Source organism: Budorcas taxicolor, chromosome 2 (genome assembly GCF_023091745.1).
Source record: "Budorcas taxicolor isolate Tak-1 chromosome 2, Takin1.1, whole genome shotgun sequence".
Lineage (NCBI taxonomy): Eukaryota > Metazoa > Chordata > Mammalia > Artiodactyla > Bovidae > Budorcas > Budorcas taxicolor.
The window spans coordinates 155,780,848-155,852,936 of NC_068911.1; the positions used below are offsets into that span (position 1 = coordinate 155,780,848).

Consider the following 72,089-nt stretch of genomic DNA (forward strand, 5'->3'; position numbering starts at 1 on the left):
ACTTGTCTTGGTGAGCCTTACAGGAGGATATGTCCAAGGTTGAATTCTTTCACGGAGGTCCACAAATGACTTCCTTCATCTGTGCCTCCGAGATTTTCTGCAGAATGAAATTGTTGGATTAGATCATCTCTAATATCTATGGTCTGGCAATATGAATTTCATCTCTTCTGTTATTGAAATCATTGAAATGAACATATCTGTCTATGGTGTGATTAAGGACTGTTCGTCAGGAAAGGCGTAGACAATGTGCTCTAACAATTAGTCAGAGGAAATGAGGAGCTCCATGTTTGCTTCTCTTAATGAATCTTGGCCATGTTTCCAAATATTTAAGTGTAAAATATGTATCATTTAACCGCAACTTCAATACTAACAGAAAACACAAAGCAGATGGTTAAACGGCATGTATTTTAAGATTTTAATCCCAAACAACCTACACAGACAATTTTCAAATAAGAATAAGCCCAGTTAGTCTCCACAAATATAAGTTCTGAAAATTAATTTTTGAATTTCAGTCTCCGATCAAATTTTTCCAAAAATGTATTTTATCTCCAGCTACCTCACGTCATTGTGGGTTTTAAAAAAGATAAATAGTTGCAAAGGTACTGGGATGGTGAGATTTCTACTGAATCGCTGCTCTTAAGGGGATTTGATCCCGAGCCTTTGGGTCAATGCAGTTAATCATTTATTCTGGCACCAGAAAAGTAGTTTTTCCCCAAGAAAGGCCTCCCTGGCTTGCTTCATCACTGTTCACAAAATTTTGGATTTGTAAATGCAGAAAAGTCTCTATTTTTTTGGTGTTGAAGTGTCAGTTGACGTGACTGATGCTAAATAAATTCTGATTATTTTTTATTAGATAATTTCTCACATATAGACTTAAACTGTCAGCTTGGTAGTGTCTATTAGTTAAACTTTGTAAAATATATATATATATATACTTGTCTTTCCATTGTATGCAAATTGAAAGAAAAAGATGTACCATTTCTCTGTTGTATGTTGGATGTAGGAAATGTTTGTGAACAATTCAAAAAAAAAAAGATGAAAAAAATTCCTGTGGATGTATTGTGTAGTATCTCTTGGCATTTGTATTAATAGTTAAAAGTTCACTTCCAAATAAAACTCCCATAATGCTAGATTTGATGTCTGCCCAATTTTGAACAAGGGTTGATTGACACCTGTAAAGTTTGTTAAAACGTTCCTCTTGTAAGGAAATACAATAATCTTAAATTATGAAAAAAAAAAAGGAGAGATTTATAATGCACAACTGTTGACAAATGAGATGCTCTTTGCCGCCATATGTGTGTGTGAAGAGAGTGTCTTCATGGGACAGTGAGGGGAAAGGCCAGACCTCACGCTGCTTTGGGCAGAAACCAGGATGATGGTGGATAGCTAGATCCTAGGGGATGGTTTTCCTGTCTGCCTGAAGAGCAGCTTGCTTCGTTTATATCATTTATTTTTATTTATTTCTTAAAAATTTCTCAAGTTGCCCTTTCTCTGGATTTCTAGAGGAAAGCCCAGAACCTTTGAATGCTCAGTGGCACCTTTTATTTCAAGTAACATCATAGAGTAGAACACCAGCATAGTGCTGGGGGCAGATTCACCTGGGCTGAATTTGGGGGTCTGCTACACAATAGATTTGTGAACATAAGGTTCTCTATACCTCAATTTTCTCATCTGTAAGATGGGTCATTGTAAGGATTAAATAAGTTGGTTCACAGAAAGCACTTAGCCCATATGCTTAACACTTAGCACATGCTTAGCACTTAGCACAGGATGATGCTATCCAACCTTATCTATCTTCTGTCTCTTAATTTTTATCTCTATTTCCTCTATCATTTATCTGTTATCATCATCTATTATCATCTATCTATCTAATCAATTTATCCTTTTCTATCTCTATTATATATATAAAACATTAATATATTATGTAGAATACATGCAATATATAGATCAATAGATAGTGAGAGAGAGACTGGAGAGTGAGAAAGAAGTAATTAATTTTAATTTTAATTTTTTTAAATTAGAGGATAATCACCTTACAATATTGTGATGGTTTCTGCCATACATGAACAGGAAATAGTCACAGGTATTTGATACCATGCCCCCCACCCTGTATCAGTTCTTTTAAAGTAAGGTTGACTTTTTTTTTCAGTTATGAAATATTTGGGGCATACAAAAAGCCACAGTAATTTAGCAGATATGTATTCACAGTCTAGCATAAGAAGCAGAACCATGCAAGGTCAACTGAGGTCACCTTCATACTCTTTTAAAATCTATGTTCCTTTCTTTCCTCTCTCCTTTCTCCTTCCCAGAAGAAAGAAACCAGCCTGACTCCTGTGCAAGTTTTTATACTTTTATTATTTTGTCCTTATCTACCAACAACTTACATGCATTTAAACATTAAATAAATGATACAAGTTATGTATCTATCTACCATTTGCTTTTCGTGTGTAATGTTGTATTTCTGAGATTTATGTGTTGATATGTGCATCTCGAGTGTATTCATTTTAACTGCTGTGTAGTATTCCACGTGTTTTCCCTTTTCCCCTGTCTGGTAGACTTTCCTTCACCAGCCTCTGCCTGCCATGCTTTACTCTAGCTATCCTTTTCTTAAATTTCTCCCCTCATGTCCCACCCAGTGAGATGCTGTTTTGGCAAAAGTGAACAGGAAAATTCATTTTTGTTTTATTGCTGGCCTGTGAGGACACTCTTTGTGCTGATCTCTGTGATGGATACATGATATTTTGATGTGGTTTAAAAACATCATTAACCTGTCAGGTATAAAAACATTTTACTAAATAAAAAAAAAACCACATTCTACTAAACAACATTTCTGAAAATAAATTCACCCCTGGAGTAGGTTCTGGAATGTCTATCGTACACATTGTATCATAATAAAAAGCAATGTTTGAACAGCCTTCTCAAAATGCCCTTCTGTGCTGGGACAAACTCTTGTAAATGTTCTACTATTTCCCTCTCTCCCCTTTTCTTGGAGGAAACAATGTTGATAGAAGTCACTCATATAGTGTTCCTTTATGATCTTTTAAAATATTCCATTTTAAACATATTAAAATACATGATGTTTGCATGAAACTTCCCTGGTGGTCCAGTGGTGAAGAATCCACCTTCCAGTGCCAGGGACCTGGATTCAACCCCTGGATAGGGAGCTAAGAGCCCACATGTTGAGGGACAGTTAAGCCCATGTGCCACAACTAAAGAAGCCAGTGCAGCCAAATACATATATGTGTGTATACACATATGATGCATGTATATGTTACAATTTAAAAGAACATAATCAACATTCTTAAATTTATGTGTTTTAGTCACTCGGTCATGTCTGCCTCTTTGCGACCCCATGGACTGTAGCCCCCCAGGCTCCTTGGGCCATGGAATTCTCCAAGTAAGAACACTGGAGTGGGTTGCCATTCTCTTCTCCATCACAAAGCTATATGTCAACCTTAAAACTCAAATGTCGTAACAACTTATATCACCTATAGGCTTCACTGGAGCGGAAGACATCATTTAAAGTATTTCTTAGCCCTAGTTTTGAGCATCTGTACTTTGGTGAGGCTATGAAGTATCAGGGAGCAGGTGAAGGAGGAACCATTTGTTCTTTGCTTGGCATTGTAATTGCAGGAGGCTGACGTGAGCACAGTTAGTGATGCCGGAAATTTAGATGTCTGAAGATATATCCAGAAATGTGTGAGTTCATCTCCTCTGGTGGGGCCCCAGTTTTCTTGCCTGTAAATGGGGAAAGACTGGATTAGATAAACTCTAAGTTCCCTCCCATCTATTTGGTAAAGGGGCTTCCCTGGTGGCTCAGATGGTAAAGAAGCCACCTGCCATGTAGGAGACCTGCTCAATCCCTGGGTTGGGAAGATGACCTGGAAAATGGAATGGCTATCCACTTCAGTATTCTTGCTTGGAGAATTCCATGGATGGAGGTGGGCTACCGTCCATGGGGTTGCAAAGAGCTGGACATAACTGAGCAACTAGCACTTTCACTTTTCACGTGCTTCTGTTAGGCCTCTGTGGCTCCACTCAGGTAGCACTGGTCTGCAGAAAAACCCCTCTCATCAGCTGCGGGCTGAAAGCCTCACTTGCCTGCTCTGTCCAGTTATAGAACAGTCCTTCCTTGGGTTCTCTTTGAAGGGGTGACAGAAATCCACTGTTTTCCCTTAGCATTCCAGGGACTTGTGTTTTTCTTCCCTGAGAATGAATCATGGAATCAGAGAGCTGGATTTCATCCAAACCTCAAATCAATCCAAGTCATTCATTGTCTTTGAACTCAGCTTTTAAACTTTTTTTTTCTTCTTCCTAGTATCTAGTTACTGAGTCAAGTTTATGACCCCTTTCAGACAGCAAGGAAGTTTAAGAAGAGGAAGAGAGTTTTGGTGGGGGTGGGCAAGGATGAATGTTGACTTAAATCTTTGTTGACTATGATGCTGAAGATGAAGGAAAGTATTCTAAGACAGTCACAAGGGGGAACGCAATGACTAATGATTGGAGGCTCCAGGGATGCAGACCTGGGCTGATATAAGAACTTTTTGACAACCAGCCATTTTATGAGGAAGCTGTTTGTCTAGAAAGGTGTCAGATATTGAGTAATTGATTAGGTCAATAAATACATAAGATAAGTAGAGTTGGGTCGTGGGCTGGATTCTATGTGGGAAACAAAAATGAAAATATGTCATCCACACAGTCAGGAGTTTATAGCCTGGTAGACAAGTTCTGCTTTGCAAAATAGTGGGTTGGCGACAAAGTTTGTTTGGGCTTTCCCAGATGATCTTAGAGAAAAACTCGAATAACTTCTAGGCCAATCCAGTAGAGACCCCTTTGCAGAGCTATAAGTCAGCCATAAGCAAAGCACTTTGCGAACTGGAGATGTAGGTGGCTCCTCAGGCTAAAGAAAGAGGAGACTTGGTTATGGGGTGGTCCGAGGCCCTGGCACGTGAATTAGGCCTTGAAGGTAGAGAGAAGATGATGATGAGGGGGTAGAGACAGTGTCTGAGTGAACAGTTTGGGAAGCAGGGAAATGGCAGCTCAGAAGCCCATTACTATTAATATTTGCTTTCTGCACAACACAAGGCAGGTTCCATCAGTATGCTTTTGGGCATTTGCACCCAAAGGGAGCACAATCATTTCTTTTCCACATAAGCTTGTCCTTCCAACTTCTCTCTTCACACAAGCTAGCAAAATTTCCTGTTTCCTTTTACCTCCTTCCTGTCTTTCCATGTCTATTGCTATGCCCAGGGCGCCCCAGTCCAGCTTCAAGGTAAATTGAGGGATGATTCCTCCCACTCCTGCACATCACCAAGTACCAGGTACACAGTGGTTGTCATCAGGGGTGTAGTTTGTGGAAGCCTTCTTGACTGGCTGAGTGATTTAGAAAAAAAGTTCTTGAGGAGCAGGTGGCAATTACTCCTTCCCTCAATGGCCTTCAGGGTGCCAGTGATGTCTGGAAGCAGAGAGAGTGGTGCTCTACCTCAAGCAAAGGGTAGCCTGCATCTGAGTTGCTGTGGTGAGGGATCACCCTCCGTGTCTCTCAAGGTTTTCGAGCCAGCATCCACAAGGCAGCATGCTCTTCAAAGGGGCTTGGTCCTCCTAAGATGATGCCCATGGCCCCAGGGTGGAAGAGAGGGTGACCTGAAGTTCAGGCATTCAGACCCTGGTCCCTTAGTTTCCCAAGGTATCAATTTCCTGAGGTGCCCCTTCCTCTCTAAGCCTAAACACTGTAGGATGCATTCTCATGTTAGGGGGAGTTTACCTTCCATGCCCTAAAGGAATGCACTCATACTACACTTGCCCACTTTAGGGGGTAAAATGGAACAGATGGTGGGAAGGAAGTCAGTGCTGGTGCCTTGAACATGATTTCAGAGCAACAGCAAAGAAAAGTGCAGTTTGATCTGCCTGGGGTACAACCCCATCAAATCATTCACATCTAGCTCCTCCTTTGTCTTCTCGTGTGTCCTCAGTTGCTAAGTTGTGTCCTATTCTCTGCAACCCCATGGACTGTAGCCTGCCAGGCTCTTCTGTCCATGGGATTTCCCAGGAAAGAATATTGGACTGAATTGCCATTTCCTTCTCCAAGGAATCTCCCCAACCCAGGGACTGAACCCATGTTTCCTGTGTCGCCAGCAATGGCAGTTGGCTTCTTTACCACAGAACCACCTGGCTGAAGCCACTAAAGTTCTCTTCCCAGGAGTAAAGCAATAGAGTCTCATTCTCTATTTTTCTCTTCTATTCTTTGCTGGTCTGGGTCACACTCCTTGGCCAGTGAATTAATTTATCAGAAACATCCCAGCCCTTACCAGGTCCAGTATGACTCCTGGACCATTCCCACTAGGTTTTCTAGCTGCCCATGCTCTAAGGCATTTGGATCTCTGATGGTTGAGGAGCTAAGGAAGTATTCTTTACTTTTCATGGTTGCTTGGCTGACTGGGTGCTGTGGTTTGTTGCTGCTGCCCAGCATTGACGAGAGTATCACTAGCCCTGGGAAATAGATCAAAATTTGAAGTCCTGTTTCTTCTGAATACATATTGCTTTCATATCATCGTAAAGCTGAAAAATTATAAGATGAACTACTATAAGATGGCAACCCTCTGTACTGGGAAAAGAAAGATGCGGGGGGGGGGGGGGGGGGGGCCTTTGGTCCTTGGGGATCATATTGTTCACAGGCATGGAGCTCAGTTTTGTTATATTTGTCACCAGGCCCTGACTCATATTATGGCTGACTAGCAGCATTTGTTGGTGTTGTTGTTATTTAGTCACTAAGTCATGCTGGACTCTTTGTGACCCTATGGACTATAGCACACCCAGCTCCTCTGTCCTTCACTATCTCTTGGAGTTTGCTCAGATTCATGTCCATTGAGTTGGTGATGGTATCTAACCATCTCATTCTCTGTCATCCCCTTCTCCTCCTGCTTTCAATCTTTCCCAGCATCAGGGTCTTTTCTAATGAGCCAGTTCTTCCCATCAGGTGGCCAAAGTATTGGAGTTTCAGCTTCAGCATCAGCCCTTCCAGTGAACACTCAGGACTGATTTCCTTTAGGATGGACTGGTTTGCTCTCCTTGCTGTCCAAGGGACTCATAAGAGTCTTCTCCAGCACCACAGTTCAAAAGCATCAATTCTTTGGAGCTCAGCCTTTTTTATGGTCCATCTCTCACATCCATATGTGACTACTGGAAAACGCATAGCTTTGACTATACAGACCTTTGTTGGCAAAGTGGCATATGAAGACATAAACCTGAGAATCACATGCATCTTGGTTTGTAGTAGCATAGGTAGAACTACTAGCTACCTGATTCCTGGCAAGTTCCTTAACCTCTCTCTGCTCCCCTTTCTTCATTTGTCAAAGAACAGAAAAATAGCACTTCCTCTAGCAGTGGGAGAGGGGTAAGAAAATAGCAACAACAATAATAGCTGTGTCAACAATATCAATATTTATTGAGTAGTTACTACATGCTGGGCACTGTACTAGGTTTTCTTCATGTATTAACTCTTAATCTGTATAAAAATCCTATGCAATAGATACTGCTATTATATCTCTACTTCCTGGAGGAGGAGGTTAAGGTAATTCTCAACAAAGAAGTTGAGGAATGTGACCAAGCAAAGTGACAGAGGTAGCAACTGGTAGAACTGAGATTTGAACCCAGGCAGTCTGGCTGCCAGATCCTAAGCTCTGACCACAGTGTTATTTACACTGCATACAAAAGGCTAGTCAGAGTGGTATCGGTGAAAATGGCAGAGTTAAGTTCTCTGAAATGCTCTTCCTCATGAAAAGCAACAAGAAAATTGGCAAAAAATGGTCACAATTGACTTTTTTTCAGAAGTCAAAACTAGCTAAAGGCTTGCAGCAACCTGGGAAGTGTATGTTCAAGAAAAAATGGCTGAATCTGGCTCAGCTGGTAAAGAATCTGCCTGCAATGTGGGAGAACTGGGTTTGATCCCTGGGTTTGGAAGATCCTCTGGAGAAGGGAAAGGCTACCCATTCTGGCCTGGAGAATTCCAGGGACTATATAGTCCATGGGGTTGCAAAGAGTTGGATACGACTGAGTGACTTACACTTTCACTAGAACAGCAAGGGGCTTCCCAGGTAGCTCAGATGGTAAAGAATCTGCCTGCCAAGGAGGAGACATAGGTTCGATCCCTGGGTAGGGAAGATTCCTTGGAGAAGGAAATGGTAACCCACTCCAGTATTCTTGCCTGGGAAATCCCATAGACAGAAGAGTCTGGCAGGCTACAGTCCACGGGGTCTCAAAGAATCAGAAACAGCTTAGTGACTAAACAGCAACGGTGGCAGCAGAACAGCAAGCTTGATGGTGTTTTAAGTTGCCTTTCCCCCATCATCTTCTTCAGTAGTGCTTAGCTTTAAAAATTAACAGCTTGCAAATCAAGTCACACTGAATTCTAGTAGTCTGGCAGCCACCAGAAGGAGCAATTGAGTGAAATATCATTTCTAGAGAATTGGCGTTGTTTCACCTTTCTGGTTGTTCCCTGGGAGACACTCTTCAAGGCTGTTGTTAGTTTCTTGACTTAGGGCTTGTCCAGTGAGAAAAGCCTTTTGTCTAGAAGTACTTGCTGAAACAATTACAGGCAACTGATTAACTCTGTGACTGCCTGAGGCAGTGATAATGGTTGGCAAATAATAAACTTACCAAAGAATCCAACAGAAAGGAAAACTTAAAAGAGAAAAAGAAGGAATGAGATGTTCATAGGGGCTTTGGAAAGCTCTCACATATTCCTGGGGATGTAGAAACTGAATGGAGGAGGGGCAAGCTCAGGAAAGACCTGAAGTGACCCTAATCTGTCACCTCGGACTGACTCTTAGGCTTCATGCAAGTAAGAAGTGAAGGCTAAGGCAGAGTTGTAAACTGTTGGTCTGAGTGTTACATGTGTGACCCAACATGCACACAGAACCCTATGGTAAAGTGCAGAAAATTTATTGGTTCTAGGACTTTAAGTAATATAAATCACTGCCCAGTCATTAGATGAGTAGAGACTTTAGTGGCCATACATGACAAAGACTACAGAAGGTACAGATTTAATCCAGAGAATTTAGTAAACAAGAAAACCCCAAACATTCAGCCAAGGAAAGGAAACAAAGATCATTCAGATTGAAAGGAGGAAGTAAAGAAATCTCTAGCTTCAGATTATATGCTTGTACGTATAGAAATAGTTAAGATATTATAAAAAAAAAAGCTTGTTAGGACTAATAAAAAATCCAACATGGTTACAGGAATAATAATGGTGTATAAAGTTAATTGTATTTCTATACACTAGCAATGAATGATCTGAAAATAAAATGAAAAACTCAATTTCATTTACCATAGCAGCCAAAAGAATAAATTACTTAGTAATAAATTTACCAAATGAAGTGAAAATCTTCTTCACTGGAAACTACAAAACTTGTTGTAAGAAATCAAAGAAGAGCTAAATAAATGGAAAGTCATCCTGTGTTCATGGATTGGAAGACTTGACATTATTAAGATAACCGACAGATTCAATACAATCACTATCACAATTCCAACTCTTTTTTTTCCCCAGAAACAGACAAGTTAATTCCCTAAAATTTACATGAAATTACAAGGGACCCAGAATATTCAAAACAGTCTTAATAAGGAGGAACATGGTTAGAAGATTTATACTTCCTGATTTCAAATCTTATTATAAAGGCACAGAATTCAAAACAATATAGTATTGGCATAAGGTTAGGTATATAGATAAATGGAATGGAATGAAACTGAGAACCCCAAATTAAAGCCATACATCTGTGGTCATTTGATTTCCTATAAGGGTACCAAGTCCATTCAATGGGGAAAGGAATAGTCTTTTCAACAAGTGGTGTTGGGACAAGTGGATATTCAGATTAAAAAAAAATGGATTTGAACATCTACCTCACACCATATACAAAAGTTAAAAAATGAATCAAGGAACTAAATGTAAGAGCTGCTGCTGCTGCTGCTAAGTCACTTCAGTCGTGTCCGACTCTGTGCGACCCCATAGACGGCAGCCCACCAGGCTCCCCCGTCCCTGGGATTCTCCAGGCAAGAACACTGGAGTGGGTTGCCATTTCCTTCTGCAATGCGTTAAAGTGAAAAGTGAAAGTGAAGTTGCTCAGTCGTGTCCGACTCTTCGAGACCCCATGAACTGCAGCCTATCAGGGTCCTCTGCCCATGGGATTTTCCAGGCAAGAGTACTGGGGTGGGGTGCCATCACCTTCTCCAAATGCAAGAGCTAAAATTATAAAATTTTGGAAGGAAATACATGTGTAAATTTTTGTGGCCTTGGATAAGACAGCAATTTCTTACATATGACACCAAAACCACAGGCATCAAAAGGAAAAAAGGGGTTAATTGGACTTCAAAATTAAAAACTTTTGTGCATGAAAGACACTAACTAGAATATGAAAAAGCACCTCACAGAATGGGAGAAAATGTATGCAAATCAGATGGCTGATTAGGGTTTATCATCCAGAATGTATAAAGAGTTGTTACCCAACAATAAAAAGATAAAAGAACCCAATTTTAAAAAGTGAGCAGGAGCTTTCTGATGGTCCAGTGGTTAAGAATCTGCCTGCCAATGCAGGGGACATAGGCTGGTTTGGGAAGGTTCTACATCCCTCAGAGCAACTAAGTCTTTGAGCCGCAACTGCTTGAGCTCACACTCATAGTGCCTGAGCTCTGAAACAAGAAAAGTCACCTCGATGAGAACCTTCATACCACAGTTAGAGAAAGTCCATGTGCAGCAACAAAGACCCAGAGCAGCCAAAGCTAACTACTAAAAATAAATAATTTTAAAAATGGTCAAAAGCTTGAACAGATAGTTCTAAAAGAGGATAAAGAAATGACCAATAGGCATATAAAATATGCTAAATGTCTCTAGTCTTTATGGAAATGAACATCAAAACTCCAGTGAAAAACTACTTCACAACCACTAGGTTTGTTGTAATCAAACACAGAACTATAACAAGCATTAATGAGGATGTAAAGCAACTGGAACCCTTAAAAATTGTTGGTAGGGATGGAAAGCTGAGTAGCTTCAGTGGAAAACAGTTTGGTGGTTCTTCAAAAAGTTAAACATAGAATTTCTATATGATTCAGTAATTCCATTCCTAGGTCTATACTGAAAAGAATTGAAAACATATGTTCAAACAGAAATCTATCCATAAATACTATAGTAACATTATTCATAGTAGACATAAAGTGGAAATAACCCAAGTATCCATCTATTGATGAAGGGATAAGCAACATGTGATAAGTCTGTACAGTGGAATATTATTCAGCTGTAAAAGACAGAAGTACTGATGTATGTTACAACAAGGATGAATCTTGACATGTTAAGCTAAGTGAAAGATCAATCACAAAGAAATACACACTGTGAGGTTCTATTTCTATCAAATGTTCAGAATAGGCAAATCCACGGAGAAAGAAAGAGGACTAGTGGTTGTGGGGATTAGGAATGGGGTGACTGGTATTGGGTATGACGTTTGTCTTTGATGATGTTCTGAAATTAGATAGTTGTGACAGTTGCACAGCATTATGAATAAGTTAAAAACCATGAAACTGTACACTTTAAAAGGAATTTTATGGGGTGGAAACGTCAATTAAAAAAAGGCACATTGCCCTGGCTGAGACTAATAGTAATACGTAATTTATGGAGTGCTTAGTAGGTGCCAGACAATGTGCAAAGTGCTTAGACATGATCTAATTTAGTCCTTATTTGTGCTCAGTGGTTTCTGACTCTTTGTGACCCTATGAACTGTCTCATGCCAGGCTTCCCTGTCCATGGGACTTCCCAGGTAAGAATACTGGAGCAGGTTGCCATGTCCTCCTCCAGGGGATCTTCCCCACTCAGGGATCAAACCTGCATCTCTCGCATCTCCTGCATTGGTAGGTGGATTCTTTACCAACAGTGCCAGCTGGGAAGCCCATAATTTATTTCTTACAGCAACCTTAATCAAGGCACAGATGGGTTAAATTAATTGCCTAGGGCCATGCAGATGGTGAGTAGCAGGAAGTGGGACTCAAGTGCAAGCATCTGATTCTGGAAACTGTTTTTATGTTGCTCTTCTCCCCATTCCTTGCTGCTACAGTGACTATTATTTTTCTTTGTATGCCTAAGTGGCTTGGATAATCTAACTGATCTTTTCTTAAGACTGATGCAAGAGGTAAAATTTGCCCTTCTATTCCTAAGGAGAAACTTAACTCTTTATACCAGAAATGAAGGCATAGAGTACAGTTTCAAATGAGCCTCAGATATTTTTTCTTATTGAAAAAAATAAAAAGGAGTTCCTTTCCCAGGAGACTTGCATTAAGGGCCTGGCCTTCTGGGGGTTGGGCTTGTGTTGCTGGTCATACTGTCATAGCAAGGCTGAACTTGACTGCTCTCACGCTAGGCAATCGCTGGAGGCCCGAGGAGCACCATGGCGATCCAGCGTTCTGCGATCCCAGCCCCATGTCTGCAATGCTGGGAGCTGGAGTGTGATTTCACTGTAAACAAGTTTTGGTCCTGTTCAGAGAGGAAGTCAGCACTATTCAACCAAGCAACTAGGACCTGACAAAGCCCCATGCCAGCCACTGCTGTGCAACACTCTTTATTTTGATTTATATCCTTGCAATCAATCACTTCTTTGTTGTCATTTTGATCATTTAATTTTATGAAATATGTATCGGTTGAGATGACAGGACATATGTGTTTATTTGACTAAATGAATCAGTGAATAAATAAATGAACAGATATAGGCCAAATGAATATATCATTAATCTGGGTTATGCACAGTGGAGCATGGGGCAAGGACCATGACATGTGTTTGGGTGAAATTTCTAGGGCTATTAGGCTGAGACATCTGTCTCTGAGTCTACTCACCTTATCACATGATTTCTTCACTCTCCAGGATTCCCCTGGCAGAACGGGGCTACATTCTCCTCTCCTCATGCTCACTGTTCATCATGGATAATCTTTTCGGATGTTGCTTCCTGCTTATGCACAGGAGTGAAGTATTTGTTGAGTTCAGAAGGAAGGCTTCTCTCTCAACCATTTAGGTCTGGGCCTTCTTTCTCCTCGGTCGCTTGTGGAAAGACGTGTGCAACTCTTCCCAGTTGTTACTGTATGTGAAAAGCTGGCTTTGGTATATTTGGGTCCCAACTATGACCAAATAGGCAAAGCCTGCCTGCCTGCCGTCACTGGGTGAGCTCTCCTTGATGAGCTGAGTGGACCCTGACTGCTCGTATAGTTATGGCTGTGGCAGAATATGAAGAATATTCTTCATGGCCTTGGGTTGCTTGTTGCACTAGACTCCGGTTTCATCTCTTCATTTAATTTTTTAAACTGTACTGAGGTATAATTGACAAATATAATTGTATACTGGAGAAGGAAATGGCAACACACTCCAGTTCTCTTGCCTGGAAAATTCCATGGATAGAGGAGCCTGGCAGCCTACAGACCATAGGTTGCAAAGAGTGGGACAGGACTGAGCATGGCTTCCCTGCTGGCTCAGTTGGTAAGGAGTCTGCTTGCAATTCGGGAGACCCGGGTTTGATACCTGGGTCAGGAAGATCCCCTGCAGGAGGGGATGGCAACTCACTCCAGTATTCTTGCCTGAAGAATTCCATGGACAGAGGAGCCTGGTGGGCTACAGTCCATGGGATTGCAAAGAGTCGGACACAACAAGTGAGTAACACCTGAGCATGTGCACATATGTGCACACACACACATGATTATATACATTTAAAGTGTACAAGGTGATAATGTGATACACATATACACATTAGAGCAAGGTTAGGAACACATCTGGTAGCTCAGCTGGTGAAGAATCTGCCTGCAATGCAGGAGGCCTGGGTTGGATCCCTGGATTGGGAAGATCCCCTGGGAAGAGAATGGCTATCCACTCCAGTATTCTGGCCTGGAGAATTCCATGGACAGAGGAGCCTGGCAGGCTATAGTCCATAGGGGTCACAAAGAGCTGGACACGGCTGAGGGACTTTCACTTTTTACTTTTATCACCTCACATAAGTAACATAGTTAACTTTGTGTGTGTGTAGTGAAAATGCTTAAGATCTACTCTCAGCCACTTTTAAGTATACAGTACTGTTTTATTAACTAGAGTCCACCTCTCAGTTTTTATTGGGTTTTTAGTTATCTTCTGATAGTCTGGTACTTGGAAGGTGTAAGAATATGCATTGGAATATTACTCAAACAAAGGAATGATATTGGGTCATTTGCAGAGACATGGATGGACCTAGAGTCTGTGATACAGAGTGAAGTAAGTCAGAAAGAGAAAAACAAATATATTTACTGTATTTGTATATACATATATACATATATACAAATATAAATACAAATATATTTACTATATATATATATGGAATCTATGGTACTGATGAACCTATTTGCAGGGCAGGAATAGAAATGCAGACATGGAGAACAATGGATGGACATAGAGGTGGGGTGGGCTGAATAGAGAAATTAAGATTGACATATATATACTACTATGTGTGACAGTAGCTAGTGGAAACCTGCTGTTCAGCACAGGGAGCTCATCTCAGTGCTATGTGGTGATCTGAACAGAACAGATGGTCAGAGAGGGAGGTCTTTGAAGGGAAGGATATATGTTTACATATAGCTCATTCAATTCATTGTACAGCAGAAACTAACCGGCTTTGTAATATAACTAAACCCTGCCCCCCCCCTTTTTTTTTTTTAAAAAAATGAAAACCAAAATCTTTTAAGGGCTTCAAAACCTTTCTTTTAAAGAATGTCAGCTTTGCCCTCTTCAACTGAAATCCCCAAAGCCCTTTATTAGCACCCTTTTTCCATCATGTTCTGAAGCCTGTCCTGACCTCTTTATTAGCTGGGGTCAGAGGAAGTAACCAACAAGCACTGAGTAGTGTGTGTCCCAGGAAAGGAGTACGTGCCTGGCGAGATTTCAATAGGAGGCAGGCTGGTCCCTCCCTGCTCTGCTATGTCCTGTCGTGTGAGCAGGAAGAGTTACTTACCTTTTAGGGTCCCATTCTCCACGTTTATAAAACTCTGCTCATAGTGCCCTATTGGGCTCTTGTGCAAATTAAATAAGAAAGTCTGTGAAGAGTACTTAGCACTTTCTTTCAGTTATTCACTCAGCAAATATTTCTGGAAGGTCTACTGTGGGCCAAGTATCCTTCTAGGTGCTGGGAATAAAACAGTGAACAGCCACTTATGGTTCTTCAACTGAAATTTAAGATAGATAATGCCAGGGAGCTTCCCAAATAAGATCTTTCTGTATTTTTCTAACATTGTTTAATATTTATGATAAATGAACTCAAGCTAGTTCCAGGCACAGATCCAAGGGTTTTGCACATGTAATCTTATGATAAACAAGCAGGACCTGCAGGATGTCATCATAAACGAGCCTTTATGTTGAGTCCCACAGCTTCTTCAGACTCCTCCTCTAGGACCAGTTTCTCCCCTGCCCTGTGATGGAAATCTGGGGCCAGATCCCACAATTTTTCTGGTCACGCTTAGGTAATAAAAATCCCCTAGCTGCTCGAGTTTCCCCAAACAGCCTCAGTAATTTAAAGCGTTCATTCCCACATCACAGTCAAAATTCCTCAAGGTCATTTAGAGTTGAAGCTTCTTTTGCTACATCCCCTCCCCCTTCAACGATCCCCCTCACCCCTTGGGCCTTGGGCAGACTGGGAGCCATTGGTGGGCAGGGCTATGACCTGTGACCCTATACCAGGCACTTCTTTTGGATGTGGGGAACACATCTCCTTCCTCAGCCTTGGACCGCCATCTTGGGGGGGCACTAGCCATATCTCCAGGCTGTGTGTTCCCTCCTGTGTGCACACTAGTGGGGGAAACACTCCCAAATCTTTCTCCTGATGAACTCCAAAAGCATGGGCTTCCCTAACTCAGGAACCTCTCTCCAGAGCATGGGCCAAAGATAGTCCCCTTCTGATTTTTCCAGGCATGGAAATGACCCAGGTCCTCTGTGTCCAGCAGGTTGAAGGCTGTAGGGAACACTTAGACTTACTCTCTGTCTGTTTCTTCTTTCACTGACTCCAGTTCCAGTGCATAGTGAAAAAACTCATTAGGTAGCAGAGACCACATGGTCTAGTGGTTAGAACCACAGACTCTGGGTTCAAAATCTCAGCCCTGGGTTCTGATGTCAGTTCTGCCATGTGCCAGCTGTGTGATGCTGGGCAATCTACTCCATTCACTCTGTACCTCAGTTTCTTGATCTGTATAATAGGGATGATGAGAAAGCCCATTGCCTAAAAGTTTCAGGAAGATTAAATAAGACACAATTTGTAAAGTCCATAGAGCAGTTTCTCAGACATTTTAGGCAAGTATGTGTTAAATAAATATCAGGTGGGAAAAAAAGTCTGAACATTGAATAGCAAAGGCACATTAATGGCAAATTTACCAGACACTCTTGACTTTTAGGTGTTTTGGGTTCTTTCATCTCAGTCTCTTTTGGGTGAGGTCCAAGCAGGACTGCTTACAGCCTCAAGACCCTCAGGCATAGCTGGTATTTGAGGAGAGTCTGAAGGTCTTTTTTTTTTTTAAGCATTGTATTATCATTTTCTTTATTTATGACTGTGCTGGGTCTTTGTTGCTGCACAGGCTTTTCTCTAGTTTTGGTGGGCGGGGGCTAACCTCTAGTTGTGGAGTGTGGGGTCTAGGGCACTCAGGCTTCAGGAGTTGTGGTGCATGGGCTCAGTAGTTGCAGTCCCTGGGCTCTAGAGCCCAGACTCAGTAGTTGTGGTGCACAGGCTTAGTTGCTCCATATGGCATGCGGGATCTTCCCAGACCAGGAATCGAACCTGTGTCTCCTGCATTAGTAGGCAAATTCTTTACCACCGAGTCACCAGGAAGCCCTGGAGGTCTTCTCAAATACTAGAAGACACCCAGTCCTGTTTTTCTTCAAGTGCTAGAAACGCTAGAAAATATGTGGCTAGGGAGGGTGACTCAGGGCATTAGAAGGAATGACCATAGCAAGATTTCCCAGGCAGAGTTTTTCAGAAAGGGTTTCTGGGAAAAGCAAAATGAGGGTGGGCTCTGAGAGTTTCATTCTGTAACACTCCACCAGCCCAGCAGCCCTGTTATCTCACATCTTGTTCTGCTCTGTTCGTTACTGTCTACTCAGGATGGGGACAGCCACATGGATTATGGGACATTTTTGAGTATCTTAAGACAATTAATTATCCTACTCTTGACATGCCTAAGGGGGCTAAAACTGAAACACAGAGAAATTATGCAACTGAGCCAGTCACGTAGCACGGGTGGGGCTGAACTGGGTCAGATCTCTGGACTCCAGACTTACGTTTAATCTGATGAGATCCACCGCTGGGCTATTATCCCAGCACAGAGTTTGTTTAGTCACAGAAGCTGCTAACATGATTTCAGAGATGTGTGGTCAGGGACCCCTGGGTCATCTGGTGAAAATGACGTTACCAGGAAATTTAAAAACTCAGAGCTCTGGAGAAAGTTGTGTGTGAGGATGGAGTTGGGGAAAAAAAAAAATCAAAACAAGACTAGAAATTACAGTATATATAAACAAAAGGGAAATCATTTCACTATGGAAAATATGGATATAGGATAAAGGTATTGTTAACTCAATGATAACTTCCAGAACATGCCAAGGTTAGTGTAGCCTCACAGAATTGGAGGAAACTTTTTATCATTGCATGTTTGCGTTTAATTTTGAGTATCTGGCCATCTAGGAGTTCACTTAAAAAAATGTTTCTAATTGAAGGATAATTGCTTTACAATATTGTGTTGGCTTCTGCCATACATCAACATGGATAATTCATAGGTATACATATGGCCCCTTCCTCTTGATCCTCCCTCCCACCTCCCACCATTTCCACCCATTTAGGTTGTTACAGGAGCCCCAGTTTGAGTTCCCTGAGTCATATGGCAAATTCCCATTGGCTATCTGCTTTACATATGATAGTGTCTGTGTTTCCATGCTACTCTCTTCATTCATCCCAGCCTCTCCTTCCCACAACGCTTGTGCCCATGAGTCTGTTCTCTATGTCTACGTCTCCATTGCTGCCCTGCAAATAAGTTCATCAGTACCATCTTTCTAGATTCCATATATATGTGCTAATATATGATATTTGTTTTTCTCTTTCTGACTTACTTCATTCTATATAACAGACTCTAGGTTCACCCACCTCATTATAACGGACTCAAATGCATTCCTTTTTATGGCTGAGTAATATCCCATTGTATATATGTATCACAGCTTCTTTATCCATTCATTTGTCAATGGACATCGAGGTTGCTTCCATGTCCTAGCTATTGTAAATAGTGCTGCAATGAACGTTGGGGTACATGTGTCTTTATCAGTTATGGTTTCCTCAGGGTATGGGCCTAGTAGTAGGATTGCTGGGCCATATAATAGTTTTATTCCTAGTTTTTAAAGTAATCTCCATACTGTATTCCATAATGGTTGTATCAATTTATATTCCCATCAACAGTGCAAGAAGGCCCCTTTTCTCCACACCCTCTCCAGCATTTACTATTTGAGGATTTTTTGATGGTGGCCATTCTGACCAGTGAGAGGTGATATTTCATTATAGTTTTGAATTGTATTTCTCTAGTAACGAGTGATGTCAAACATCTTTTCGTATGTTTATTAGCCATCTGTATGTCTTCTTTGGAGAAATGTCTGATTAGGTCTTTGCCCACTTTTTGATTGGGTTGTTTGTTATTCTGGTATTGAGCTTATAAACTGCTTGTATATTTTGGAAATTAATCCTTTGTCAGTTGTTTCATTTGCTGTTATTTCTCTCATTCTAAGGGTTGTCTTTTCACCTTGTTTATAACTTCCTTTGCTGTGCAAAAGCTTTTAAGTTTAATTAGGTCCCACTTGGTTATTTTTGTTTTTATTTCCATTACTCTGGGAGGTAGGTCATAGAGGATCTTGCTGTGATTTATATCATACAGTGTTCTGCCCATGTTTTCATCTCAGCGTTTCATAGTTTCTGGTCTTACATTTAGGTCTTTAATCCATTTTAGGTTTATCTTTGTGTATGGTGTTAGGAACTGTTCTAATTTTATTCTTTTACATGTAGCTGTCCAGTTCTCCCAGAGCCACAGGTTGAAGAAACTGTCTTTTCCTCACTGTATATTTTGCCTTCTTTGTCAAGGGTAAGTTGCCCATAGGTGCATGGGTTTATCACTGGGCTTTCTATCTTGTTCCATTGGTCTATATTTCTGTTTTTGTGCCAGTAGAATACTGTCTTTATGACTGTAGCTTTATAGTATAGTCTGAAGTTACGAAGATTGATTCCTCCAGCTCCATTCTTCTTTCTTAAGATTGCTTTGGCTAATCAGACTCCTTTGTAGTTCCACATGAGTTGTGGAATTTTTTGTTTTAGTTCTGTGAAAAATGCCATTGGTAATTTGATAGGGATTGCACTGAGTCAGAGGAATTCACTTTTTAAAAAGTTTTATGAAGACTCAAAAGGAGTTGAAAAAATATCTTTCTTTGATTTTCCACTCTTTCTCAGTTCTTCTCTTCGTTCCCATTGAATGAAGCAAAGAAGAGTAGACAGAGAATGGGTTCTATAATTGTGGAGATCTGGGTTCAAATCCTGATTCTAATGCTTATATATATATATATATATATAATTTATTTGTTTTGGCTGTGATGGGTCTTCATTGCTGCACAGGCTTTTCTCTGGTTGTAGAAAGTGGAGGCTACTGTCTACTTATGGTATGAAGCCCTCCCATTGCCGTGGCTTCTGGTGCAGAGCGTGGGCTCTACGGTGCATGGACTTCCGTAGCTGTGGCTCAAGGGCTCTAGAGCCCGGGCACAGCAGTTGTGGTGCATGGGCCTTGTTGCTCCACAACATGTGGGATCTTCCTGGACCAGGGGTTGAACCCTCATCTCCTACACTGGCAGGCAGATTCTTTACCACTGAGCCTCCAGGGAAGCCCCCTGACTCTACTACTAATGAGGTGGTCTTGAGCAATTTACTTAGTGCCTCTGACCTTCAGTTTCCTTATTTATGGAACAGTTATACTGACACTTACTACACAGGGTTGAAGTAAGCAAAGTCTCTCCCAATGCCTCGTTCACAACAGACACTCACCTAGGGATGGGCTGCAGCGTATCTTAGACTCATGAAAAATCCCAGTTCAAAACGGATTTATTATAGGAGTACAGCACGGATGCAAGGATAGATCCAAAGAACAGACTAAAGAACTCAGAAGTAGACCAACTAAATGGTTAATTAATTTTTGACAAAAGTCCCAATATAATTCAATGGGAAAAGGGTGGTGTTTTCAACCAGTGGTGCTGGAGCAACTGGGCATCCATATAAAAAAAAGAAAATAAACTTTGATTCATACCTTGCATCATGTCCACAAAATAACTTGAAATGGATCATAAACCTAAATGTAAGAGCTACAACTTTAAACTTTGAGGAGAAAAACAGGAGAAAATTTTTGTAACCTTGGGTTATACCAATTTTTTTTTAGAAAACAGAAAGCACAAATCTTATAAGTTGGACTCATGCATGTTAAGAAATGTTTGTTATTCAGAGAAATCCTGCTAAGAAAATGGGAAGCCACAGACTTGGAGAAGATATTTGCAAAATGGATTTGTTTATTTAATATTGCTGTCTTCTTGATACTGTGGTATAAAGTAGATGTAATCAATAATTCTTGTGTCCTCCCCATCCTCTCCCTGATAGAGTGCACTTTCTATATGCTTTCCCTTCTTCCCTTACTGTTTATGTCATTATTCACAGCCATAATTCTCATAATATTGTTATGAGTGAGGGCTGGAGGGAAGACTGAAACTTGTGTTACGAGGTTGCAAGCACTTCATATAAATTCCATTCTTGGTGGGAGAGAAGAGAGCAATGATGAAAAATACAGAGACAAGCATGTGTCCATTAGGAAGCAACCTGAAGCTGTTGGTAACCCTCTCAACAATGACAACAAAAAGCATAGACTGAGCATATGGCACTAAGGGCTGTGCTTGCATCATTTAACTGTAGGAGAAACATATGCAGGAGTCATCCTAGGGTCCCAGCAGAAGCAGGGCCACCAAGCAGGCGTCCAGGAGAAATTCATCTGGGTTGTTCCTTCCTGACATCTGCAATGGATTTTGTTCTTCCTGTGTCTCTGGATTGCTCTATCCTTTGGACGTCATTCTAGATTCATCCACGTCTTTTCTTGGTTTTACCGTTTCGGGACTGTTGGCTTGATTTTGAAGATTTATCTTGTTTGAAACTGCAGTCTTTGTTTGGCTTGCTGGCACCAGACTTTGTACTTCCTTGCTGTGTAAATCTGGTAACCCTCCCCTCAATTGCCTCTCCGTGTCTTAAAGCTTCCAGTTTGCAATGTTTGGCCATCCCTGGGTGATTACTTATCTCATACATCCCAAGGTACATAAGCATCACTACTGGCATCAACAATCAACAGGCAACACTCTTATGGGTCTCTCTTGTTCTTGTGTCCCTGGCAAACCACTGTAAGCATAGTTGAAGGAGAAAGCCTTCAGGTACTTATGACAAGTACAGGTTGAGGAGGCCATGTCTGCCTTGGCCAAGGAAGCTGTGGAGCTTTTGAAGTAGATGTAACTGTGAGGATGTCCTTGTGGATGTGAGCCAAGTTCCTGTGTATGGAAGATCTTGGAGTTGGAACGGTCAGCCTGTTGATACTTGAGAGTTAGCTGAAGACTTATGGGTGAGCACAGATCAAACCACAGGGTGAGTAGACCAGTGGGGAAAACAGAGCATACGCTCACCATTCTGCTCTTTCCACAGGTGTCCAAATAGAATTAGAGCCAGGCATTAAACCAGTGGCAGCAGTGAAAGTCCCAGTGCCTGGGATATATATATATATCTCCAGCTTCCAGCTGGAGCAGAGGGAAGGTACCATGTTTCCCTTCAGCTTCAATTTAACAACAGCAAGACCACAAGAGATGTTTTCTCTAGAGTTGATTTCCCACAATAGTCTGGCTGCAATTCACAGGCTGCAGAACAATGGGTGTGGGGGGAGGGGAGAGGGTGCAGGGAATCCCTTTAGGTTTATTTCAGTTTAGGATGAGAGCCTCTTAGAATAAGTAAGCATCCTGGGGAGAGGAAGGACAGACAGCAAAGTCTTCAATTCCTTTGGCAATTTTGATCTCTGTGACCATTTTAACCCAGGGTCTGCTAGGTTTCAAAAGCTTGAACTTGTGCTCGGTTGCTCATCAGAAGAATTCCTGCTCCTCCCCTGACCTGCTCCTCCCTTGACAGCAAAGTGATGTGTGAATGGTCTCTGTGTGACGCTCTGGAGGAGCAGTTACGTGCCCTAGAACCGGAGAAAAATTTGTCCACAGTAAGTATCTTGCTTTGTAAACTGTTTCCACTTCACATAGCCTGTTGAAAAGCATCTGGAAGATATATATTCATTATTGTTAAAAAAATAGATTTATGAGTGTTATGAGATTATGATGCAGAAGACAGAACCTGTCAGTGTTTTTAAAGTGCAAACCCACACTCTCCAGCCTTAAGTCTTAGAGTGATCAAGCTGACAGGGACTCAAAAACTCACACAGTTCATATAATTTTACCTACTGAAGCCCCCAACGTCCAACAATTTTACAGTTCAGGAATCTGAGGAGTGGAAAGGCTCGGGGAGGATTTATTACATTTGCATAGTCAGTGGAAGAGCTGAAACTTAAGCCCTGGTTCCTTGATAGTAAATCCTGCACTTGCCTCTAACTGTCTTTTATCTAAATTAGGGTATTTGACTTTCTGTCTTTTAAAACCTGTATAGACATCACAGTTATTTCCCCAGAGGGAGAGGAAGCATGAACTAATTTTCAGTGGGAGTGAATCTGGGGGGAACAGTTCCAACTGGGCACATTCTTTCCTCCTTTTTCATGGCCACCTGAAAACTTTGGCTGGGTGCTGGGGGGTGGGACGCTCTTCCCACTTCCCAGTCTTTTTCTTTTCACAGCTGCAAAGTTCAGTGAGTTGAACTGCTGTGCTGTGAGTTCACTGTTCACTCTGCCACGACCAACCTCTGTTGTAAATTTTCCTCCCAGAACACGTGACGATGCATTTCTTGACTATATATCCCAAGAGCAGCAGCAGAATTGTCAGAGTGCGGAGCCCCACACGCAGGAAGAAAAAGGCTCTCGGACTTGACCATTTAGGAATTCAGGACTTGGGACAAATTCGCCAGCTTTTGGTAAGTCAGCAATGCCATTTTGCTTCAGAAACATATGAAAGGCTACTCCCGGCAATTTGTAGATGCAGTTTTCTCTTCCTTTCCTTTTTTCTAAGGCAGTTTTGTCTTGAATTAAAAATAGGTTGATGCTTGGCAGCGAAATGTAAACTTTCTTTTTTTCTGCTCCATCAGCTCAAAAAGTTTCCCAAAGATTCAGACCTTATTTCTTTTCTCTCTGCACCCCTGTCTTAAAGGGACTTTTTTTTTTTTTTTTTTTTTTGATTTTAAAATGACTGAAGCAAAGCTTTTCACATGTTCACTTTATGAAATGAAAATTTGATGGACATGTAAAAAAATGAGTCTTTTCATTTCCTCCCACCTCCCGGTGCCCCTTTCCCCGCGCACCCCAGCCCGTCATAGCTGACCCCTGTTAACCGCTAGGAGGGACTTAGGGTTACTTCTCCAGGCAGCAGCTGTAAACCTTTCTGATCCTGTAGTTCCACAAACCTGGTGCTGCCCTCTTTCCTGTAACTGCGGTCGGGTGGGAGAGTCCTAACCTGCAGCTTTCTCCCCAGCTCCTGGCGGTGTGAGCTGAGCTTCAATGCTGAAGATGGAGCCTCTGAACAGCACCGACGCTGGCACCGCAGCCCCCAGCGCCCCCCTCGAGTCCCCCGTGTCTGGCAGCGGCCACGGCAACGAATACTTCTACGTTCTGGTGGTCATGTCCTTCTACGGCATTTTCTTGATTGGGATCACGCTGGGCTACATGAAATCCAAGAGGCGGGAGAAGAAAGCCAGCCTCCTGCTGCTGTACAGGGACGAGGAGCGGCTCTGGGGGGAGGCCATGAAGCCGCTGGCCACGCTGTCCGGCCTGAGGTCGGTGCAGGCGCCCACGATGCTGAATGTGTTGCAGGAGAGCGTGGCTCCTGCCCTATCCTGCACCCTCTGCTCCATGGAGGGTGACAGCGTGAGCTCTGAGTCCTCCTCGCCCGATGTGCACCTCACCATCCAGGAGGAGGGGGCAGACGATGAGCTGGGGGAGACTTCTGAGACCCCCCTCAATGAAAGCAGCGAAGGGTCCTCGGAGAACATCCATCAGAATTCCTAGCACCCCTAGGACCCTCTGGAGGTGACCCTATGAACCAGCACCCTTAGATCGAGGAAGGACACTTTCCGTGTCGGGTTTCACTTTTGCAGGGCAACTGCCACTTCTAAGGGACCCGCGGCAAGCCCCTGAATGGGGGGTGGGGTGGGGTGGTGGTGGTGGTGGGGGTCAAGGCTCAGACAGGGCCAGCTGCAGCCTGGAGTCCGCTGCACGCCTGTGGTGTAGACCTGCAGCTGAAACAGCCCTGAAGACACGCGGTGTGTACCTTTCATTGGGTCCTGGCGGGCGGGGTTCCGTGTGGAACTCGGCAGGTGGGATGTCCTTGCGATTGTACTCTCAGGGGATGCCCCGGGTAACTCCTGCAGCATCTGCCTACTCCCAGGGCTGCGGAAGGCTTAGGGCGTCCCAAGGGACTAGTTTCGGTTTGCTAATTTGCCCAGAGCTTTGTTCTTCTAGATCTGATTCGCTGTAAGAGCCTTTAATGTGAACCTGTGACATTAGTTCACGGCAGGTTACAGAGCTTCTTTTAGGGGGTCTTTCTGGATAGAGCAGGGGGATATTTGTTGGAGGGGAAGCTGGAGATCTCTACGTGGTCTATTTGCCTACTGTAAGGAGAAAACCAGGCGACTTTTAAACCGGTCAACATGAGCTGAGATGATAAGAATAATCTGCTACTTGACCTTTTGTCTAACCTGTGACCTTGAACTCTGACTTGGGACCATCCAGCATCATGTGCTGGTGTGACATTGTTTTTTTTTGAAGGGTTTCCCCAGAATCTAACCTGCACTCCGAATGGCTGTGCAGGGAATATTCCTGATCTTTCCAGAAGGGGTGATGGTGGGGTTGAACCAAGCCACTGTTAGCTCTGCTGCTGCTTTTTATTCCCAGCCCAGTTTTCTGAGCTGGGAAAAGATATACTGTGGGCCTCCACGACATGGCATTCGGTCACGTAGCTGAGACTTAGAAGGGCATACTCTGGCGAGATTGTGCAGAGTTGGGGGTCCTCTGTTTGTGAATCCCAAGCCCAGACTCTGATATGCTGTATGGTCCTGCGCATGTCATCCACAGACTTACTGCCTTCCTGAGACTCCTGATCATCTAGGTCCCCAGGGGGCTGGGAGGATGTCTTTAGATTTTAAGACTCTGTGATGAATCCTACATGGCCTGGTGTGAGGAAGCTGGGACAGAATATTTTCTCGCTGGCCAGTAGTCTGCGAAAGGATCTGCTTACTTAAAGGAGCAGCTGGAGATAGAGAACACGTGTAACTGGGAGATCCAGGGCGGCTCACCCACCATCCTCTGCTGTCACTTTCCCAGCAGTGAATCCAAGAGGCAGATCCCATATTTTACTCCGCCGAGTTGTCTGGGTGGTGGACTGTTAACACTCCGGTTCAGGGAATGAGACATCTAAGAGAAAAGACTCAGGAATGCGTGCTAATGTCTCCCTGTATTCCTGTGGTTAGTCACTTTGCAGCAGACTCTTTGAGCTCTCGAAGACAAGGAGCAAGAGAAACACACCAAAAGGTCAAATTTAATTCTAGTAAAAACATAAAACTTTTTTTTCAAACAAACACAATCTCCCTGGACTGGAGACAGCAGTAACTACTGTTCCCATGGAAGGGTTAACAGTGTAGGGACTGGTTTATCAGTTCGCCTTAACATAGCGCTAGAGGAAATTTATGTTTAGGGAGGAAAAAGGGCCCTCCGTTCACTTTAAAATTCAGAGTGTGGATTTACTCCAAAGGGGGCTGTCTAAGGTGAAAGAAGCCAAGTTGAGTTTGGCCCCTTGCCTGGAATCACTTGAATTCTGAAACTTTACTGCGACGGACATGTGCGTTGTCACATTTTCCATTGCTTAATCCTGAAGTTTGGTGCAAGTCTATCTGCGCCTATTAAAAAGTGATGTATATACTTCCTTCTTATTCTATTAAGTTGTATAAAATTGTCTTCTGTATTTAACAGTTTGTAATTTTCACGATATTTTTTTTTAATTTAAATAAAAAAACACATTTTCCCTATGGAAGTTATGAGTTCTCTCTTTGCTTCTTTAATATAACTCCTAGTTTCTAAGACATCCCAGATGCATTTTTCCAAGCCATCTCTGAATCCGGGTCAGCTTTCAAGCCAGACTCACATGAAAGCATATCTTCTTTCTGCCTAAATCATAGAGTGAGCAGGGCTGGGGTCTTCCTCCCTTTGAAGGAAACCTTTTCCATTCTTTGCAGTGAATAAGAAGCAGGCTGCACGTGGGTCTTACATCCACTTCAGTTTCTAAATTTGGTGGTCATGGGGCCTTGGGACTTGAACACGGAATGACATAGTGACTGTTGTGAAGATGTTGCTCCAAACCTGGTTGCAAGAAAACCTTTGATTACACGTTGGCTGGACAAATATCCACACATGGCCGCAACAGCACAGACAAATGGGCAGGGAGCTGCTGTATATAGATGTTGTATATACATTCATATGGACACATACATAATGGGGAGGGAGATTTTTATATAGACACAAACTTAAGAACATACCCAAGCACACAGGCCATGAGTTGGGGTTGGTCCTCCTTCCTCTCCTAGTACCACCTACCCCTGCCCCTCATGAAGACTGATTGTCTAGTTTCCTCCCCTGGGGTCTTACTTTAGCTCTGGTCCAGGTTGAGCACAGCCAGCCTATCTCCCTTAAATTTGTATTTACATAAGCAGAAAGGCTAAATAAAAATTACCCAAACCAGTGACCTGTCTTAAATTATGCAGATGGTAGAGCATGGCCTGACTTTTCTGTTTCTCTGTTTCGTGCAAGGTGTTTGTCTTTTCTGTTTGAAGTAAATGCTTCCCTTAGGTTCACAAATAACTGTCTCCCTAAAGGATATATCTGGCTAAGGTACAGGGGAGCCTGGATCCTTGTCAAAGTACAACAAGTGTCTCAGTCCACCTGCGGGTACTTTGACAATGTAAGATGAGAAGATTATTTTAAAAGACAAGGAAGCCCTTCAGTGGATTCCAGCTTAATGTCATTCCTGGGGAGGAAACAGTTAAGGAAAGAAGCTTTTACCGTGGGCGGAAGAAGAGGGAATTCTAAACTCTAATTGTCCTAAAAATATGCGGAGTACACTGTGTCGTTTTAATGGAATATTTGTTTTCTTTAAAAAAAAAAACAACAAAAAACTTCTAAGCAGAACCTAAGACCCAAGGGGTTTAGTCTGTGTGGATTTACTCATGCATGTGAGAAACTGAGAAGGGAATTTGGCCTCATGCACCTAGGATATTAGAACCATATTTTAAAGCACTTAAATGTTAGGGATGAGGTAAATGGATCGTCTTGCTTGTTCCATGCTGTTCTAATTACACCTTTGTACGTCAAAGTCAGACAAGGATGCTGCGAGAAAAAAAGATTTCTTCCACGGGCAGAATCACAGGATCAAAACTACTGGGAAGGGCTGAAGCTGGGCCAAGGAGTGAGTGCTCTTGGCCTGTGATTCTGGTTGGAAAGTCGATCCCATGGTACATTTCAGAACTGCAATTGGAGGGTTTTGTGGTCAGGCATGCACTTTCAGGGCTCAGCTGAAGAAGGGTCATTTATCATCCTGTAAAATGCTGCTCCGACCCTAGACATTGTGGAATGGACAGGACACGGAGCTTACAGTGCAATGAATACCTTAGGTTTAGAGCATACATTTGCTGAATCGTCTCTTCCAGAATCTAGGCACCTTGTTGGAGGAAATCATAGGCAGTATCATGGGTCGTGGAGCAGGAGGTGGAGTCTAAGGTTGGAGGGAGGCACAGAAGCTGACTGACCAGGATGGTGGCTCAGGCATGGGCTGGACCACAGGATGCAGGGTGGAAGCAGGGGTTCCAAAGAGGCTGCCCTGTTGCTCTGGGAAAGGTATCCATCCTCTCTGACCTGGAGGCTCTGTATTTCAATGTGAGGGCACGCAGGCCTTCCTCTTTAGGGAGCTGCTAATGAAGAGAATGGTGAAGCATACTACTGAACAAACTGAACACGGCGTGAAACTTACAAGAAACCAAAAAAAAAAAAAAAAAAAAGGCAGCTCCAGGCTTCTACTTTTTAAAATATATCCTGGGCATATGTCTGCACATGAAGTCGCTGAAAACGCCTCTTCTGTGCACGGTTTCCTCAGGAGACGGCAATGTTCAGGGAAAGGACACATTTTGCCAAAGGAGAAGGGTCATAAGAGAGGAAAACCACTGTTCAATTCTGCCTTTCTCCGTTTCTGAAATGTTTCCTCCCACAGGAAGGAACAGTTTGGGATGTGAGCTGTTACCATGGAGATAACCAGCCAAGGTCACTTGTTTGAAGGAGCCCATGGCCCCACGGCACTGAATCATTACGGAGACTTTAAGAAGCTGGGATTTGGTTCTTGATTCAGACGACCGAGCTTTGAGCCCACAGTAGCCTACATTCATAGCTTGGAGGAGAGGGCCCAGGGAGAACACATGTGGAGAACACACACACATATACACATACACACACACACACACATGCACACATGCACACAACAGCCCATACCACCCCATCTTTCTTCTCCTTGCACTTCCTGTGCTCCATTCGATATGGGGCAAGATTACTTACAATGTAAGTAATATATTCTTACATTGATTTTGGTTTTTTTTTGCTAAGAAACATTATCAAAGAATCTTTGTAAAATCTTTAAAGATCAATATACAATGAATATTACACAATATCACATCAATACCTATACTTACTTTTTTTCTGTTCTTAATGGTTTTTCGCTCCCTGTTCCGAGATGGTGAATAACATCATCTCTCTTTTCTTAGTCAATTTCAGCTGTTATAATAAAGCACCATATTCTGGGTGGCTGAGAGACAGTAGAAATTTACTTCTCACAGTTCTGGGGGTGGCAGCATGGATGCACTCTGGTAAGGAGCCCCTTCCGTTTTCAGGTGGCTCACTTCTCACTGTGTCCTCATGTGGCTGAAGGAGAGCCAGCTAGCTCTGTGGCCCCTTCCAAGAGTGCTAATCTCATTCATGAGTGATCTACCCTCATGGCCTAGTGACCTTCAAAGCCCCCATCTCCAAATTCTATCACTCTGGGGATCAGATTCAACATATAACTGTTGAAAATGACAGTCGCTCAGTCATGTCTGACTCTTTGCAACCCCATGGACTATACAGTCCATGGAATTCTCCAGGCCAGAATACTGGAGTGGGTAGCCTTTCCCTTCTCCAGGGGATCTTCCCAACCCAGGAATCGAACCAGGGTCTCCTGCATTGCAGGTGGATTCTTTACCAGCTGAGCCACAGGGGAAGCCCTATGGCTGTTGAGGGGACATAAATATTCAGTCCATAACATCTCTTCTCCTAACCTCCCATCCCGTTACCCCCTTCACTTCTTTCCATTACACCAAAAGGACAACAGCAAAAAAATCCAGTAACCACAACCCATAATAAACTTTTACAATGTGCCAAGCATATACTTCACCCGGTTGTTACAATCCTATGCTTTAAGCTTCTACTTTCTTCTAGGTACTTCACTAAGTGCTGGGGAAAATGTATTAGTAACAACCACTCAACCCCCAGAGAGGCCATAGTCTCCATGTAGATGAATTTGCAATGGAATATTACTTAGTCATAAAAAGGAATGAAACTGTGCCATTTGCAGAAATGCAGATGGAGTTAGAGACTGTCATACAGAGTGAAGTAAGTCAAAAGAGAAAAGCAAATATTGTGTATTAATGCATATACGTGGAATCTAGAAAGGTGGTACAAATGAGCCTATTTGCAAAGCATATGTTTGCTCTCTATTAGACACAGAGAACAAACGTGTGGACACCAAGGGGTAAGGAGGGCGGGAAGAGTGGGAAGATCAGATTGGCATATATACACTATTTGTATTAAATAAATAACTAATGAGAACTGACGGCATAGCACAGGGAAACTTATTCAGTGCTCTATGGTGACCTAAACGGGAAGGAAATCCCCCCAAAAGGGGAGTTGGTGATGGACAGGGAGGCCTGGCATGCTGCAATTCATGGGGTCGCCAAGAGTCGGACACGACTGAGTGACTGAACTGAACTGATAGCTGATTTGCTTTGCTGTACAGCAGAAAATAATATAACATTACAAAGCAACTATACTCCAATAAAATAAAATAAAAAAACCACATCTCTGCTTCTGGTTAATCTATAACATTAGTTGAGGATTTTTGTGTGCAGGGTCTTTTGGGTATCAGAATACATGGCTTGTATCTTTGAATAATTTTAGGGCATAGTGGTGTTATTAAACAGACAAAATATTTTGTTTACCTAGTATTTGCTTTACTCTGTGATAGGTGCTTTCCCTTTGATGGTCTTACTGAATCATCCCAAGGAAACTCTGGGTGAGGTCTTTGGTACTGTTAATGTAGGTATGAAACTCGAGGTTCAAGGAAGTTGCAGGTCAGTGTAATGAATGATCAGGGTTCCAGTGCTGGTCTTAGATATACAATCTGACATTCTTGAAATCAGCAAGAAGCAGAGAGACTCAGAATCTAGTCCCATCCGAGGCATTAGGCAACTCTGTAGCATTACATATGTTGCTCAGCCTTCTGGGCACGCTTCCTCATTGGTAAAATGGAGATAATGGTATCCTCCCTCCTGACCTCAAAGCATTGTCAGACCAGCTTAGGAAGCAGCTGGGAAAATAGAGTTTTCTTACAGAGACACTGATTTGTTCATCTTGGATAGGCAGCCGTGTGTAGCCTTCATAGCATTCATCAATATCCAGTTCTTCTCCCTTTCTGAGAACATGGAAATTTCCATTTCTCAACTCCTTTTCTTGCCCCTCCTCCCCTACCACCAGGGGTCAGGCAGGCATAGGACTCATTCTGCTTGATGTAAACTGAATGGAAGTGATGTATGTCACATGTGAGCTGAGTCAGTGGAAAGCCCATGCGTGATTCTCTAGTTGCCCTCTTTACCTGCATGTTGTCAGTGAGACTGTATGTTTCAGATGGTACCAATACCAGGCAAAGCCTGTGTCAACATGGAAGAATGAATTATTGCATAGAAGGCAATTGTTCTGGAGACTTGCCCAAACCTGCAGGTGGCTTTACATGAAGCAACAGTAATCTAAGTTTTGGTAAATATTGAGACATTGGGGTTTCTTGCTACTGCAGCATAATCTTGCCCATCAGATTTAATACAGAGTTTGACCATATTACACAGACAGAATGTTGGAAGTCACCTTCTAGGTTATCTAATCCAACCCCTCTGGTTAATGATGGGAAAGTTAAGGCTCACAGCAGTTAAGTTTTGTGTTCAGAATCCCAGGAGGAGATAGGAGCAAAACTGGGGTTACAAGCCAGGTCTACCGACGATAGTTGGTCCTCATGGTAGGTATACCATAGAGGTCTCTGCCCTAGCTTAGTGAAATCGAAATAGCCAGAGAGGGTCTTCTCCTTTGAGCTCCTCACCTTGAGCTTCTCTGAGCAGCACTGAGTCTATTTACTGGCTTCACAAACCCTGCTGGGAAGTAGTTTCTTTTTTCCTGGTCAAACCCTGGCATTGACTGCCCTTTTGGAAGGATGGATCTAAGCAGGCAGAAGTAAACACATTCCCCCAAAGCAATGCAATGTGACATTACTGGAAACTTTAATAAAAGGCAAGAAGCTATAAATAGGGGGAGGGAAATATTCAAATGGGGTTGAATGCAATTGTCCTGTGCACAGCTTACTGGATTTCGGCTTTCGGTTTTATTTTTTGCCTGCTTGGGCTTAGCTCCAGTGCCAGAGCAGGTCACGGCCAGGCAAACAGTGCAGAGTGCTCCCAGGACTGATGTCCCTAGTTTCCGGGCAATGATCCTTGAAGAAAAATGCTGAAGGTTCGACTCTAGATTTGTGTTTCAAAGGATGCAGAAACCAATAGAAATGTCACTGATCATTATTTTAATGTTCTTAGCCCTAATATGCAAAGAACGATCTATCTCTCATTTCAATCTCCCTTTTTCACTTAGAACTTCTCCCAAAGAATGGAACATGGTGCTTGGGTAGAGCGATTTTTGTTTATTTTTCAAAATTTCTTCCTTTTGATATTTCCATTACACTATCCTCATGCCTCAGTTATAGCAAAGTGAAACTCTTTCCCATAGGATTATACACCTTGTGAAAGCTGGAATCATATATTATTATTTTTGTAGGTAGTACTGAGTTTGGACTGGAATTCCTCAGGACTCTTTCTTATCATTTTCTTTTCTTTATATCGTACATGTTCTCCTTGGGGATCCCATTCACGCTCAAATTTTCAACTAATATGTAAATTATTAGTGAAATCAAAATATGTAAATAATCACCTGTCTTGCACTAAGCACCAGGCATTGTTCTCAGGATATTTAATTTTTGTGATAAGTTAAGACAGAGGAATTTTTAAACCTATTCTAAAGATGAGGAAAGTGAGGCATAGAGAGATTTAGAGCATTAACCAAGTTCTCATAGTTAGCAGCAGAACTGGAATTTGAGACCAGCAACCTGGTTGCAGAGTTCATGTCACAAACAGCCTGCTCTCCTGACTCTCTGATTTAAGTCTTGGTCCCAGTCCTTCAGCTCTAGCCTAGACTTCTCTTGTGGACACCTGTGACTATGGCTCTATTCACCAGATGTTCCATAATTACTCCAAATTCCTGTCATCAAAACTCAAACTCATTATCTTTCCTTGTAAATCTGTCCCCTAACTTACATTTCACAGGTGTCAGAAACATCAGTAGAATGTCTACCCTTTACCTTATATCTCAGGCCCTCTCTGAAACCTCTTTCCATCAACATGGTCATTGTTTATCCCTCAAAGTATTTCTTTAATCAGGAAAATACTAAAGACCAAAGAAAAATGTTAAAAAAAGGAAAAGATGACATGAACAGAGCCACGTTTACATAAAGAGCAGTTTAATATCTATGATTGTGTGTGCTAGCCAGTGGCTGTGTGAAAAAACCCAGTCTCCGTCAGCCTGGTGTTTAGAATCTTTCTCATGCTGTAAGATCTAAGAAGATAGAGGGAGCAGGTAAAGAAGAATTCCTCATGATAGGTGAGAAGTGCCTGGATTGGGGCAATGGCAGGTGAAATGGAGACATATCGGGTTGACTAGAATGTTTGTGTGTGTTTTCCCATTCGAATGTTTTGGCCAACCCAATAAAAACTAGAAATAAAGAGGAGTTGAAATTGATGAGATTTCACAGCTCCTTGAATGTTAGAGATGGAAGGGGAGGGTGGGAATGAAAGATGACTCTAATGTTTTGAATCTGTGTAGTTGAGACTGTGGAAGCGCAAATAATAAAAACGGGCAGTAAGTCCTGGAAAGGCTCTATCGTGTTGTGCATTTTGAGTTGGAGGTGTTGACATGATATCCAGAAAGTATTTGGAAAATAAGTATGAGAACTTTTGAGAGAAGTTGGAACTAGAGACAGAGTTGGGAGCCATGCACATGAATACATGGACTCGAAACCCTGAGCGTGGCTGAAATAGCCAAGGATAAGTGGGAATAGAGAAGAGGGCAAAGGGCAGTCCTTCCGGGACCAGCTACTTCTTGGGGGTTGGAGAAGGAGAGGCCGAAAGAGCAGGAGCAGTCCAAGAAGTAAAATCAGGATGGCAGAATGCCCAGGAGCTGAGCAAGCATAGATTTTTCCAGAGAGAAGAGAAGGTCAGAGTGGAGAAATGGAAGGAAAGAAGCTTCCTTTCTATATAGGAGGTGATTAGTATCTATAAAATGAGGAATCTGTAGTCGGGCTTCCCAGATGGTGCTAGTGGTAAAGAACCCACCTGCTACTGCAGGAGACATAAGAGATGAGGGTTTGATCCCTGGGTCAGATAGATCCCCTGGAGGAGGGCATGGTAACCCATTCCAGTATCTTGCCTGGAGAATCCCATGGACAGAGGAGCCTGGCAGGCTACAGCCCATAGGATTGCAAAGAGTCAGACACGACTGAGTGATTAAACATGCATGCACAGGGTAGAGCTATCACAGGTATAAAAGACTATTGAGTTGGTTTCTGTCATATATCAACATGAATCAGCCATAGGTGCACATGTCCCCTCACTCTTGAACCTCCCTCCCACTCCCCCACCCCATCCCCTCCACCCCTCTAGGTTGTCAAAGAGCACTGTAAAGCAATTATCTTCCAAACAAATTGGAAAAAAAAAAAGGCTATTGAGAAATAAGCCACTCCTTATAAACTAACTCTTTGGAGAAGATTGGCTGTGAAAAGCAAAGTATAGTGTGGGTAGTTCAAGGATCTGGCTCTACTCAGAGCACATATTCATTTTATTTGCCATTAATTGTTATTTAGTTTAGCTTGCAAATCTCCTTTACTCCCTTTGGTAGTATGGGCTGATGGAATTCCTTTCTATGTGTGTTTCTGTAGAGGCTGATGGTTTCCCAAGTTTATAATGGATCTCCATCAAAGACACACAGGGTGGGTGTTAGGCCAGCCTGGAGAAGTTGCCTGGAGAATATGTTATAAGGTTAATCCAAGGGAGAAAAAATTACACAGCTTTCTCTTTCCTACTGCAGACAGCAGAACACAAATATTTTGCTGCCAAATCTCTGCTTTTCCATGATTTTCTCTTCAGGTTGTATATTTAGGGTGACCTTTTGTTGCCCAGAATTTTGTATTTCTCCAAAGTGATTTTTTTGCCCAGGAACTCAGTTTTTCTAGGTGCTTGAAAATTGCTTGGGGGTGTGATTTTATGTAATTGTGCTTTTCTCCATAGAAAATGTCATAATGGAGTGAAGATGTTATCATACTTATTACGTTTAGTTTCTCAGTGTTGAGAAAATGGATACTGCCTATTTTACCTACTTTGGTTGTGATTCAAAGTATCGCTAAATAAATGAGTGAATAATGAACATTTTTTTTTTTTTTCTGTTGGAGATTGGATAGTACTACAGACTTCATGGTCCCATCATGGGCTTCCATCATAATAAAAACGAACATTAAAAATAACTGGTTTAAGATATTCCTTGTGTTTCTTGGTCCTTGAAGAGGAATAAATCATCCTGCAAAATCACACACATACAAGGTAGCAATCTTCAACATGGAAAAGAGAAAGGCTTTAGGCAGCCAGGGGTAGATGTTACAGACCAGAGGAACAAAGCTGCACCAAGAGCCACAGACGAAGTCAAGTTATTTTGATCCTTTCCTTGTAATTTAATGAATGGCATTATTTTGTGGCATAATGATCAAATAGACTGAAACAGCTGAAAATCACCTAAAGAGATAATTTCTGTTGTTGTTTAGTAGCTAAGCCATGTTTAACTATTTTTTACCCCCATGGACTGTAGCCTACCAGGCTCCTCTGTCCATGGGATTCTCCAGGCAAGAATACTGGAGTGGGTTGCCATTTCCTCCTCCAGGGGATCTTCCCAACCCAGGGATCAAAACCGGGTCTCCTGCATTGACAGGTAGGTTCTTTACCACTGAGCCAATAGGCAAGCCCCAAAAGATATTACTGTATTTCAATTAAAAAGATAAAATCTAATTTTGCACTTCAGATAAATCTAGTGATACTATTAAAATAAAGCCAAAAATCAGGGAGAAAACCTAGAAATGATATATGAGTATCAAATGTTTGTAATTTTTTCTGAAACCCATGTTTTTAATAGGAAGTGGGTCTGATTTTACTTCAGGGATTAGGTTCTAAAATCAGAGTGTAAGGCAAATTTATCCTTGCATGCATGCCTGTATGCTCAGTCACGTTAGTCATGTCCTATTCTTTGTGATCCCACGGACCGTAGCCTACCAGACTCCTCTGTCCATGGGATTCTCCAGGCAAGAATACTGGAGTGGGTTGCCATGCCCTCCTCCAGGGGATCTTCCCAACCCAGGGACTGAACCCATGTCTCCTGCGTCTCCCTCATTGCAGGTGGATTCTTTACTGTCTGAGCCACCAGGGAAGCCCTAAAAACTCCCTAATTGCTCTTAAAAGGTAAACTTCTGTGATTTCTCAGAGTGCCTTGGTCACGGCCTCCCCATCCTTAAGTAGCACAATCTAAGGGCAACTTTAAATAGGGGACGAACACAGGGGGACTCTCTCTCACACTTAAATTCCCATAAACAAAATGTGCCAGTCTTGATCTTTGCTATAAAATAGAGAAATTCTTTCTCTGTGTTGTGGTTATTTCTGTCCAAAAAGCAATTGCACTTCTATGCCATCCTTCTATGATCACCAAGTAAGAGGCTCTGTATATCAGCTGTACTCTTGACTAAAGTTGTCATGAGAATATATGACTGAGGAGAAAAACGAAATTGCTTTTTGAGTTATGCCCCAAAACTCAACAGAGATGTCATAAGAGTTTAGGGTTTATAGTCTCAATGGTCACTTCCTTTGCATCTTAAATTATATGTGGGGTAGGCCAGTGGATGTGTTTCCCAGGTGGCTCAGTGGTAAAGAATCTGCCTGCTGATGTAGGAGACCTGGGTTTGATCCCTGGGCCAGGAAGACCCCTTGGAGTAGGAAATGGCATCCCACTCCAGTATTCTTGCCTGGAGAATCCCAGGGACAGAGGAGCCCGGTGGGCTGCAAGCTGTAGAGTCACCAAGAGTCAGAACCGACTGAGCAATTGAGCACTCACACATGCACAGATCAAGGAATATTTATTGAATGTCCATTTCGTGTCTTTAGCCCCTTTCAATATGTAACCTCATTCTGTCCTTAAAATGTCACTATGCCATTCCTTGTACATGTGAGAGATTGAGGCTTCAAGTGTCCAAAGTCAAATTATTAATAAGAATCATAGTTAGAATTTGAACTCACAGCCAACAGATGCAAACACAGGTATTTTAACTACTCTTCATTATAGAGTCTTCTCTCACTTTCCACAGAATGTAACATTATGTAATATTTTTCTTCTGTTTTAAGAGCATTTATATGAGTTTTCATCTGCAGCTCACAGTCTTCATGATTTTGGCAACTTATAACTAGTTGGGAAGGCTATAAAACTTTTCATTTTACTTATTTTATTTATTTTAAATTACTCTTTGTTAAAGTATAGTTGATTTTCAATGTTGTGTTAGTTTCAGGTGTACAATAAAGTGACTCATTTATACATGTACACATATTCATTTTTTTAAGATTCTTTTCCCAGATAGGTCATTACAGAGTATTGAGTAGAGTTCTTTGTGCTATACAGTGGGTACTTATTCGTTATCTATTTTATATATAGTAGTATGTATGCATTAATTCCAATCTCTCTATTTATTCCCCTGACCCTACTTCCTCCATAGTACCATAAATTTGTTTTCTACATCTGTGACTCTCTGTTTTGCAAATAGGAATTGTTCAAAATCCTGAAACAACCACCTAAATTGTCTCTACTGTCTTCTTAGGATCATTCAACAGAGAAAGAGCAGTGTTATCATAATATAGGTTGAAAATGAAGCCATGAACTGAGATTGTTGTTTCCAGGATGGTCTTCCTCTGGTGGGAATAAATATTGTGGTCTAAGGAACAACTGGGGCCCAGAGGGGTCAAGGGCCAGGTGGGTCTAGAGAAGGGAGGTTCTGAGATGCTTGCCTGAGAGTAGAGGTGGCTTGAAGAGAGCCTGAGATGCTGTTTGGTTGGGCTAATTTAGCAGGTGTTTATCTGCATAGAAAAGTCATTGTAGGACTTATTGTAGATGCACAAAAGTCACTGGAAAAAAGGGAAAGGTCAACTGAATTAATATATTCATTAACTTGGTAAACATTCATTTTTGAGTCTTGTGTACAAGATCATTTTGTTCCTGTGCTCTGAATGATTCAGAGAAAAACAAGACATATTTTTTTTAGAGTTGGAAGTATTAAGTATCTAATAATGATTACTAGATAGTAACTTCAAAGTGCTTGGGAACATTTTTTTTTGCATAAAAAAGAAATTTTGCTATGCCAAGGGGCTTATTATTGAACCAATTCAATAGAATTTAAGACTTTCATGGAGAGAGTCAACCAATACCTTTGCTTTTCATTTTTATTTTTTATGGAAACTTCCAGCCCAGTCCTCCTGGTTGGATTTCATTTTGTCAGGTTCATATTCTGCCTTATCAAGTGAATCTTCCCCAGCTCCATGGTGACAGACAATTCAGAGAGGGAAATATTTTGGGTCAAAGTTTGGGAACACTTGCCTCATATAAATTCAGTTAAAGCACAGTTCTTCTAGATTTTAAAGTGCGTGTTTTCAATGAAAGAAGTGTAACTCACATGCTTTTAGCCCCTTACACTGTTAATCAAAATGTCATTCTAGAAGAACAGTTTGGAGTCTAAAGAATAATTTCAGTTTTTAAAATAAGGATGATTTTTAAAAATGGAAGGTCATGATAGGCTGTGGGCATGAAATCTGAAAATAAATATTGTTAGGGAATGTTTGAGTACTGTCATTAAAATTTTTTTTCTTTTATTCTTTATTTTTAATTAAAAAATTTTCCTTGCTAGTCCATTTATTCATTGATTTCCCCAATTTTATTGAAATATAATTGACATATAACATTATATAAGTTTAAGATGATCTGATATATATATCAAATCATGCATATGTTTGTATATATCACACACACACACACACACATATATATATACACACATATATGTGTATATGTTAACTGTGGTGTATATATACACCACAATTAAGTTTAGGTAAAATTCATCACCTTTCTTTCTCATTTAGTCATAGAGGAAACATGGGCTTTCCAGGTGGCACTAGTGGCAAAGAACCCACCTGCCAATGCAAGAAACAAGAGATGCAGGTTGAGTTTCTGGGTTGGGAAGATCCCTTGGAGGAGGGCATGGAAACCCACTCCAATATTTTTGCCTGGAGAATCCCATGGACAGAGGAGCCTGGTGGGCGATAGTCCATGGGATTGCAAAGAGCTGGACATGACTGAAGTGACTTAGCATTCATGCATGCAGATAAGACATAAGGAATGGCTCAAAAAGTAAAATCAAGTTCCATATAGTTTTAGTAAGCATAAAATACACGCTCTCTCCTCAATGTTCATAGCAGCATTATTTACAATTTCCAAGATATGCAAGCAAACTAAATGTCCATTAACAGATGAATGGGTAAAGAAGACATGGTGTATATATACAATGGAATACTACTCAGTCATAAAAAAGAACAAAGTTTTCATTTGCAGTAACATGAATGGACTTGGAGTGCATTATGTTAAGTGAAATAAGTCAGACAGAGAAAGACAAATACTGTCTGATATCACCTATATGTGGAATGTAAAAAAAAATACATACGAGTATATAATAAGTAATGTAACATAAAAGTAATGTAACATAAAAGAAGCAGACTCACAGATATAGTGGTTACCAGTGGTGGAAGAGGGACAACATAAGGATGGGAGAGTGGGAAGTACAGACTGTTGGGTGTACGATCGGCTCCAGCAGGTATTGTACAATATGGGAAATGAAGTATATATTTTGCAAAAACTATAAATGAAAAGTAACCTTTAAAAATTATATAATACCTAATTCTTTTTGGACTTCCCTGGTGGTACATATGGTGGATGGAAGTCTGTCTGCCAATGCTGGGACATGGTTCAATCTCTGGTCTGGGAAGATTCGATATATTGCAGAGCAACTAAGCCCATGCACCACAACTACTGAGCCCGTGTGCTGCAGCTACTGAAGCCTGTGCGCCTAGAGCCTGCACTCCTCAACAAGAGAAGCTACCAAAAGGAGAAGCCATGCGCCACAAGGAAGACTCAGCACAATTTAAAAAAAAAAAAAAAGTAAATTGTATAAAAAGCAGAGAAAAATCAAAATACATGTGTTTTCTAATTATGTTAACTGAATTAATATATACACATACAATTCTCAGAATAATGCCTCATATATAATAAACAATCAAATGTTAGTTACTATTGATGAAAGTTGCTCTGTCATGTCTGACTCTTTGCAATCCCATGGAGTATACAGTCCATGGAATTCTCCAGGCCAGGATACTGGAGTGGGTAGCCATTCCCTTCTTCAGGGGATCTTCCCAACCCAAGGACTGAACCAGGTCTCCCACGTTGCAGGCAGATTCTTTACCGAGTGAGCCATCAGGGAAGCTCTTTGTGGCTATTGCAACTCACTTTATTAGTGTTTTCTTTGTCTAAAGAACATAAAACCTTAAGATATTCAGTATTTAGTGCCTCGGACTAGAATTTCTGAACTTCACTACCACTATTTCATTACCACATGGAGAAAGAATGTATTTGGAGTTCAAGTTTGTTCAGATTCTCAACCCAAGTTCACCTATGAATTTGAGCACCCTCTTTGGAGAAAGGAATAGCAACCTACTCCAGAATTCTTGCCTGGAGAATTCTACAGACAGAGGAGTCCCTTACAGTCTACGGGGTCACAAAGAGTTGGACATGACTGAGGGACTAACACTTTCACTTTCACTGTGTGCTAGGGTTTGGGTGTACAGAGCTTATGCAACTAAGTTGCTTCAGTTGTGTCCAACTCTTTGCAACCCTATGGAGTGTATGTAGCCTTCCAGGCTCCTCTGTTCATGAGATTCACCAGGCAAGAATATTGAAATGGGTTACCATGCCATCCTCCAGGGAATCTTCCTGACTCAAGGATTGAACCTGAGTCTAATGCAGCTCCTGCATTGCAGGCATCTTCTTTACCACTGAGCCACCAGATAGTGCTTATAGTCTTATACTTAAATAGCTTACAATATAAGTGGAGGAGATGGATTTTTAAGCAAATTGAATATGATGGGATGAGTACTAGAATGCAGTATTAATCTGTTGTGGGAGCCAGAGTAGAAAGCAGCCTGGAGAGGTAGAGAAAGGTTCTCTAGATGAGATGGCATTTGATCAAAGTTTTAAAGGATGAATAGGAGTTGCCTCAATTTCTCAATCTGTAAACAGAGGCAGTTGGACAGGATTCATTATGATCCAAACTTCCATGATTCAAATGCTGTGGATCCCTCTTGGTCAGCCATAAGGGGTATTGGCATTGAGCTTTTGCATTTTGATTTTTGCATAAGGCCTTATGTGCACAATTCTTCAGCTCCTCTGTCCATAGCAGAAGCATTGGTTGACTGCTCAGCTGTTCTGCTATCCTGCCAGATAGCTGAGCTTTGAGATTTCAGGACAAAAAATCCACACAACTGGCTGAATGTTGCACTTTTCATCAGGATATTTTGGCACCAGGTAGACAATAACCATGGACGAATTTCAGGAATTTGAGTGATTTGGATTCAGTACAGAGAAAATAGCTTCAACTCTGATTTGAAGTGAAGCTCAATCCTCCTAAGCCAAAAACATAGCCTTTTTTCTTCCAAGTGGTCTAAGATGTTCATTAGCCCTGGCTTTGGTCCTGGGGTATTTTTGTAACGAAGTCGGCTGAAAGTTTGTAGGACAGATGGCGTTGCCATCCTTCATGGGCTATAGAGGAGAGCAGAGCTGAGTTGGAGACAGGAAGACAGAAAAAATCTAAAAAGGAAAAATGACCAAAATGTCACTTGAGTGATTATATAGTTGGGTTCAGTTCTGCCTTAACAAATCCTTAGTAGCGTAGTGGCATTTTTTAAAAACAATTTTATTGAGATAAAATGTATACATTTTGCAGTTCTTTGAATTTTGTCAAATGTATGCCCCCAAGAAACAATCCCATAATTAAGATATAGAATATCATCATCAGCTCCCAAAACACTAGACTCCTTCACATCCTTCCCCATCCAACATCCCAGCCTTAAACAGCCATTAATCTGCTTTCAATCACTGCAAATTAGATTTGTCTTTTCTAGAAATTCATGAAAGAGGAATCACACAGTACATGCTTTTGTGTTTGCCTTCTGTCACTCAGCATGTTTTTGAGATTCATCCATGTTATTGGGTATATCTGCAGTTTTTTCCTTTTAATTGATCATTAATATTTCATGGTATGGAATACCACATTTGTTTACCCATTTACCTATTCATAGACATTTGGGCTCTTTCCAATTTGGGATGCTTATTACTCAAGCTGCTATAAACATTCATATACAAGTCTTGGTGTAGACATATATTTTCATTTCTCTTTGAATAAATACTTATGAGTGAAATTACTGGCCTGTAGGTGATAATGATTTGTTATAACTATAAAAAATTGCCAAACTGTTTTCTAAAATGGCTGTGCCATTTTACATTCCCCCTAGCAATGTTTCAAGAGTTCTAGTTGTTCTATATACTGTTAACCTAGTCGTTAAAATTTTCTCTCTTCAAGTAGGTGTGTAGTGGTTTTACATTGTTGCTTTAATACTCATTTCTCTGATGATGAGTGATTTTGAGCAACAATTCATGTGTTTAGTGGTTATTCATATACTGTTATTTGTAGAGTCTTTGCATCTTTCCTGTAGTGGTTTTGAAGCTTTTACATGGCAATCACGTGGTTTGATGAATAGGCTTTGAGCCACCATGGTGGGTGGATTAAGTTTCACTTAAGATCGTTTGAAAAACAAGTTTTCATGGTTAAATGCAAAATTTGAAAACCACTGGTTTAAAGCACAATTGCAGAGAAGGTAAACTTGGCTTCTCGTGTTTCCATTCCCCTTTCCCTCGAGGGCCTGCACGGTAAGTAGCAAAGTGGTATTCTAGGCACTGTGGAGGGCGCAAGACCTAGAGAGAGGAAGCCTTGTATGGAGAGAAGTCTGCCCAGGCTATGCAGTCCTTTTATATCCAGATTCTACCATCTGTTAGCTCTGTCAGCTTGGGCAAGTTATTATCTCATTTGAGCTTATAGTTTCATCAGCTGTAAAATGGGATTAATAATATCTGAGTTAGGTTATTCTGAGGATAAACTGAAAGAATCAATGTAAAGTTTCTAGAAGCATGGCCAGTGAGCAGTAACTCTGCCTCAGCTGTTGATTTCCTTCTCTTTCTCCCTACTCCTACACGTGCTTTATTTCTCTCTCTGTATTTTAGGGTCTCAGGATTCCTTGCCATGGAACTCCATCCTTCCCCAGCCCCACCTTCAGAGGCTGCACAGTACGTAGCAAAGTGGTGTTCTGGGAGTAACACTTCCTCCCAGGGAGTAATTCTTCCTCCATTCCAACATTCACCTGTTTGTATTTTCCTCTCCCCAAGTTCTGATGAATGCGTGAGTAGCTAATCTGATAAAACATAATTTCTCCTAAGGTGATAATGGTTGCTAACATCTCAAGGTTTTAGTAAGTGTCTAATCGAAGGAGTAAGACCAAAGAAGAATGAATCACAGGAGAATATGAGGCCTGTGGAAGGCTGATTAGGGTGGGCAATGTTTTTGGTATGGTTGACCTCCCCCAGAACCCCGTAAATCACATTACATACGTGGTTTTCTCCAAGGAGTTTACCTGAACTTGGATATTTTCAATTATTGGATTGGCCAAAAGGTTTGTTCAGGATTTTCCCATAACACCCTATGAGAAGAACAAACTTTTGGGCTAACATGATAATTCATTCTTTTCAAGTTTTTCCTCACCATTTATGTAAAATTTTTCCCACCATCTCCTAGGAAGTGAAAGTGAAAGTCAGTCATGTCTACTCTTTGTGACAGCATGGTCTGTTGCCCACCAGGCTCCTCTGTTCATGGGATTCTCCAAGGGGCCATTTCCTTCTCCAAGGGATCTTCCCAACCCAGGGATTGAACCCAGGTTTCCTGCATTGTAGGCAGATTCTTTACGGTCTGAGCCACTGGGGAAGCATGTATCTTCTAGGAAGCCAGATACATATGAATGAATTTACTAGCAAAGTAATGGTACTTTAACAAAGATCCTGTTTTTCTCTAAATTTATATTTTTACCGTATTCCATTACTTGTTGATTGCTTGTAGTTTCCTGGACTATTTCATAAAGATTTTAGGACTTCTGATAAGACTGTTACTATCTGTAGTTGCAGCAAAATCCTGACTGAGTAGGCGGACCTAATACAGGTCCTCTGGGTTGTAATTTGGTAATCCATCTGGCATGTAGGTCAACAAATACACAAGGGAGATTTGGATGGTGATCAGCTCTACCTCTAAAATGTTGTGAAATATTAGACTAATAGAATATTATGGCTGGAAGAGCCTTAAAAAACAGTCTAGCCCCATGTCGTTTTTTAGATGAAGGCATATGTTATTTTGATTACAAAGTAATTTCTTGATGAAAGTTGATCTGTTTCATTGGTCATGATGTTGACCTGGATATCCCTTCTGCTGACTGTATTCTGAGACACTGATTCATTCATTTCTTGGATGTCACTTTTTGTAATTAAATTCACCACCTCTGATCCTGGTTACTGCTAGTTTGTTAGTTTTGTTAACACATCTTCTTTTTCTATTGCTTTGGGAGTCAGAGAGTTCTGCAGACTATTAGCATTATGCAAATAAAACTGTTGTGCTATGCACTATAACTTTCAGGTCCTTAAGTGAGCTAGCTTCTTTCTTGCCAATTTATTTCTAAGGACAAGTAAACAAATACCTAAAAAAACATTTACAGCTTCCATGAGACAGCTGTCAACGAATAGATTCTTACATGGAAACCTTATCCACTTAAAGAAGTGTTTCCCCAGATGATGGGAAAAGATTGCCTCCAAACAAGGTAGCTCGACCGACATATATCCAAATTATCCCAGTTGAATATTCCTGGAAAACTCAGTTCTATTCTGAGAATGAAAAGCTAGAAGAGAAAGTGCACAGAGGGTTTGGCACTGTCTGCTCTCATCTGTCACATTTGGCAACTCCTCACGGACCACCCTTCAAAGTCTTTGAAGAGTGGGCTTCCCTGTGGCTCAGATGGTAAAGAATCCGCTGCAATGTGGGAGACCTGGGTTTGATCCCTGGGTTGGGAAGGTCCCCTGGAGAAGGGAAAGGCTACCCATTCCAATATTCTGGCCTGGAGAATTCTATGGACTGTGAGAATTCTATGGACTGTGTCATCCATGGGATCGCAATAAGTCAGACACAACTGAGCAACTTTCACTCACTTCACATGGATCACCCTAAACAACTTTGAAGTGTTAAAATGTCCTTCCTAAAACAGTTTACATCTCCATCCATTGAATCAACCTGGTCAATATCAAGTCTTCACTGGAAAAACAGAAGGCAGCTCAGAAGGGCGCAGCACTGGCAAGGCATGAGGTTACGATGGCTTGGAACTAGACAGAGGGAGTGATGTTCTGAAAGATGAGGAGGCAACACCTGAGTGCTGGGACTGTGCGAAGGGACTAGAATTTTTAGGTGAAGATTTTAAATTCAGCTTTTAATACTCAGGAACAGCAAAAGAAGATATGCAAGTGTGCACACATGTCCAGTTTGGTTTCCCCTTGGCATTCTGGCTAATGGTATCTGCCAGGAGTCCCTCTTATTCATATTCTTCCTCCTTGGTCTTGTGTGATAGGGGCTATGCTGTCCTGTTGTCATGCTCTTGTCTTGTCATAGAGGCAGCTGTTTTCCCCATGGCAGAGGGAGTTTGCATTTTTTGTTTCATATTGTGTTGAAATCCTAGAGAACCCTAGGGGAGAGAGGTTCCATGAAGGCAGAAGCTGTTGATATGTAGCCAGCCATGAAAAATAGGTACTCAGGATATGAGGAAATTTACAGGAAAAAAAGGCTGGAAATTACAACCGTAAATTAGCTTATAAAGTGTGATCATGCATGCTTATCATCTAGCACCGAGAGAGCAGCAGGAGAGAAAAACACAAAATATTTTTTAAACCTCCAAACTTGGAAAGGCTGCAAATTCAAAGAACATTGTGGGGAGATTATAACTGAGTATTGAATATTGAGAATTGCTTATAGAAGTTCAAAAGGAAGCCTGGTTGAAAGGAAAAAAAATTTCTTTGGGGATTTGCATTGACATTGACTTTTTTTTCAAAAAGGAAAAAGCCTGAAGGGCTTGTTCAAGTTCATATTGCTGAGACCCATCTTCCAGAGTTTATGATTCAGTACTTCTGAAGTGAGGTCCAAGAACCTGCATTTCTAACAAGTCCCAAGGTAATACTGATACTGCTGACTTAGAGGACCCCACGTTGAGAACAGGGTCTTCCTAGGTGGCACCAGTGGTAAAGAACCCACCTGCCAATGCATAGAAATAAGAGATGTGGGTTCGATCCCTGGGTCAGGAAGATCCCCTGGAGTAGGGCCTGGTAACCCACTCCAGTATTCTTGCATGGAGACTCCCATGGACATGGGACTGGTTGGCAATAGTCTATACAGTGGTAAAGAGTCGGACACGGCTGAAGAGACTCAGTGTGCACACATGCACCTTGAGAACAGCTGATCAGTGAATTCTATTATTTCACTGAGGCAAAGCCCAGAGAGGTTAAATTGTTTCATTTTAATAATATGGCCAGAGTCACAGGGCTAGATCTCAGTAAACAAAGATGAGACCCACATCTGTGGACTCCAAATCCATAAGCATTTATTTGATAAGGTAATTCTAGAGAAAATACTTAGTATCTTTAAAATAGAAATTTATGACTTCTTATTTCATCCTTATGTCTCAAAATGTATGGTAACCAATGGTAACAACACATTTCAGGCCAGCAAATGTGTTCAGTGGAAGAGAAGAAGTGGAATCTAGTCTGAGGCAGAGGCTGGGGCAGAGTCATGGGAGGGTCCTAGGACCTGAATTCTGCGAGTTGTATTTTTATTTGCTTATTCTATATATTATATGTCTCCCCTAGCTAGAATGCAAGCTCTGCAATGGCAGAAATTCGTATTTCTTTTCTCTCCTATACCCACAGCTCTTGTCCTGTACGTGGTACGCAGTAAGAACTGAGTATTTGACGGTATAGTTACTGAGGGCTCAGCATTGGAATAGGGGTGTTTTCCCTGGTTTTCTTCTGTGAGTGGATAGTGCTGAAGATAAAGCAAACTTTACCTTCTTCCTACTCCAGGTGATCTTTCTGAGTCAGGGTTTGAACCCTCGTCTCCTGTGTTTCGCCTGGTGGGATTGCAAAAAGTCAGACAAAACTGAGCGACTGAACACACATGCATGCATCTTCTTATCATGGCCAAGAATGAAACCTACAGCTGTTCCAGAATGGATATGCCTTTGGCAAAAGGCTGCCAAGCCTCCTACGGCTCCTGAACCAAAACATAGTGTCGTTACCAGTGGTGACCGACCTGTTAGCTCTCCCTCCAGAAGTAGATTTCAAAGCCATCTTTAATAATAATGAACATTGATTGAGCCCCTACAATTTTCCCTACAATGTTCATGGGCCTTTGTATACATTAGCTTACTTAATCTTGAGAACTTCCCTAGGACTGAAGTACTATTATTGGCCCTATTTGATAGAGGAGGACACTATAGCTCATAGAGGTTAAGGAATCACATGGCTGATGAGTGTTGGAGCTGGGGATTAAACCCAGGCAGTTGGACTTCAAGCACCATGCTCTTAACCAGTCCATCTGGCTTCCTGATGGCCTTGTGGATGAGTCACATGCATCCTGCAGATGAAGAAGGAAGCCTTGCACGTGTGTTCAGTCCTGTCTGACTCTGTGCAGTCTAGTGGACTGTAGCCTGCCTGGCTTCTCTGTCCATGGAATTTTCCAGGCAAGAATACTGGAGTGAGTTTCTCTTTCTTACTGCAAAACAAGTGAGTGAACAAGTGAAGTCACTCAGTTGTGTCCGACTCTTTGCGACCCTGTGGACTGTAGCCCACCAGGCTCCTCTATCCATGGGATTCTCCAGGCAAGAATACTGGAGTGCGTTGCCATTTCCTTCTCCAGGGGATCTTCCCAACTCAGGGATCAAACCCAGGTCTCCTGCATTGCAGGCAGACGCTTTAACCTCTGAGCCACCAGGGAAGCCCTCTTACTCCAGAAGATCTTCCCAATGCAGGAATTCAACCCACATCTCTTGCATCTCCTGCATTGAAGGTGAATTCTTTACCATTGAACCACCTGGGAAGCCCAAAAAAGGAAACCTTAATGCACACCAAAACTGGACCTGAACTTCACCCTCTTAGCTGACTCAAATTTTCTAAAACCTGTCTTGACTTAGGGGAAAAGTCCTTAGCAATAGAAATAATTGGAGGGTTGTAGCAAGGATTCGGAGAAGGCAATGGCAACCCACTCCAGTACTCTTGCCTGGAGAATCCCAGGGACAGGGGAGCCTAGTAGGCTGCCATCTATGGGGTCGCACAGAGTTGGACACGACTGAAGCGACTTAGCAGCAGCAGCAAGGATTACAATGGAATAACAAGAAGCAAATCCAAGGTGGAGAGATGGGTGTGTGTGTGTGTATATATATATGCATAATATATATACACACATATATCCGTAAAATTAGGGGCATGGAAAACATTAATGGCTTTGAAATGTTTTCTTTGAAGTTCAGTGTCTAAGAATTCAGAGAAACATTTTTTTTTTTTTAATATATAACGTTACCTATCTGTCTGCTGCTGCTGCTGCTGCTAAGTTGCTTCAGTTGTGTCCAACTCTGTGCGACCCCACAGACGGCAGCCCACCAGGCTCCCCCATCCCTGGGATTCTCCAGTCAAGAACACTGGAGTGGGTTGCCATTTCCTTCTCTAACCTATCTGTCTAGAGGGTAAATATTTTCAGGCAGACTTTCTTGTTGTATTTGAAAGGGAAAAATTGTCCAAAAGATAGTATAGAATTGAGTAAGAAAATTTTCTTAAACTTTTTAGAAAATGAACATGTAGACATTGAAGTTAACATGAGTTCTGACTTTATTTTTTCTCTTGACATCATCTGGGTTGTTACATTGAATAACCCAGAGTAGGATATTCCTTACCAGGGTGCTCTGAATATTGGACATCATTGGCTTACTAATTCTTCTGTCTTGCTTATGAGACCATCTTAGGACGTGATGATGATGTGAATGAATTGCTCTGTGGAAATCTGTATCTTTGAACATAAGAAATAGAAAGGGCAGGGCTGACTACGTGAGATAAACAGCTCTTCTTATCTCATCCAGAAATTCTTTTTACAGTTCCCATTACCCATCGAGGGGCTTCCCTTGTGGCTCAGCTGGTAAAGAATCTGCCTGCAATGCGGAAGACCTGGGTTCAATCTCTGAGTTGGGAAGATCTCCTGGAGAAGGGAAAGGCTACTCACTCCAGTATACTGACTGGAGAATTCCATGGATTGTATAGTCCATGGGGTTGCAAAGAATCGGACATGACAGTGATTTTCACTTCACTTACCCACTGGGTGTTCTTATCTCCGTGTCTTACATACTCTTGAGCTGCCCAGATTTAGCAATGACATGCAACTGCTCACTGAAATGGCTGGTAGTTTTTCTTCTTATAGGGAGAGACACTGTGGTTTTCAAGAAATCTGCTAATTAATTGTTTTTGGTTATGCTTGCAAATTGGTACACTTGTCAGATCTCACCAAATTATGCTCCACAATAACAGACTCCAAATCTCCGTGGCTTCCATATACGTTTAATTTTCACTCATGTAACGTAGGTCTCTAGCAGGTCTACTCCTCATGGCCTCTCCCTTCCAGACCCAGACTGATCCATCTCTCTCTCTCGGGAATAAACTCTTTTTTAGGGGTTGAATTGTGTCCCCATGAAATACATATGCTGAAGTCCTAACCCTCAGTGTGTGACCTTATTTGGAGAGATGTTCTTTACAGAGAACATCAAGTTAGAATGAGATCATTGGGGGTGGCCTTAATCCAGTATGGCTTATGTCCCTATAAAAAGGGAAAACTTGGAGACAGGCACCTAGGGAGAAGATGGATATCTACATGTCCAGGAGAGACACTTAAACAGACACAGCCTCAGAAGAAACCAACCTTGCTGACACCTTGATCTTGGACATCAGCCTACAAATCTGATACGATAAATTTCTGGTGTTTGAAAAAGTTTGTGATACTTTGTTTTCTGAAAGCCTTGGCACATTAAGACAACCATCTTGTCAGGGAGACACAAGAACAAGATGGCTAGCCAAACCACAAATCATGTTTAAAGCAACTTCTCCAAGTTAGATAGTATGTCCACTCACATGCTGTTGGTCAAGGCAAGTCACATGAGCAAAGCTGGGAAAAATACTCTTTCCTGTTGAAGTGGGGGCACAGGGTGGGGGCATATTTGCAATATACAATTCAATCTGCTCCAATCAGATTTACCAGTCTTGCTAATGTTTTGGATTAGGGGAAAGACCTTGGATTTTCCTTGTCTCCAGAAGTTGATTATTCAAATATACATGTTAGCTGCAAGAAAATATTTTCCTCTTCTCTGTTTTCCTTACTAACTTGGATTTCTTTATTTTTTTAACATTATATTATTTATTTATTATATCAATTTGTTTATTTTAATTGGAGGCTAATTACTTTACAATATTGTATTGGTTTTGCCATACATTGACATGAATCCACCATGGGTGTACACGTATTCCCCATCCTGAACCTCCCTCCCACCTCCCTCTCCATCCCATCCCTCTTGGTCATCCCAGTGCACCAGCCCCCGAGCATCCTGTATCATGCATTGAACCTGGACTGGCAATTCTAACTTGGATTTCAATTGATCTGATTCACAGTTCTATGGGTTTAGAACAAAACACCTGGATGAAGCAATCTAGCTTGGGCATCCATTTCATTCACTACCATTGCAAGGAGATCTCCAGCCCAGACTCAGATTTCTCAAGAAGGAAGGGCTTACTCTCTCCAAGGCAGGCTATTCAACCACTGGCCAGACCAGTATAAAGCTCCTTCAAATACAAAATTGAACAAGCTCATGTTTGGGGATTGCCAGGCTTTTACATGACCCCCAAATCATGTGAAATCAACAAGAGTCCTCTTGACTACTATATCGGGCACATACAGAAATACAATTCCAATCTTGGAAAAATACTCTGCTTTCTGTTGTCATTTTCCCTCATAGCTGCAGACAGGGCAGCCAGTGCTCTCAGGGGTCCCCCAGAACCATCTTGTTTAACTTCAGCGGGAATAAAGAGCATAGATTAAATCATATGTGTTCTTTCTGGGTTTCACTAACAAAACTTTTCAGTTCTAAGACGTGGTATCTGAAGCTCGTGTGTTATCTGTATAAAGGACCATAGTACTATAGTTTCTTGGCATATGTTCTTTTAAGAAAAAACAAATGAAGCCCATATTTTTACCTTTTAGTGTTTTTTGACTTTATATTTTGTTTGACATTAATGTTGTCACATTTGCTTCTCCTTTGATAGAATTCTCTTTCTTCATTCTTCAGTTTTCAGTCTTGTTTCATTTTTTTGTAAATGGAAAAATAGGTATCTAATTCAATATAATGCATTTTGTCTTTTAATAGGGAAACTTTACCTGTTGATTGTGATTACTGACAAATATTCTCTGTGCTTTAATTTATATTTTTAATCTGCAAACACAAATTTCATTGCATGTGCATGGAAATGGGATGAGGGATGATAATTCATAGCTTTTAGATGAGATTACTCAATTAAATAACCGATTGATGTCTGGGCTTTCTCCTAGTCTTTAGAGCTGTTGACTGAAGTTAGAGCATTGCTAGAGAACGCTGTTCTCTTACACAGTGCTTTGACTTTTCTCTGGCCTTTTAAATCCTTAGCCTAATATCACCTGTCTTTCCTCTTTAATACAGTCCTAGACATTTTTAAATTACTAATGATATTCTTTATTGTTGACTACTACTATTATGATGTTCTTTTTATTAAAAATCTTTTCTGCATTTTATGGGAAATGAGCAAGAGGAAAGGAAGATACATATATTTGACTAGCTGTATCAACAGTCCAGTTCTTCAACATCTTATTTCTAAACATGTTTGATTTTGAGAGGGGAATGGTGGGGTCAGGTTGAATGTGTGTGTATAACGCTTCCTTCATTGCGCAAATCCTGGGTTCTATTTAATCCTTTCTTGTTTTTTTTTTGTTTTGTTCTGGAGGAAGTGAAAGGTTTTTCCTCTTTTTTTCTAACCTTCCCTGGATTCTAGTAGTTGAAAATCAAGTCAAATCAGTCAGGATTAGATTATAGTGGATAATGTGCTCTCTTGCTTAGGCTGTTCAGGGGGTGGGTGCTGGGAACCTGCTGTAGCATGATTAATTTTTGTCACTGTGCTTTAAAAAATGAAATGTGCCTGATTTTCATTAATTCTGTTGCTTTTGTAATGAGGCTAATCAAAATGGATAATCAGTCATCCCCTGGGCCAGTAACAGATGCTGTTTTTAGGTGAGCTGAAAAATCTCAAGGCTTGGTTGGGTCCACTGTCACAGATAAAGTCTCCACAGTGAGCATTCTGAGGTGGTGCAAATTAGAGAGCATGTTCTTAGACCACGGAGCCATTCAAAGCATCATTGTCGATTGAATTATTTATTCCTGGAGTTGAAAGATGTAGGTAAGACTAGTTCTTAATGCTTTGCATTCTAATGTTCTACATTGCTGGGCTCATTCTGGAGCTTAAAAAATTACTGATATCTACTCCTAAGAATTTTGATGTAGGTGATCTGGAGTGAAGCTTGGCCACTGAGAGATTAAAAGTTTCCCCAGGTTCTGCTAAAGTGCAGCAAAATTTGAGAGTCCCTGCTCTAAAATACCCAACAAGTAAAAGGTAGAACATCAGTGTCAGGCCTCAGGATAGATGGTCAATCACAACAGGCAAAATCTCATTTAGAGATCCTTAGCCTGACTTCAGACTGTTTCCATTTGGTTGAGACTCTTACTCATGCCTCTATATATAGATTTTTCTGGTCTTCCTAAACCAGTCCTCTCATTCTGTCTCTATGTCTTATGATCCAAGACTTCTGCTATTCCTCTTGTCAGGAGCAGTTTTCCCATCTTTGTCAATTTTTTGCTACTATATCTGTCAATTCAACCCCAAAGTTTCCTTAACTATGAGTGATTGCAATGGGCATTGGTTATATCCATGGATCTGGAGCCTGCGACTATTTGTATTTGAATCCTCTTGGACAGGAAACCTCCCTGTGTCTGTAAAATGGGAATAATAATAGTATGACCTTCATGTAGATCTTTGTGAAGTCTAAATGAATTAGCACACACAAGTTTTAGATCAGGGAATGGCATTTAAGAGCCTAGGCTCCAGATAAACCTCATCCCAGTGGTTCCCTTTTATAACATTTAAATGCATTGCTAAATATTAGATTTCAGTGTAGCTTTGGAGTTGGTTCAGTTATCTCTTGCTTTTTTACAAGTCATCCCACTTAAATCTCAACACATGTGACTTAAAGCAACTGTAACAATTCTTTGTTTTTCAAGTTTCTGCAGTCTGGGCTGGGCTCTGCTGTGTGGTTGGACTACTGGATCTACTAGTGCTAGGACATCCAGGATGGCTTCTTTACTCTTTAATCTGGTGAAAAGTGAAAGTGAAAGTGAAGTCGCTTAGTCGTGTCTGACTCTTTGCGACCCGTGGACTGTAGCCCACAAAGCTCCTCTGTCCATGCGATTCTCCAGGCAAGAATACTGGAGTGGGTTGCCATTTCCTTCTCCAGGGAATCTTCCCAACCCAGGGATCGAACCCAGGTCTCCCATAATGCAGGCAGACACTTTAACCTCTACACCACCAGGCTGAAACAGTTGGGAGTTAGTAAGGGCCCTCCCCCACACCTTTGGATAACTTGGGCTTTCCTCATAGCGTGGTGGTTTCAGAGCAATGGGACTTATTATGTGATGTCTGGCTCCCTATAGAGAGTGATCAGAATCTACCTTTCTTTTTAAAGCCTGGACTCGGAAGTCCCAGAATATCACTTATGCCATGTTGCTCAAAAGCAAGTCACAAAGCTTGACCAGTTAGACAGAGAGGGGAAATGAACTCTCCTTCTTGAAAAATAGAGCAGCATGCATGGAGAATGGGAAGCAAATGATGGAATCATCCATTATCTGCTATAAGAATATTCTTATATGATTTCAAGAATGTTTATTTCTCAATTAAATAAGCTAAATTTAATAAATTAAAATTTCTCACTTTGATTCCAGGACAATGTATTTTCTCCATATTTTATAATTTCCCCTAGTGTTCTGTAAACATAAATTAGGTATTGATAAGCTGTTATTAGCACAAAAAGTCCAAGGTTGAGCAAGTATGGAAAGAGCAGTTGACCTTTTCACCTGAGAGAGAATCCACAAAACAGGAGAAAAAGATGGTAAGTTTCTTAGGGAACTATGAGTTTCTATGATGAATGTCAACATCTCGGTAATAATAAACACCTTAAAACTTTCCCTTCTGCCATCTCTTTTTTATTTCTTTCTAGGTCACCTTAACTGATGTCTAGCTTCAGAAGAGAAATGAGAAGATGCAATCATGGGACTGTGCTACCTCTGTATGTGTTACCATGGTGATGAGAGGAGTTTGTTCTTACAGCCAAAGCCTGCAGGCACTTCTAAACACCCAAGGCCTCCTTTGTTTTTCATTAATTCTGGATGCTAGCACTTGATTGCCATACAACCTCTTCCTTGAATTGTATTTCAAACATGAATGGTTTGTGGAAGAATGTTCAAAGTTTAGATTTGCATCAGGAGACTCATAAAATAAGCATGTAAAATAAAGCTGTGAAAACAGAGCATGGTTCTTGAGGATTGTAATATATGAATCTAAAGCTGCCTAAATCTGGATCTTTCTCAGTGGGAAAAAAAATTGGTTTGACTTTTGGATCAGAGTCTGCAGAGAGACTTTGGCCTCAGGGCTACGAACGCCCTTTAGTCAAATTTTTTCCTAGGCATCCCTTTACGTTGCTTCTAATGGACATTCAGGGTTATAAGTGTTAAAAAGCAAAGAGATGCAACAAGAGGGCATAGTCATAGCCTGTGGTGGAGAGCTACCAAATTGTTGGATTCCAATGGCTTTTGCTTTATGTCAGAAGTTTGTCTTGGTTTTCCCAAGAGATGTTTTGCTTTATTTCTAACTCAGAATGATTTTCTAATTTCCAGCAAACTAGAATAAAAATATCTCACAGACATAGAGAATGGACTTGTGGACACAGTGAGGGAAGAAAAAGGTAGGATGAATTGAGAAAGTAGCATTAACATATATACATGACCATGTGTAAAATAGATAGCCAGTGGGAAACTGATATATAACACAGGGAGCCCAGCCTGGTGCTCTGTGACAATACAGAAGGGTGGGATGTGGGTGGGGTGAGAAGGAGGCTCAAGAGAGAGGGGAGATATATATATATCAGTCATATATAGATATGACTGACTCGTGATGTACGGCAGAAATCAACACAACATTGCAAAGCAATTATCCTCCATTTAAAAAAAGAATGTGTAATGTGAATTTCTACCTTCATTCAATTTCTAAATGGAGGTAGGTTTAGGGAGCTAGAGCAGCATGTGGGAGAATTCATCATCATTTCTGAGGGAAACTGGGGGGTTAAGTTAAGTTCAGTTCAGTTCAGTTCCGTCACTCAGTTGTGTCTGACACTTTGCGACCCCATGAATCGCAGCACGCCAGGCTTCCCTGTTCATCACCATCTCCCGGAGTTCACTCAGACTCACGTCCATCGAGTCCGTGATGCCATCCAGCCATCTCATCCTGTCGTTCCCTTCTCCTCCTGCCCCCAATCCCTCCCAGCATCAGCATCTTTTCCAATGAGTCAACTCTTCGCATGAGGTGGCCAAAGTACTGGAGTTTCAGCTTTAGCAACATTCCTTCCAAAGAAATCCCAGGGTTGATCTCCTTCAGGATGGACTGGTTGGATCTCCTTGCAGTCCAAGGGACTCTCAAGAGTCTTCTCCAACACCACAGTTCAAAAGCATCAATTCTTTAGCACTCAGCTTTCTTCACAGTCCAACTCTCACATCCATACATGACCACAGGAAAATCCATAGCCTTGACTAGATGGATCTTAGTCGGCAAAGTAATGTCTCTGCTTTTGAATATACTATCTAGGTTGGTCATAACTTTCCTTCCAAAGAGTAAGCATCTTTTAATTTCATGGCTGCAATCACCATCTGCAGTGATTTTGGAGCCCCCAAAAATAAAGTCTGACACTGTTTCCACTGTTTCCCCATCTATTTCCCATGAAGTGATGGGACCGGATGCCATGATCTTCGTTTTCTGAATGTTGAGCTTTAAGCCAACTTTTTCACTCTCCTCTTTCACTTTCATCAAGAGGCTCTTTAGTTCTTCTTTGCTTTCTGCCATAAGGGTGGTGTCATCTGCATATCTGAGGTTATTGATGTTTCTCCCAGCAATCTTGATTCCAGCTTGTGTTTCTTCCAGTCCAGCATTTCTCATGATGTACTCTGCATAGAAGTTAAATAAGCAGGGTGACGATATACACCCTTGACGTACTCCTTTTCCTATTTGGAACCAGTCTGTTGTTCCATGTCCACTTCTAACTGTTGCTTCCTGACCTGCATACAGATTTCTCAAGAGGCAGGTCAGGTGGTCTGGTATTCCCATCTCTTTCAGAATTGTCCACAGTTTATTGTGATCCACACAGTCAAAGGCTTTGGCATAGTCAATAAAGCAGAAATAGATGTTTTTCTGGAACTCTTTTGCTTTTTCCATGATCCAGCGGATGTTGGCAATTTGATCTCTGGTTCTTCTGCCTTTTCCAAAACCAGCCTGAACATCAGGGAGTTCACAGTTCACGTATTGCTGAAGCCTGGCTTGGAGAATTTTGAGCATTCCTTTGCTAGTGTGTGAGATGAGTGCAATTGTGCGGTAGTTTGAGCATTCTTTGGCATTGCCTTTCTTTGGAATTGGAATGAAAACTGACCTTTTCCAGTCCTGTGGCCACTGCTGAGTTTTCCAAACTTGCTGGCATATTGAGTGCAGCACTTTCACAGCACCATTTTTCAGGATTTGAAACAGCTCAACTGGAATTCCATCACCTCCACTAGCTTTGTTCGTAGTGATGCTTTCCAAGGCCCACTTGACTTCACTTTCTAAGATGTCTGGCTCTAGATTAGTGATCACCTCATCATGATTATCTTGGTCGTGAAGATCTTTTTTATACAGTTCTTCCATGTATTCTTGCCACCTCTTCTTAATATCTTCTGCTTCTATTAGGTCCATACAATTTCTCTCCTTTATCGAGCCCATCTTTGCATGAAATGTTCCCTTGATATCTCTAATTTTCTTGAAGAGATCTCTAGTCTTTCCCATTCTGTTGTTTTCCTCTATTTCTTTGCATTGATCGCTGAAGAAGGCTTTCTTATCTCTTCTTGCTATTCTTTGGAACTCTGCATTCAGATGCTTATATCTTTCCTTTTCTCCTTTGCTTTTTGCCTCTCTTCTTTTCACAGCTATTTGTAAGGCCTCCCCAGAGAGCCATTTTGCTTTTTTGCATTTCTTTTCCATGGGGATGGTCTTGATCCCTGTCTCCTGTACAATGTCACGAACCTCATTCCATAGTTCATCAGGCACTGTCTCTATCAGATCTAGGCCCTTAACTCTATTTCTCACTTTCACTGTATAATCATAAGGGATTTGATTTAGGTCATACCTGAATGGTCTAGCGGTTTTCCCTACTTTCTTCAATTTAATTCTGAATTTGGTAATAAGGAGTTCATGATCTGAGCCACAGTTAGCTTCTGGTCTTGTTTTTGTTGACTGTATAGAGCTTCTCCATCTTTTGCTGCATAGAATATAATCCATCTGATTTCGGTGTTGACCATCTGGTGATGTCCATGTGTAGAGTCTTCTCTTGTGTTGTTGGAAGAGGGTGTTTGCTATGACCAGTGTATTTTCTTTGCAAAACTCTATTAGTCTTTGCCCTGCTTCATTCCACATTCCAAGGCCAAATTTGCCTGTTACTGCAGGTGTTTCTTGACTTCCTCCTTTTGCATTCCAGTCTCCTATAATGAAAAGGACATCTTTTTTGGGTGTTTGTTCTAAAAGGTCTTGTAGGTCTTCATAAAATCGTTCAACTTCAGCTTCTTCAGCGTTACTGGTTGGGGCATAGACTTGGATAACTGTGATATTGAGATATCAAAAGAGGCTCCTATATCTGAAAGGCTGAGAGAAGGTCTTTTCATTTTGGTAATTTCCTGAGGTGTTCTGGATTTTGGTTTAGTTTCCAAGAGCCTGTAATTTCAAGAGATTTTGCCTTTGTTCATTTTCATTCTTAAGTCAGAGCTGTGACTTCCTCTAAGCATCAGATACCAGCCTGTGGGTATGACTGACAGGTGTCCAAACCCCAGCTTGTTCAACACATAATTAAGAGGGCAGGTGTTGACACTGCGTTATTTAAAATGGCTAACAAGGACCTATTGTATAGCACATGGAACTCTACTCAGTGTTATGTGGCAGGCTGGATGGAGTAGGAGTTTGGGGGAGATGGATGAGTCCCTTCGCTGTTTGCCTGAAACTATCACAACATTGTTTGTTAACTGGCTATACTCCAGTACAAAATAAAAAGTAAAAATAAAGAATTCCGGTGTTGAAAGCAGAGCAGACTATAGTTTTAAGCACTTTCTATGACTTTTTCACTTGGGGAACCTTGGGCAACTTACTTAGGTCCTCTAAACCTTGGTCGTATCATAAAACCCTGAAGTGCAGGTATTACTTACTGGCTTGAGTCATTGTATCCCCCTCAACCCAATGACCCTTAGGGAAATATTGACCAGAAAGGGGAAAATGAGCCTGTTGTTTGGGTTAAGAGTTGGGAAGCCCATGTCCAGTCCTGGTTTTGCTGCTGTGCTATGTGTGCCTTTAATCAGGTCCTTCAATGCTCATGGCCTCTTCAAAATGAGGCAAACAGGACTTCCCTGGTGGTTTAGTTGTTAAGACTGCCTTCCAGTGCAGGGAGTACAGGTTCCATCTCTGACCAGGGAGCTAAGCTCTCACATGTCTTGTAGCCAAAAAACCAAAGCATAAAACAGAAGCAATATTGTATAAAATTCAATAGTCTTTAAAAATGGTCCACATCAAAAAAAAAAAATCTAAAAACAAAACAAAATGAGGCTGACAAGCTCCAAGGCCCTTCCCAGCTCTGATGCACACTGTGCGTTTGCATGGCTTCTGTCTCTGCTCACATTGCCAATTTCTGTCACCACCTTCCCTTTCTTTTGATTTTTTTTCACTTTGAAATCAGCCCTTGCTTTGGGTTTTGGAGAAGGATACATGGATTCTTCTTTTCTCTCATGATAATTAACATCCGTTGGACATTAATTGGTCAGTAAACCAGGTTTCTAGATAGAAGAAGATCAATAAGCTGTGTTAAAGACAAGCTCATGATCACAATTGCTTCTTACTATTCCCAGAGGGTCCCAGCTTGATTCTGCTTCAGCAACTCCACGTTCTGTTCCTTAAGCCTAAACACCCTTCTCCTGGCTCTTATCGTGTCTGGCTCTTTCTCATTTTTCAAGTCTCGGCTACAGTGACTTTTCCCTGAATCCTCTCTGGCAGTCACTCTCCAGCCGAGCACCTTAGTTATCCTTCTCTGAAATCCTGCTTCTGCAATGCTTAGTCAACATCTGCCTCCTGCTGGCAGAGGTTTGCCCCATAGCAGCAGCAGGGGCCTTGTCTGCCTCATTCACCTCTGAATCTCCAGCACCTGGCACAGGGCCTTGCCTTTGTCAGAACTCAGTTTAGGTCTTGAGCCCGTGTTCCTAACCACTACCCTACACTGCTGTTGGGGATGAGAAATGCAGGCAGCTGCTGTGAGGGGGGTGAAGCAGAGAACGTCTGATAAAGATGACCTGGTCATCCATCTCATTCTCTTAAGTCCTGACTCTGAGGATCTTGGCTTCCAAATCAGGCTTGCCAAATAGCTAACCGCTAGCTGTGATTTCGGAGAAGGCAATCGCACCCCACTCCAGTGCTCTTGCCTGGAAAATCCCATGGACGGAGGTAGGCTGCAGTCCATGGGGTTGCCATGAGTCGGACACAACTGAGCAACTTCACTTTCACTTTTCACTTTCATGCACTGGAGAAGGAAACGGCAACCCACTCCAGTGTTCTTGCCTGGAGAATCCCAGGGACGGGGGAGCCTGGTGGGCTGCCATCTATGGGGTCACACAGAGTCTGACACGACTGAAGCGACTTAGCAGCAGCAGCAGCAGCAGCTGTGATTTAACTTCTCTGGACCTCATATGATACATTTTAAAAATGGAGAAGTGGTAATAGTAAAATCAATACCTCACAAGTGTGCATTGCTTTCTCTGAGTCAGGCACTGGCCCAGAATTTTATGGGCATCGTCTCCTGCGGTTGTCACACGAGCCCTTTGAGGTGGAGCTTAAGATTACCTCCATTTCCAGAGGCAACGTGAGACCGAGACGGAAAATCTGCCTGTCTTAGTCTGCTCAGGCTGCCATGAACAAAACCACCCCCAAAGCCCCCCAAACAATCCCCCAAGCCCCCAGAAACTCAGGCTCTTCAACAATAGAAATTAAGTTTCTTACAGTTCTGGAGGCTGGAAGTAAAGTATCAGGGTGTAGCAGGTTTGGTTTCTGCTGAGTCCTCTCTCCTGGGTTTGCAGACAGTCGCCTTCTGTGTCCTCGTTTAGCCTTTTCTCTGTGCTCCCTCATCTCTGATGTCTTGCCCTCTTTTTGTAAGGCCATCAGTCACATTGGATCAGGACCCCATTCTTATGACCTCATTTAACCTCAACTGCCACTTTGAAAGCCCTATTTCCAAATATAGTCACGTTGGAGCACCAGAGCTTCAGTATGAGAATTTTTGAGGGGGCACAGTTCAGTTTATAACACTGCCCAAAGATCCCCACTCATAAGCAATGGAGGCATTAATTATTTGATTCTAGGCTGCATCCGCATGCCCCTAACCACTGCTTTATATGACCGTGATTTTTTCCCAGCTGCCGTGTAGGAAGATCACGCTTAGAGGAGCTGTAGGCCTTACCTCTGTGCCTGCATGGTGGGTATTGGGAAGGGAAGGGCAACTGGCTGGAAACTAAGCAGTCTCTTGGCGCTGCTCTTGGGTGTCCTCAGCCTGGGTAATGAGATGAGGCCTGACATGCCCCATCACTCACAGCAGGTCTGACGGGAAAGGCACCGTTAGCAGAAGTTACTGAGCACTACAATTACCCAGAAAGCTCCCACAACCTCTTCTAAAATTATTGGAGGATACATTTCACTTCAGTTCTCTCATGGATAAAGTGGCAGTTATCCAGAGATTTAAAAAGGCCAGGAAAGTTTAAAGGGGCAGAGCTGATGTTTGTAGGAGAGTCTCGTCAGAGCCCATCTCCTTGGTTGAAAGAAGTAATGTGTGCAGCAGCCAGGACCCAGGAAATGAGACTGTCCAGTGTTGCTGGTTGGATGGCTGTGGCCTTCCAGGATCGCTGAGCGTGTCTGGACTGTCATTTGCCGCCTGTTCAGTAATGTCCTCTGAGCTGCTACTCTGCCCAGCCATCCTTTGAGGAGACTGTGATTTCTGTGGTCTTTAGCAGATGAGCTCAGCATCCAAATCATTAACCATACTTCTTGCGCTTGTTCTCAGTCGCATCTGACTCTTTGTGACTCCATGGACTGTAGCCTGCCAGGCTCCTCTGTCCATGAGCTTCAGGCAAGAATACTGAAGTGGGTTGCCATTTCTTCCTCCAGGGGATCTTCCCAACCCAGGGATTGAATCTGTGCCTCTTGTGTCTTCTTCATTGGCAGACAGATGCTTTACCACTGAGTCACCTGGGAAGCCCAACCACACTACAGAGGAATGCATATTCCCAGAGGACCACTGATGGAGCAGAAACCCAGATAATCACGTTCACTATATCAAACGCCTTCTCCTTCTTCCACTGATATCCTTCCTTTTCTTCTTCCCCACATCCTTTCTTTATATTCATTGTATGGCATGTGCTTGTTAGACATTATCTCATTTAATCCTCAGAGGATCCATACAAAGTTCATATTGCTATCACCACGATTTCATACACAGAATCAGCCTACCGCACAGTTCTAGATGGTGGGGGCACAAGGGTAGGGGCTAAAGGCCAAAGGGGAATGGAAAAATATACCCGTTTGAATGCAGAGTTCCAAAGAATAGCAAGGAGAGATAAAAAAGCCTTCCTCAGTGATCAATGCAAAGAAATAAAGAAAACGATAGAATGGAAAGACTAGAGATCTCTTCAAGAAAATTAAAGATTCCAAGGGAACATTTCATTCAAAGACAGGCTCAATAAAGGGCAGAAATTGTATGGACCTAACAGAAGCAGAAGATATTAAGAAGAAGTGGCAAGAATACACAGAAGAACTATACAAAAAAGAACTTCATGACCCAGATAACCATGATGGTGTGATCACTCACCTAAAGCCAGACATCCTGGAATGCCAAGTCAGGTGGGCCTTAGGAAACATCACTTGGAACAATGCTAGTGGAGGTGATGGAATTCCTGTTGAGCTGTTTCAAATCCTGGGAGATGATGCTGTGAAAGTGTTGCATCAATATGCCAGCAAGTTTGGAAAACTCAGCAATGGCCACAGGACTGGAAAAGGTCAGTTTTCTTTCCAGTCCCAACGAAAGGTAATGCCAAAGAATGCTCAAACTACTGCACAATTGCACTCATCTCACATGCTAGCAAAGGGATGATCAAAATTCTCCAAGCTATTTGGTTCACAGTATGTGAACCATGAAGTTCCAGATGTTTAAGCTGGATTTAGAAAAGGCAGAAGAACCAGAGATTGAATTGCCAACATCTGTTGGATCATAGAAAAAGCAAGAGAATTTCAGAAAAACATCTACTTCTGCTTTATTGACTGTGCCAAAGCCTTTGACTGTGTGGATTACAGCAAACTGTGGAAAATTCTTCAAGAGATGGGAATACCAGACCACCTTACCTGCCTCCTGAGAAATCTGTATGCAGGTCAGGAACCAACAGTTAAAACTGGACATGGAACAACAGGCTGGTTCCAAATCTGGAAAGGAGTACATCAAGGCTGTATATAGCCACCCTGCTTATTTAACTTATATCTGAACTATATCATGCAAAATGCAGGGCTGGATGAAGCACAAGCTGGAATCAAGATTTCCAGGAGAAATAGCAATAACTTCAGATATGCAGATGACACCACCCTTATGGCAGAAAGCAAAGAAGAACTAAAGAGCTTCTTGATGAAAGTGAAAGAAGAGAGTGAAAAACCTGGCTTAAAACTAAACATAAGATCATGGCATCCGGCTCCATCACTTAATGGCAAATAGATGGGAAAACAATGGAAACAATGAGGGAATTTATTTTGGGGGGCTTCAAAATCACTGCAGATGGTGACTGCAGCCATGAAATTTAAGGACGCTTGCTCCTTTGAAGAAAAGCTATGACCAAACTAGGCAGCATATTAAAAAGCAGAGCTATTATTTTGCTAACAAATGTCCATCTAGTCAAAGCTATGGTTTTTCCAGTAGCCATATATGGACGTGAGAGTTGGACTATAAAGAAAGCATCAAAAGAATTGAAGCTTTTGAACTGTGGTGTTGGAGAAAGCTCTTGAGAGTCCCTTGGACTGCAAGGAGATCAAACCAGTCAATCCTAAAGGAAATCAGTCCTGAATATTCATTGGAAGGACTGATGCTGAAGCTGAAACTCCAGTACTTTGGCTACCTGATGAGAAAACTGACTTATTTGAAAAGGCCCCGAAGCTGGGAAAGATTGAAGACAGGGGGAGAAGGGGATGACAAAGGATGAGATGGTTGGATGGCCTCACTGACTCTATGGGCATGAGTTTGAGCAAGCTCCAGGAGTTGGTGATGGACAGGGAAGCCTGGTGTGCTTCAGTCCTTGAGGTCGCAAAGAACTGGACATGACTGAATGACCGAACTCAACTGAAGCGTGACATTGTTCCTTTTTTCTTCAATCAGTGTCTGTGCTGTGTTGGATGCAACTTCTCTGTTGGGTGGTAGGCTTCTAAGTGACCTCATGGGCAGCTTAATAGCTTTCAACTCACCTTCAACTCTTTAAAATCTCAGTCCAACTCACTGTCATCTGCCTTGTGCTCCAACTCAGTAACACCTATAAATCCTTCATCTGGAAATGAAATTCTTTGTGTGTAATCCTATTTTTGATTAGAATTATCTCTATGCCATGTGATGTGATGTCAGTGAGCTTACTCTTAGAATTACTTTCCAAACACATTGAGGGTTTTCAGATTGGCTGTTTGAACAAGGGATGTGCAATTCACATGGAGTTTGGGCACTAGCTATTCATTGTGAGATGTAACTAGTAGCTTCTTAAATTTTGTCTTGTACTGCTGTGGATGATTTTGTAAAAGGATTTTGCTCTTTCCTTTGCTCTTTCCCTTGCACCAAGGTTAAGTGCCTCCAAATTTGAAAAAGAAAGAAAGAAAGGACGGAAGGAGGGCAAAAAGAAAAGAAGGAAGAGAGAAAAGAAAAAGGAAGGAGGGAGGAAGGGAAAGAGGAGGGGAGGAGGGAAGGAAGAGGGAGCAAGGGAAGTCATAAAGAGTGACCCAGGTACCATTTCATTCTGCATACAGAGGAGAGTGAGGTATCTCCGAGTATGTGCCCTTCGAATGGCTACATGAATGAAATGAAGGAAGCATAGATACATGCAGAAGAAGATAAACAGAGCAAGCACAGAGCTTTGAGGGAGGGTGTGTTGCACATGGATAAAGGGTGGAGGTGGGGTTTGAAAAGCCAAAGCAGAAGGATTTTTGTTAGAAACAGGGGAAAGAATAGTAAGTTAGTTTGAGCAGGTAGTTGTAGACCCAGAAACATGATGGAGATTTTTTTTTTCTGTCATTTCAATCATATCATCATCAAGTCAGCACATCAGCTCTATATTTCTTCAATATAGGGGCTTAATTCTTTGGAACAGCGTTTCCCATTGATATTTTCCTCTTATCACGACTGTTAATATTATAAGAAATGAGTGCTTTGCAGATCACATTACTTGAGAATTTTGCAATAGGAACAGTTGCTACTACATAATGGTGATATTATCATAGCTTAGAGTTACTTAGATCTCTTAGTAACTTAGAGTTACTTAGAAATGTTCCAATCCTTTTTTTCTGTGAGATGGATGTTTTTGCAAGGTGCTGGGGTGAGTTTACTTGGCACCATTGCTTCTCTTGCTAACTTGAGTGTGAAAACAAATCATTTGAGCAGAGGAGGAGAAGGATTAGGTCTCACAAATTCAAATTTGAGATTATCCTCAGTAGAATGCTTAAATAGGGCCTCACACATTTTTTGGACTTCTATATTTGTTTTGTGAGTCTGATGGCCTTCTGGTTTTAATCAAAGTCTTGTCCATAATGATGAGAAAATAAATGTCAGAAAAATTTAAACCTACTTAAATGTAAGATACTTACAAGGATTATAGCCCTTCTTTAGTTTCAGAAAACTCGACTTTCCAAAAAAGTTTTAAAGTCGACTGCATTTTTAAGAACTTTAAAAACTAAATTGAATTAAAAACATTGAAAAACAAAGTCTATGTAAGCAAAATGGCAAGGGTTGAGATATAAATTTACATTTAACTCTGTAATCAACATCCTGAAATTTCACAAAGCATCACTTGTGCACACATTCATATATGTTCAAATGTATTTTGAAAATTAATATTCTGAAATGTAGAACTATAATAATCTTCAAAATCTACTTATTGAAATGATATTTAAATATAATTTATTTTAAGGAGTAGGTTTTATTTGTACGTCTAGAAAATGCTATTAGGAAGTTCTATCAAGCTCATAACTGAGCTAATTGTTTTCATCAATGTAAATTATTAGTTAAAAAGTTGAGGAAAAACAATTTAGAAAATAAAATTAGATATACTTAATTTAGGAACATGTAATACTAGATAACAATAACAAGGACAAAAATCATATATGGCTCCTTTATTTGTAGAAAAGATTGTGAAAAATACGATAAATTTTATAAAATTTACATGTTCTCCACAAATTTTCACTGCTGGTGACAAATAAGTGACTGAAGTAATAACCAGTTTAACTGGAATGATTTGCCAGGATGGTCAAGGGGAAATATTACTTGGTACACCCCTCTATATGCACCAAAATATTAGTTACTGACTTTAGAAATTTGTGGGAAGAACCATACAAATGGTTTTCAGGCATAATTTTAATTTTTGGAAGCACTGAATGGCTTTAAACATAAGCTTTACTTTGTAAACATCCTACAATTTCCTCACAAGTTCTCCCAGGCAAGAGTAAGCCGTGACTTACCAGTTGGGAATATCTGTGCTGCTGAAGGCCACGCTGTTTTCCATGGAGGGGAACGTAACCCTTTTCTGGCTTGTTAGAACTTTCAAGGCCCTTAAGTCTTTGATGCAGAGCATCTGGCCAGGGGCATTTTGTGAAACAGACAATGAGAACTTTTTGAAATGTGTGTGTGGGATAAAGTATGACAGGTCTTAATATAGCAGCATGCTGTTACCATTGTGTGTGCTGGGAGAGTTTGTGTGAAAAACATATTCTCTTAGCAGTTGGCACTTGACTTCTTAGGGAGAAAGCTGTCTTTGTTTTCTGTCTGCTAAGACATTTGGGAGAGCAGGTGAGAAAGAGCCTGAGGTTAATAGAACAGAGCCAAAATGACAGAAAAGGCAGAGTGCTCAGAACAAGAAAATAAAAGCAGTTCTGCTCTCAGAGGAACAAAGTGAGACTCTCAGAGTGAGACTGGGGACCACAGAGGTGAACTGGCCAGCGGAAAGGACCAGTCGGCATGTGGCCTCCCAAGTGGAGACTGGGGGATACCTCATTTTCACATGGGTTGTTTATATTTTTGTTTTGTTGTTGTTTAGTAGCTCAGTCGTGTCCAGTTCTTTGCGACTCCATGGACTGTAACCCACCAGGCTCCTCTGTCTATGGGGTTTCCGAGGCAAGAACACTGGAGAGGGTTGCCAATTCCTTCTCCAGGGTTCTTCCTGACACAGATTTCAAACCAGCATCTAATGCTTGGCAGGTGGATTCTTTACCACTGAACCATCTGGGAAGCCCATTTTTCTGTTTCCACTCCTTGTATTCCTTTCAAATCTGTAGTAAAGTCACTCCCTAATTCCCTTTGGGAATTTAGGGAATGAAGGAAAAGGTTGAAGTTTCTTAAAAATTTTTATTGGAGTATAGCTGATTTACGACGTTGTGTTACTTTTATTTTTTTTACTTTGGGAATTTTAATTGGGATTAAATTCACCCTTTTTGAATTGGGAACAATTGAAATGTTTATATCTTTATATAGGCATAAACATACATTTCTTTATAGTGTCATATATATCTTTACAATGTTATCTTTCTATCAATAAACATGGTATGTATTTTCATTCATTTCAGTCCTCTATAGTGTCATTCAATAATGTTTTGTGGTTTTGCCAATAGACATGGCATACTTCTTGTTAGGCTGATTAAAATATACTTGATATTTTGATAATATTACAAATAATATCATTTAATTTTTTTCATTTTCTAATGTTTGTTACAGTTGATTTTTATGTGTTCATTTTGTATCTAGCATCCTTGCTAAATTTTCACATTATTTCTAAAATTTTTTCTATGTTTTTTTAAATTTTCTTAATGCACGATGATGTCATACAGAAGTAATAACACCCTCATCTTTATACAGGAAAGGGTTGAGTTTCTCATCTGGATTGATGGGCGACCAGATATAAAGTGGCAAGTTGGTTCATCAACTAAGAAAATTAAAGTTAGTTCTGGAAGTTCTCATGAGAACAAAAGCTCTCCCAGGAGTTTGCAGAAATTGTGGAAGATGGGTTAGGACGTGAACAGGGTTTGGAACTGAGATTTTGATACAATCTTATATAAATATCAAGACATATGGAAGTATCATCTGGCATCCTGGTTACATAAAAAAGGAATGTAGGCTCTAAACGGATGACAAAACTGTAGTGATCCATTTATTAAAGAGATGCCATTTTGACATTGATTTTTAAAATTTATTTATTTTAAAAAGTTTATTTTTAATAAAAAGATAATTGCTTTTCAATATTATGTTAGATTCTGCCTTACAACAATGTGAATCAGTCAGAAGTATACATAGACACTGTGCCTCTTAATCTCTTTCACCCCTCCAGTCCCATTCTTCTAGGTTGTCACCAGGCTGAGCTCCCTGTGCTATACAACAGCTTCCTACTAGCTATTTATTTACACCTGGCAATGACATTGATCTTTAATGTTAGGACATTAGAATGAGAAGAGATTGTGCAGATCATGTTCCCTAGTATCTTCATCTTTTGCTGAAGGGGAAAGAGATGAACTTCTTAGTCAGGTACCCTAAGTTAGCAACAAGAAAGAAATGTCTTTGCAACAAATTTTGTGTTATGAAAATTGTAAAATACTGCCTTGAGAGGAAAACTGCCAGCATGCTAAAATATGTGTGGCTAGAAAGGAGAGATGTCATTAATCCAGAGAATGATTTGTCCTGCTAAGTCGGCAGGATGAAACTTACTTCCTGCCTTCCCAACTCCTCTGGCAGATGCAATTTCTTTTGCTGAGTTATATTTTCTTGGGACTCTTAGCATCTCATTATAGGTGAGAAAGCTGATAAGAGTTGCACTCATTTATTCTTAGTGTTAGGGTTGATCAGGAATCTAGTATGTACAACCAGAGCTGAAGGCAGACTTTGGAGAAACATGAAGTAGGAAATAAATTCCAGGTTCATGGTTAATTCTTGTCAACCCCCTTTATAAATATTGACTATTTTTGGAAGAAAAGAAAATACACAGTATACTTAAAGACCACATCATATTATGATGACCAAATTACTCTTTAGCATATTAAAAAATGTGATTTATATATATTACATTAAAATATATGTTATATATTATATTAAAATACACGTTATATATTATATTAAAATACACATTATATATTATATTAAAATACATATTTTTTTAAAAATACATGTTATATATTATATTAATGAAGAAGAAAATGGCAGTCCACTCCAGTATTCTTCCCTGGAGAATCCCATGGGCAGAAGAGTCTGGTGGGCTACAGTCCATGGGGTTGCAAGAGTCTGACACAACTTCGTGACTAAACCACCACATTATATTGAAATACACATGTTATGTATTATATTGAAATACACATGTTATGTATTATATTAAAATACATGTTATGTATTATATTAAAATACACATGTTATGTATTATATTAAAATACACATGTTACATATTATATTAAAATACACGTTATATATTATATTAAAATACACGTTATATATCAAAACACATGCTGTATATTATATTAAAACTTACATTATATTTTATATTAAAATGCATATATGTATATGTGTATGTATGTATATATATACTCCTTATCTTCAACCATCAGTGTGACTTCAAGTTCTCCTCATAAGCTCTAGATCCACTTCTGTGTCCCCACTCCAAGGGACATCCGGATCTACTTGAAAATAGAGTCAACATGTTCAACCTGCCATAAACCCAAATCACCACATGTCTCTTCGTCCTTTCACTTTAATTACCTCCTACACATCTTCTGATAATTTTTATATTGATGGGTAGCATAACCATCATCCCTGTAACCCAAAAGAAAAACCCTTGCTTAATCCTTCTGTCCCCCAAACTCACAATCTCGATTCACCAAAAAGTCTCTTAATTTACAATATTTCTCTGTCGAATGCTTTATTTTCATTGCACTGCCCTAGTCTCAGATTGAAATATTGCCACAGCCCTGGACTCTATCTCCAAGGCATTGCTGGAAACAGGATAATTATTACTTTGAATGACATTTAGGGTGGAAACGATGGTTGGATGGAACACATAATTCTTTTCAGCATTTGAGGCCTCTGAAGGTCTTAAACTGACCCTGCCTTGAGGACATGCTCAGGTTGCCTTGGTGACTAGTTAGAAAGGGTCCCATGACATTATCATAAATCAGATGTTCTTAACACTGAGGCTCTAGTGCTTAGCTCAGGCCACCCAACTAGACTCTAAGTTCTTATTTCTGTGAAGTTTCCTGTTTGGCTGTTTTATTTTCTTACAATTGGCCCCAATCTAAATTGTTGTTGTTGTTGTTTAGCCGCTTGGTGGTTTCTGACTCTGCAACCGCATAAACTGTAGCCCTCCAGCTTCCTCTGTCCATGGGATTTCCCAGGCAGAATACTGGAGTGTGTTGCCATTCCCTTCACTAGGGGATCTTTCCAACCCAGAGATCGAACCAGAGTCTCCTGCATTGGCGGGTGCGCTGCTTACCACTGAGCCACCAGGGAAGCCCCCCAGTCTAAACAGACTGAGCCTAAAACTTGGAACCTAAAAGGGAGGTATCTTTTCTATCTCATAGAAGGGTCCTTAGACCCTGAATAAACTTACTGTTTCAAACTGATTAATTAGAAGAGACACAGCTTTTTTGATTGCCAATAGGATTTGAGTCTGAGGTCACTGCAAATCCCAACAATATTTCTGAACTTTCCCCCCAGCAGAGCTGAGAGACAGTTGCTATAGGGAGAAGTGGGTGTGAGGGAGATCCAAGAAGGAGGGAATATATGTATGTGTGTGTGTTAGTCACCCAATTGTGTCTGACTTTTTGTGATCTCATGGACTGTAGCTCGCTAGGCTTCTTTATCCATGAAATTCTCCAGGCAAGCATACTGGAGTGGGTAGTCATTTCCTTCTCCAGGAGACCTTCCCCACCCAGGGGTAGAACGTGGGTTTCCTTCATTGCAGGTGGATTCTTTACCACCTAAGCTGCCAGGAAAGCCCCCAATATATGTTTATATGACTGATTTGCTTTGTTGTACAGCAGAAACAGAACAACACTATAAAGCAACTATATCCTAATAAAAAAGAAAATAAACTATATTTTCTTGGAAAAACAAATTGTTTATAAAGGGCCATTTCTGGTGAGCATCCTGAAGCAAAGATAGTCTGATCCAAGTGACTCCCTGTTCTCAAGGCCTAGAACAGCACCTCCTGCACGTCTCAAAAGTAAGAAAACTAGCTTACATGTGCCCTAGCATGTTTGCATTCTTGAGAAAGTGGACATTTGTGTTGTTGGGTCTGTGATTTTCCATCTGGCTTTGACTTTGGTCTGCTGACTTCTTTGACTCCACCCTTGACTGGAAGGACTGCCTCATGGGACCTGCAGATCAGAATTATGCTAACTAGGCTGTTGAGTGCCAGTTTGCCTGCCTATGATGCCTCACTGTAAAAATCCTGCCAGGCAAATTGTCCACACCCAGATCCCATTCAGTCCTTTGAGAACATGAAGATAAAACCAAGCCACCTTGGTAAGTTGCATTAAACACATTATTACATGGCTTAGAAGAAAGGTTTGGCCAAGAAAACCATTTGGTTTATTTAAAAGTTCCATTGTCTTATCATTGTGTGAGGATTTGAAACTGGCAGCTACTTGGATGCCTTAGATATTTTTGCTATGTTTTTGAAACAGGCTCAAAGTGTTCAAAGTAAGCCAAGTTCCTGAAATTGACTAACAAAATGTTTTGAAAAAGTAAATCTTTATGGTGATTGTTTTTTATATTTAATTACCTTCCCTGAGACCCTACTGGATTTGTGTAAACGAATGGAAAAAAGAAATATTGTGAAGCAATATTGGCCTGAATTTTTCAGACTTTCTGTAGGCAGGAGTGTCAGAGAGATTGGCAGGAATTTTGCTTCCACAAGAAATATAGGTTGGGCTCCAACGTTTATAGTTATCAGGGGAACTATTTTTTAAGATCAAATTTAGAGCAGTTTTTTCAAGAGAGAGGTTAAAGTAACTGTGGCCCAAAATATCTCAATAGGATATTTCTTCTCAAATATTTTCTACTTTCCCAAAGTTTTAATATAAGAAATTGCCCAGACCATCATGAGGTCTCATCTAAAAACTACATAAAATAAAATTTTTTCATTAACATAATTGGTACGAAAAAAATCTCACTCAAAATAATTGTGATTTGAGTAAGAAAATGTTGGGGTTCTTCAGTTCAGTTCAGTCGCTCAGTCACGTTCAACTCTTTGTGACCCCGTGGACTGCAGCATGCTAGGCCTGCTTGTCCATCACCAACTCCCAGAGTTTACTCAGACTCATGGCCATTGAGTCGGTGATGCCATCCTTA

General features: G+C 41.2%; 1 protein-coding gene across 1 annotated transcript; it reads left to right on the plus strand.

Moving 5' to 3' along the window:
• The first annotated feature begins 23,119 nt into the window (after positions 1-23,119).
• Positions 23,120-24,268, plus strand: KCNE4 (potassium voltage-gated channel subfamily E regulatory subunit 4). Its single transcript, XM_052636066.1, has 2 exons — positions 23,120-23,181; positions 23,736-24,268. The coding sequence occupies exon 2, from the start codon at positions 23,762-23,764 to the stop codon at positions 24,266-24,268; it is 507 nt and encodes a 168-aa protein (XP_052492026.1). The 5' UTR covers positions 23,120-23,181; positions 23,736-23,761.
• Positions 24,269-72,089: the final 47,821 nt, after the last annotated feature.

Excerpts from the sequence above, each read along its gene's own strand:
- KCNE4 (XM_052636066.1), top strand. The coding sequence starts at position 23,762 with ATGCTGAAGATGGAGCCTCTGAACAGCACCGACGCTGGCACCGCAGCC.